Source organism: Canis lupus, chromosome 10 (genome assembly GCF_011100685.1).
Source record: "Canis lupus familiaris isolate Mischka breed German Shepherd chromosome 10, alternate assembly UU_Cfam_GSD_1.0, whole genome shotgun sequence".
NCBI lineage: Eukaryota > Metazoa > Chordata > Mammalia > Carnivora > Canidae > Canis > Canis lupus.
The window spans coordinates 67,532,594-67,604,682 of NC_049231.1; the positions used below are offsets into that span (position 1 = coordinate 67,532,594).

The 72,089-nt window shown below is 39.0% G+C and overlaps 1 long non-coding RNA gene across 2 annotated transcripts; it reads left to right on the top strand.

Moving 5' to 3' along the window:
• Nucleotides 1–18,542: 18,542 nt before the first annotated feature.
• On the top strand, nt 18,543–44,805 carry LOC111097801. 2 transcript variants are annotated; one of them, XR_005365258.1, is made up of 5 exons: nt 18,543–18,614; nt 37,684–37,748; nt 40,309–40,481; nt 42,652–42,780; nt 42,904–44,805. It is a non-coding gene; the product is annotated as an uncharacterized LOC111097801 (long non-coding RNA). The 2 variants fall into 2 exon arrangements; XR_005365259.1 differs by lacking the exon at nt 18,543–18,614 and adding an exon at nt 30,037–30,062.
• The last annotated feature ends 27,284 nt before the right edge of the window (nt 44,806–72,089 follow it).

Sequence of the window (72,089 nt, forward strand, 5' to 3'; positions counted from 1 at the left end):
GCCTCAAAGGTCACTGAGTTACCAACAGGAGACACCAGCATGAAGCCACATGTTCCGCTGTCATAGGTTCTGCTTCTATAACATGGATTTGTCTGTCTGCGTGGATATGGTGACAAATTATTGGAAACATTTTGCATTACCTTTGTCACAGTGTATTCACTACTCCCGAATGTGTTGTTTACTCATTCATTCATTCAGCGGATATTATACCAGGAATGGCGCTAGACCCTCGTGATAGAAGAACACACAAAAGCTTGCATGAGCCCTTCCCTCAGGTAGGAAAGGAGGCCAAAATCACCCAAATGCATTTTGCATCATTTTGCATCATTACGGTCATACAAAATACAAAATACAATACATTTTGCATCATTATGATTGTAGCGAGAACTATGAAAGAGAGGTGCCGCAAATGTTCAAAGTCCAGGAGAGGGATATTTGATCACATGTGTGGAGGTCGAGGAAGAAGTCCCCTAAATAAAGGATAATTAATCAAACAGTGGAAAGACAGGAAGGTTTTAATAAGACCAAAACAATTGAAGGTGGAGTTAGCTTTGCAGGCTGAGTAGCCAGCTTGTGCAAACGCCCTGCGGTAGGAGGGACTGTCCTATTCAAGGGGCTGGAAAAAGCAAGAGTAGTAAGACCGTAGAGGACAGGTGGGGTTGGAAAGCCCAGACAAGGGTCATGTTAAAGTTCTGATCAGCATCTGGACACACTCCCTCAGAGTGCTCATTTAAAAAACAAAACAAAGTTACATGGTGTTTAAGGAGAGGAGCAATAGGATTCAACTTCCATTTTGGAAATCCCGCTTGACTGCAGTAGGGAGCGTGGGCTGGATATAAATAAGAATGAATGTGAGACCAATCGGGGGCGTGGCAGTGATCATGGTGAAGGAGGGGAGAAATGAGTAGATGGAAGAGTTTCTCAGGAGGATGAGTCAGGAGTGTTGGTGGTGGGCTGGGTGAAGGAGTGAGCTCGTGGGGACATAAAGGATGCCCCCGGTTCCCTGGACATGGAAGCCTGGTGGCTCACGCACTGAATGAGGGGCGCTCTCCGGTATCTTTCCTGGAATTGTGCTTTGTGTGATTCACTTTATGCATTTTGACCTTGACATGCCTTTGAGACACCAAGAGAAGCTGTCAGGTGGCATTTGCAGGTGTTGCCTGTTTAAAGGAATGATCTAGAGTGAAAATTGGTGAGGGATGCCTGGTAGCTGGAATCAGCAAAGTGTATCTATCCATTCGTGATACATTCGTCAGTTTTGTCATTTGTGAAAGTGTGTGTGGGGGGGGGGGAAGGGGGAGGGGGATATTCCTAATAACCCGATAAGGGCAAGTTAGTAATTGATTACACCAAATCGATGGGGACGGGAACAAAAACTTTCTCCATCGCAGATTTCCTAATGAATATAGTGTGAAAAAAAAACATATTTTTAAGTTCGGGAATGAAATCATCTATTTTTAGTTAAGTGGCCCTAAATGTATCCTAACTCATACTTGATATTCAGGAAAAAGCATTAGCATTCACCCCGAGCAGGCCGCCAGTCCTTCGGGGTGCTGAGGCCGGGATCTGGGGTGAGGGTTCTGAAGCCCGCCCCGTTGCACGGAAGGGGCTCGTTGCTTGTTTGTTTATCGTGCATCTTCCCCACTTTATGCCTCCTCTTTGCCTGAAGCTACCATCAGGCATGAGGCTTGCAGTTGCTATTTTCTGGTGAAGGATGTAAAAATAAATGCGAGCTAAATGCACATTTGTGAGATGTTTAGAAGGGAGGTGCTGCAACTCTGCATCTGATTTTGCTTTATTCCTTCCTTGCTTTCCCTCCCCGCGACTTTTGTCTTGAAGCCTCCGCTGCAGCCATGGGGAGGGAGCTCTGCTTTGTGCAACTTTAAAACCTGAGTCAACTGGACACACACACACACACACACACACACACACACACACACACACTGCGACTTGGGGGCACAGCTCTATTTCCAATCTTTCCAAGCATTGTGATCTCTGATTAAGCCACTTGATCACTTGATTCCATCATAAATTGCAAACAAAAGTTGGTTTCATTATCCCCTGCAGTCCTATATCTCAAGACGAGACATTTAGACCAAACTCCCGCATCAGTGTCCCAGTAGCATAAGGGTGCTGGGGTGGGGGTGGCCCACAGTCTTAGACGGTGCCTGAGAGATGCAGGGACCTAGCAAGCACTCGAATGTATTATGTATTATTTTTGTTGTTGTTATTTTCTTTGAAATTTATTGTTTCCACATTAAAAGATTTTTTTGAGGGGAAGTATTTTCTTTTTCTCTCTCTTTTTTTTTTTTTTTTTTTTTAAAGATTTATTTATTTATTCATTCAGAGAGGCAGAGACACAGGCAGAGGGAGAAGCAGGCTCCATGCAGGGAGCCCGATGTGGGACTCGATCCAGGGTCTCCAGGATCACACCCCGGGCTGCAGGCGGGGCTAAACCGCTGCGCCACCGGGGCTGCCCCTTTTTTTCTCTTTTAACCACATGATGATCCTATACAGCTGCCCAGAGTAGGACACCATCAGTCATGAACATGCCATACGAATTCTGAATAAATAAAAGCTACAAAGCCTAAGTTATATACAAATATCTTAGGCAATAATGTTTACAAATCTATGTACAATAAAACAAATGTAAACAGTAAATGCAGCATGAGAGTAATCGAAGGACACACAGAAACAACCATGTATGGCCGGTCTGCTTCCCAGGAGCCAGTGCCGCCAGCCCCTGACTCAGGCCACTCGACCCTTCCTAACACAACTGGACAGGCCCTCCGAAGGCAAAACAAAATGCTCTGAAAAATGTCACTTAACTGAAGGACCAGAAAGCTGGCGAGGAGGTGGCCCCTGCACCCCGTGTGGAGGCACGTGGAGGAGGAGGCCCAGCGCTGTGTGTGCCCTGGCCCCAGCGGCTCCTGCTACCTGGGGTCCAGATGGGCATCTCGTTGCTCTGGGAGGCAAGTCTATGGAATGATAACTGCTAAAGTAAAATTAGAGGGTGCAGAAAAGGGGGATCCCTGGATGGCTCAGCGGTTTAGCGCTTGCCTTTGGCCCAGGGCACGATCCTGGAGTCCTGTGATCGAGTCCCGCATCAGGCTCCTGGCATGGCATCTGCTTCTCCCTCTGCCTGTGTCTCTGCCTCTCTCTCTCCCTCTCTCTCTCAATCATGAATAAATAAATAAAATCTTTAAAAAAAAATAAAAAAGAAGGTGCAGAAAATGTTCCCTAATTATGTCCATAATTATATGTATGTATAAATGTACAAATGAGTAACAAATAATCATTCCTCTCTTTTCAAAGCTCTTCTGGGTCAAGAAACTCACTTCTTTTTCTTATTTATTTATTTATTTTTTTTTATGATTCCATTTGAAGACTCGTCTCTTAATAAACTGTGTTTGTAGGAACTTTGAGTCTTTCAAAGTGCTCCTGGAATCCCCAAAGACGAGGGCAGCCCACCTCTCACCGTGGAGCACCAGTCTTCCCTTTTTCAGAGATAGCGGAGGTAACGTCTGGGACCGTCTGGGCCACCGTGTCCCAGAGCCCTTGGTTCAGAGCATCCGTGCAGCCACTCATTCCTCTTCACAAACAGAAAGCCTCACCTTATCCAGGAAGCGTGCTCAACTCTTCCCCCGGGGGAGTCAGGGGTCCCTCCTGCTGAGTGGGAACACCCCAGTGGATGTAGTAAGGTTGTTCTTGGTGCAGCCGTGCAGCAGTCCTCAAAGAGCCGGGAGCTGATGAGAGGTGCCGTGCTGGAGGTGCCCACCGAGGGCTCCGGGTGCCAGGAGAAGGAGAAGGCAAAGACAGATTCCCCAGGGACGTAGGGACCAGGAGGGAACTTAAACCCACACCGAATTTCTCAGTGTAGGCATCTTAAATCAGAGATAATAATGGTGCCTAACCCGTAGGGCTCTTTGTGAGATTTAATTACGTATACCATATCAATATGTGTTCTAATTACATAATACATATGATATTATGTATATTATATATTTAATTGTATACATATCATTAATAATATGTATACGTGAGATAAATATGTACGCCTTTGGAAATATTTGTCAAAGAGTCTATGCTAATACCTACTTGTGGTTGTTAATGCTCTCGTTAGTAAATTACTTTTTCATCGTCTTTGTCATTTTTCTGTCCACACGGATATCTTTCTCTTAATAGTCTGTACAATATCATTTTACTTATTTGTGTTTTCTTATTGTTAATCATATGTAACCCAGAAAATAGAAAAAAGATATATGAAAAGAGAACATTGAAATGACCTATTCTTTGGACATGTGGAAGAATTTATCCATAAAACCAAATGGGTATATTTTGAGGATAATTATTTGATAACTTTTGATTTACTATCAAGTACTCGGTTTTTTTCTAATTCATTAATTTTTATTCTTCCTATAATTGCTCTCTTATGTTTTTTAGGTGTACTTTATTGTACTCCGTTTTTATTTTATCGGGTTTAATGACTTGTTCATGTATCTTATTCTTTGACTTTATTTAATGAGAGTATTCAAGATAATAAATTTGTATCTGAGTAAGTTTTGGTCACAGTCCTTGAGCTTTGTGTTACAATATCCTCATTATAATTGCTTTTAAATTTAATATTCTGTAACTGCAATTCTGATTTCTCTTTTTTTATCCAATACTTATTTTAGCAAGTGTTTATACATTTCAATTGGTCAAAGGTTTAGTTGTACTTTTGTTATTAATTGCTAGTTTTGTGGCATTATGGTGATAGAATGTAAACAAAACAGTTTCTGCCTTTTTAGAATTTATCAAAATTTTACTATAATCCATACCAATGAGTTTCATTGTGATCAGTAACTGATTAATTTCTGTCCATTTTGTTAGTGCTTGAAAACTATATTCTGTTTCATAAGATATACCTATATCAATTAATACTTTTAAACTCTAATACCAAATCTTCTATATCTCTAATGCTAGCTACTCTCCTGTTCACAACAAAGAGATTTGTTGAAATCTTCCTAACATATCTTATTTACTTATCAATGCTTATTATTGATGATATTTTTGGAATTCTACATATTTATAATAGATTTCTCTCCATAGATAAAATACCTCCTCTTTGTTCTATTTGACAGTTTTTTGACAGTATTTGACAGTTACTTGACAGTATTTCCATGAGAATATATATATATATATATTTATATGTGTATGTTTTGTGTATTTGTGTATGTGTATGTTTTATTTCTCTTTTTTGATGCTTTAAAAAATACAATTTGACCATTTTATTTACAAGTTTTCCTAATAGTATTGGCTTTGGCATTTCTTTTATGTTCAGAATGAAGTTGAATTTCATCTTTTGATTCATTTGAAGAATTTAAAACTTAGGACATATTAATTTACATTTATTTTTTGACATGTTTGGTCTTTTTATTTATCCCTTTGATCTGTATTTCCCATAATTTTAATTTTTTTCTAATGGTTTTATAAGTCTTGTTTTTTTTATTTTACTAGTAGTTATCCTTAACTTCTTATTTAATTTATTATCAAAACAACAAATTTATTTACAATAAGAAAAAATCTATAGGCTTCCATTTACGAAGATAAAGAATGTACTAGAATCTTAATCCTTACAATGCCTTCTTTTTTTCATATTCCAATATTTGTTGTGATATTTGGACTCGGATCTAGCCAATTATTATCAAATACTTTTCTGTAATATCTATCTTACATTTCAAAAATAATTTAGAACATTTAAGTTAACTTTTTTGAACATATATACAACTTACACAAATTAGACAATGTGTGTTTGAATAGACTTGGTATTCTACACAAGTCCTTGTACGATACTCCTTAGCCTTTTTTTTTTTAAGTTCTTTATTTTAATCCAAATTTCTGTTGGTTGGGATACTTTAGATTTGTTTTTTATTTTGCAGAAAGGTATATTAATGTAATGCTTTCTGGACACTTGTTATCTGAAAAGTAGCATGGCTATGACAGGTGTATTGAATCATCTAAGTTTTTTTCTTCTAGAATTCAGTATTCTTGTGAGGCTGGAGCTCAATAGGACTTTTGTTTCTCTGTGATAGTAGTAATAACAATAATTTTAATATGTATTAAGAAATCCATATACATATATTTTTATATAGAGATGCTATCATTTCATCCTGCGAACATATCTATAACTTGATTGTTATTCTCAGTGTATTATTGATGGAAAATGAGACTGAGCAAGGTTGGTGACAGAGTGATGTTTCTGATACCAAACCCTGAGCTCTTGACCCCTATTTTTATCTTCTTTTATTTTGATACCTGTAAATATATAGGATTTTTTTATTTCTGAAATGAAAGAAAAAATCCACATCGTGTTTAGATGTTTATTTGTTCATTATTTTTTACTGTTACATGGTTTGCCTTTCTCATCTGAAATCTTGGCCTTTTCCAGCTTAGAAAAGTGTTCCATTACAGCTTGATTATTACTCCTGTTCATTTGTCTTAGTTTCTTCTTAAGAAGTAGCAACTAACCCCTTTGCTCTGAATCTTGGGGGCGTATCCCTGTTTTATCATACATGTCATTGATCAGGTTTTTTTGTGGTATGGATCTTGCTGATTGGGGAGCTTCACTTCCACAGAATTAATGACAGGGAACAAGAGTCTCCTAATGTCCAGGAAAGATTGATTTGTTGGGAAAAAATGTTCAACCTTTCTGTGGTCACTGTGGAAGTACTTGACCACTCTGAGCCTTGGTAACTTCATTTCAAAACAGGAAGAATAATTGCCACACAAAGATACAGAGAAATAAGATGTGAGAGTGTGCTGCAGAAATTGAAAAGTACATTGTAAATAATCAAGATTTTAAAGATTATTTTTAGTGCTATATCTGGGACAGTGATTCAACACATTGCTGAAGACAAACTAGCCTAAAAAAAATAGTCCAGAACTGTCATTTTACAAATGAGAAAATATGGGTCCAAGAATTTAAGTGACTTGCTCACGGTGTCCCGATTAGTAGTAGATCTGAAGCTATACTGTGCAAGTCTCCAGCAAAGAGATTTGCATTGTTTTTATTTGTGCTTGAGACACTTTTTTTTCAACCAGGAAAAAATGCGGTAAAAGCTAGGTCATTGGCTATAAAGGCCCTTCAAGTCTTTGCCATGACATTTTTCATATGCAGATGTCTCAGGGAGTTAATTTGGGGTGTAGGCAGTGAGCCAGCTTGGCCAAATACTACGGGGCCTTTCCCTTGGTTACTGTTTGGTGATTTTAAAAATGGTTCTCCCTGCTGCGTGATAAGAATGGCTTCCCCAGGGAAAGTGTAGTCTGCATAGCTAAGCTGTCCCCTAACTTTTTCCTGAGATACTGCTTTTAAAGCAAAACTGGATAGAAAGAAACTAAAATAGCAAAGCTCTACTTCATTAAAGCAATAATCGCACAACATAATTTTAGTAATATTCTAAAATTGCTCAAATATTAAACTAGCATTATGTGAAGAGATTCATATCCAACACAAGTGAAGGGTAGTAAACTAGAGCAAGCCTCCCATTAAAAAAAAAAAAAAATCTCTCCTTCTTGACAAAACCCCCAGATGTGCACCAAGTGATCAGTGTTTCCATTAAAAGTTCAAAAGATGGAATCCAGATGTTTCTCTCAGCGCTGTGCCCTTTGACCTCTGATGCATTTACTTGCTCTTGGAGGTTTTGGTCACATGACTCCCTGAACTTTATGCTCTACCTAAATAGCTCTGAAATTTACTCTATGATAATGGAGCATAGAGTTGTTTGGGTTGGGGATCAGTTTCATGTGTATGAAGTGCTGCTGAAACTTTAAAGTTTTCCCTTTTCCTCTTAGTTCTTTTCGAAAAAATGTCTGTGTTTAAGTCACGTTATCACTATTCTAGCTGGAATTTTAAGTGCTAAACATTTTAAGTGCCAAATGTTTGACCCATATTGGTAATAGAGGGTTGAAACGGATAAAGGTACTAATAGAGTATAAATTATCTAAATATTGAAAATAGAGCATTAATAGACATCATTGTAATGAGATGGACAAAATGTTCTAAGAAACAAATTGCTTTAAAACATATTTCTTGGCTTTCAATAACCAATCAAAAAACCATCTACACTCACACAACATAGCTACAAAAATTGCTTTGAGGAAGCTATCGAGGCTTCTATCCTGGACACAAATGTTAGCTCTTAGCCATTGTATGACAACAGAATCTTTGGGGAATTTAAAACAAAAGTGTGCAGAAAGATACACATCTGTTGTGGTAAGGATTAAATGTGGAAAATCAGTTGTGGTATATAATGATAAGTGAAGACTGTTCATGTGAGTCTTTTGTTTTTTTCTATAGTTCTATGGGTGGTTCTCCAAATGAGTACAAATAGTATTTATAAATTTAAATTCCTGCAATGGAAAACAATAGCAAAACCATGTCCATTTTTAACATTTTCGAAAGTCCTTAAAAATGCCATTTTTCCACCATAAATCTGTGGTAGTTGCATGTTGGGTTGCTTTCTGAAAGGAATGTTGAGTGTGGGGCGGCAGCCTGCTGTGGTCAGGTTTGGTGGGGAGAAAGTATTGCTAATGGAGACCCAAAGGATTCTTACAGTTTCTAGCCAGTGTTGCTTTTGACAAAACCATAATGGTATAGTCGAGAAAGATCAAGGGAGAGAAAAAAATTCTCTGACACTAAAAGGATTTTCCAGGAATTACACTTGGCAGTTTTCATTCTTCACTTTAATATTTTGTTTCTGGAAAGGCCTATTCTGGAAAAAGATAGATGTTGGGTTATCTATATAAGGAAGATCCCACCAGGGAAAAAGTCTAAACATTACTCCTCCTCTCAGAATGCAAAATTAGCCACTAGATCTTCTGATAACAGTTCTCTGGGATGGGGGGCAATTGGTACCCTGGTTTCTCTACCCACTGGGAGGCTAATTAATCCAAAGAATAGGAAAACTGATCTCCTATTTGTTTCCAAGAGCTAGGAAGGTGACTTTGTCACTTTAAGTGTGAATTATTTCCCTATATTTCCTATCACTCCAGTTCTAGATGATGAACAGAAATTCCGAAATAAAAAATGTTTACTTATAGTTTTTACAGCCAAGTAACATTTTTCCTTTCTATGTAAGAATTAGCTAGGATATTTCCAGCAGATTCACTCATATTTCATTTCATATGGCCCTGTGGCTTGGGTTTGTTTCAATGGGATTTACTAATAAAGACAGGGAGTAATATACCAAGGTTGACAATTGGCAAATAAATCAATTTGAAATAACAGCATTTCTATAGCCAGTGTTCTACTAGACAGGCAGTAAAATGGGGGCAATTGTTTGGGCAATCTGGGTAAAAGTAAGATTCTATTTGTTGGAGGATGGGAATCAAATCGATATACGTAACTGGCTACCTATTTTATTCATTCATTTATTTAACAAATATTTATTAAATGTCAAAGGATAAATTAGATCTCTTCTCTTACAAAGCGTATGATGGAGTCAGAATTACTAGATACATTTAGAAGACATCACCTCTAAGGGCTCATTATTACTTGGATTAGGCAGGCTGACTATGGGGTCAAGCCTAACTGTACTATAGAATTGCTAAACTCCTGTCCTTTGGGTTATTTCTATTTTGGCAACATTTGAATGGAATTATATAACTGACACTTCAGAAAAGCAGAAATTATTTGAAAATGACTCAAACATACTTAAATAGACTTATCCATAAGTTTACTAATAATTAGACAGTTACAGTTTCACTTTGTAATTTTATAACTTAGTATAGGACTCCCAGTCTGGACACTAAGTCCCCTTCCTGAAGGGCTTGTACATTTTCTCAGGAGCCATTTGTGGCTTGGTCAGTGCTTTGGTTCTTATTCGTACGTATTCTTTCCCGTCTTCTATCATACCCTGACTTAGCTTCTTAGACCCTACCGTCCTCATTAGGAAAGATATCTTTGTTAACATCCTGCCACTGGTAGAGCAACTGGCATATAGAAATGGAATGGCAGTTTCTCTTAAATTTTATTTCCGTTACTCTGCCCTGGAGAAAAATTTAGTCCACCTGCAACAATACTGGTCACCCTCTAATAATAAAGACTCCTTGGGTCACTTCAAGTCATTGAGTCAAGAGAGTCAAGTCACAAAGTAACTAAAAGATGGAATTCCATCCAAACTCTAAAGCTTGACTTAGCTTTATTTTTTTTAAGATTTTATTTATTTATTTATTTATTTATTTATTTATTTATTTATGAGAAAATATGAGCACAAGTGGTGAGGGGAGGAGCAGAGGGAGGAGCAGGCTCCCCACTGAGCGGTGAATCCAACCTGGGACTCAATCCCAGGACCCTGAGATCATGACTTGAGCTGAAGGCAGACAGTTAATGGACTGAGCCACCAAAGCGCCTCTTGACTTAGCTTTAAACTGCTTTTCAACTCTCCTTCCACTTGCCTGAGACTGAAAGTCTGCAAAGGAAAGAGAGTGTGGGGCATTTTGTCTCTCTGCTCTGTCCTGCCACATCTCACCTCCTCCTCCCACTCTCCAACTGTGGTTTTTCTCTCCATGCACGGTTGAAGTTTGGGGTGACAAAGAATGAGGAGAGATAAGGGGATAGGACAGATGTCACTCAATTGGGAAGTATTATGCCCTCTGGACCTCGAAAACTGTTAAACTGACTCTTTCCCTTGTGGGCACTTCCTTGCCCTAAAGCTAACCCTCCCTCCCGTGCATCCCTTATATGATCCATGGGAAACACCCTCACATCTTGTCCTGCCAACTCAGGGTGTGTGGGCTACTCTCTTCCCTTTTACCATCAAAACAGCCTTCTTTGGCATTCTAGGTTCCTGAGGCTGGAGAGACCCCAGTTCCCTAGTTCACAAGAACTAAGCACTAGTCAGGGGACACAGGCCAAGCTCAGTGTCCTACACATATCCCTCCTGTTCCCCCATCATTTGGTTTGTATGAAGAGGAGTATCCCAGTCCCCTCATGCATGGAAAGAGAAAAAGAAATAACAACCTAGGAAACTCCTTTAAAAACAAAAGTCCTCCCTACCCCTTTCTCACAAAAATTCCCTTTTTGTCAAAGCCTCAAAGTTCTAGAGCAGTTATTGAGATCATTCTCTTTATAAATCTGTACATGAGTTGGGGTCTATCTCTTACTTTTCTGGCTAATCTTTTCTGTCTTATCTAATATGTGTTTCCGTGAAGATCAAGGCAAGGAGAGTCCAGTCTAGCTTCCTTTCCAGTCGTATTCAGGTTATGGGAAATGAGTGATTAAAGTTTGCTGATACAAAAGGGAAGATGTTCTTCTTAAATAACATGTCTCTGCTATCAGTCTGGTCCTGTCTTTATACATAGCACCCCTTGAAAGTTATATTCCACGATACGTTTAGTTTATTTCTCTATCTAGAGTAGGAAGAGACTATTTATTGAACTGTTGGAACAATGGCGCTTGAGAGGATATGGCTTCTAGGCATGACCTGTAAGCTCTCTGCTGCCTTAGCTGACCCAGATTGTCTCTCTCCAATATGTTCTGTGGCCACCTCAGAATGTCCCTTGGATTCAGCAGATTAATTGCCAATGAACGGCCCAAACCCAACAAATGTCAGAAGAGAGAAAAAGAATGAAGTCTAGGCTGAAGTGGCCATGGAAAGCTTTGCTCAGATGGGGCCACCTTTTTAAATCACGTTTATAGCTCCAGGTGATGAGTTTCCAACAGTTAACAACTCTCCGGGAAGGTCTTAAGCTAGTGCCCAACCATATCCATGAAACCAAGACATTAATGATTGGCTCTAGAATCAATGAACATTTAAGGCCTAAAATAAGCCCAGTGCTTAGATTTTTAAGTGGAAAAACATAATGGTGTGGATTTCAAATTTTACACCCCCCCCCCCCCGGTGACCTGGATGCAGGATCGCAAAGACTGACCAGTGCAGTTCACAAATACTTGTTCAATGGGTGTTGATGGTTACAAAAGATTGAATCACGCGCCGATTTTATAAATTTATAAACTATTTTAACACTTCACAGTTACTTTTGTTAAGGCTAGCAATGGACACATCAGGCCTCTCTGTCTTTCCCACAAGAAGCCGTGTAAATTAATTGGTCCCAGCTTGCACCGCTGTTGTCGAATCAACACAGTCTGGCCGCCTTCTGTGAAATGCCAGCTAACGGATCAAAGCCTCTGGAGAATGACCCCTATTTTCCCCCAAATATGTGTGGTTTTCTGGAAATCCATATCTCCTGCCTCTTTAACTGTCTGTGGGTAATTGCAAGAAGACAGTTCCCATCATTTTTCCCTGAGCCCATCTCGTTCCTAATTTGCAGCCCAACAAACCACCTGAGTACTCACACCCATAAACTGTTGTGTTTAGTGAGTCATCCGAGTTTCTGCCCAGTCACGTGTGCTCTAACTCTTGCTGACCCACCTCGGCTTCCAGTCGCATCTGAAGGGGGGCAGGATTGGTACTTTGGTGCCGGGCTCAACATTCCTCACCATGGTTGGTCCACTTGGAGACCATGCATCTTAGAAGATGGGAAGATAGGGAGCGCAGCTCAGACAGCTCAGCTGTGTGCTCTCAGAATTGATATTATTTAAAAATTAGATTAATATTTTATTGTGGTAAATATATAAAACATAGTGTTCATCATTACAACTGTAAGCGTGCAGTTCAGTGGCATTCAGTATGTTTACAATGTTGGAGAACCATCACCACCAGCAACACCCAAAACTTTTTCATCATCCCCCTCCAGAAACTCTCACCATCAAACAATAATTCCCTTCCCCCAAGTGAGATGAATATTATTAACAATGAGAGATACGTAAGGGCTGTAGGAGCTGATGACTGGGTCACAGCCCCCTGAGCGCTGCTTAGGAATTCCCACGGTGGACAAGGCGGGGAAGGGCGCTATAGTCCAGAAGTCCCCAGTGCTTTCTCCTGCAGTGTGTAAAGGAAGGGTTGATGGACGTGTGCCTTCAGCCTTCAAACTTCTATTTTTGGGGTTAGTTTGTCTTTTTTATTTTTTCTTTCACGTTTAGGCAGATTAAACGTGAACAAAGACCAGTGGGAGCCACCACGGTGGCCCTGACGTGGAGGAGAAAGTGGCTGTTCTCAACTACGGGATGGAGGCCTTGCTTTCAAGGAAGGCCACAAAATATTATACTTGAACAGACAGGGTTCTCCAAAAACAGACCCTGGCTAGGAGCATGGAGGCAGGATGACGAGTCAGGAGGCTCCAGGGCTGGCCTGCGCCCCTTCCTTGGTCTCTCTGGAAAGACCCCCCCCCCACCCCAACAAGCACTGCTGTGCAAGGAGACCATTCATTTTCCCGGGCTGAGTAGCTCCAGGGGGACGACGAGAGCCAGTCAGCTCCATGTCCCACAGTAAATCGTCTCCAGCCGAATGATGTCTGGCTCCTTTCGGGAAGGAATGTTCTTCACTGAGTCGCAGTTTGCCAGGGGTCAAATATGACAGAAATGAAGTGTTGCTAATAGTGATTGAAAAGGATTCCTACTGTTTGTGGCCGGTGCTGGGTAGTGGAAAGGCCCAGTCGCTGAGCCAGAGAGCAGCAGGAGCCCGTAAACTTTCCCCAAGACTTACTAAACTTTGAGTCACCTCTGCTCCCCCAGCCATTCTGTCAACCTTGTTTGGGGGGAAACTGATATTATAATTACTAATCTCAGCAAGGGCCTAATGTGCAACCTGAAGCTTTCTCGGCCCTTGGTGCAATTAGGGCGGGAAGGCAAGGCGGGCAGACAGCGGCGGGCCCCATCCCCACCCCCACGCCCCCCAGCCCCCCCAGCCTCCCCCCACCGCACCCCCGTTTGCAAATCACCCTGCTTGGGTTTCTTCCACACCCTCACATCCTCTGCAGACAGGTAACTGAGCAGTGCCCGGCTCCGGGCCTCCAGTGAGGGGAAATTATTCCTGCCTAAACTGGCTGGGAGCTATTAAAGGTTTAAATGTCACCTCAAAAGAACTCTTTGCTAACCTTTAAGTGGTGGCGTCTTGAGGGCTGTTGCAGGCAGGATTTGCCCCCTCCCGGGGAGTCTGGAGAGCTGAGAACATTTGTGTGTGTTGTTTCTCCACGCCCTCCCTTTCTTTTGCTCCTTTCAGGGAATTATCACTGTACTTTCAAAGGGGGAATTTGTGGGCACCTGCTGGACTGAGCTTCCCAGTGAAGGCTCTCTTGGCTGAGTGTATAATTTCATTTAATCCTAAATAGCCCCCTTTACCTATTGTCGACAAATTCCCTTTAATCCTAACCACCACTTAGGAGAATATTTACTATCAAAAGGAGACAAATCACTATTTAAATGTGGATTTACTCAAGTCTGAAACTATGACAGTGACATACGGTAAAATGATAATATGTAAATAAAAACTGGAGACAGATTTATCCCCCAAGAAAGCTGGGCAGAGCGGTGGATTAAAGTCATATGTGATCTACTTTGAGTGGCCTCAATTCAGACCCAGCGTTCAGTTATGACCAGCATCGCCATTCATTCTGCTTACCTCAATTCATTTGGTTCTAGTTCTCAACGACCCTCCGTTACCAGGCTCACACCTCTGATAAGTAGGCCTGGATGTTTACAGCACTTCGGAGTAGAATAAATGCAAACCACACATTATTTATGGGTGTGCACTCTTAGCTTAAGGGGCATTTGTCAGGAGTGTGAATACAGGTTAGAGTAAGTAGATGTGTGTTAGCTCAGACAGCCTGGTTTCCAGAAGCTAACTAGAAAAAAAAAAAAAAAAAAGACCTAAATAAAATACCACCCGAAAGACAACAGCTTTCAATTATTGCCCATGATCCTGAATTCCTCCCAATGAGTTGAAAGGAAATCTATACCAGATGGCATTTTTCTGAATCGGCCAAGGGCAACCAGTCATTCCTGACTCTTGGTGATGGGCAGTGGTGCCAAAGAAGAGCTGGCTCTCCTCTTCCTCCCTCAGCTCGCAACATTGCTTTCTAGGGATGAGTTTCTTAATTGCACTGAAATGTAATTGGAATAGTTAGAAATGGAGGTCTCTATTTTTTTTTTATCCTAAAAAAAGCAAAAATCAAGCAAATTATCCTGTGTTCTTTGGCAACAGTGGACTAATGAGCCCAAGCCAGAACCGGAAAAATAATGAACACACATTGCATCACCTGTGTACATGGAGATAATCTTTTCAACTGAGACTATCAAAAAACATGTAAAATCGGTAACAACTCCTCAATGTATGGGATGTGGGGCATGAAAATCATTGTACTGTAATGCAGCAGTTGAATTAATTTGAGCCTTCTAATATATTACAATGAAGAACTGGCCCGTATTAATCATATTCTCCCCTAAATTACCTTATGCCAAGATAGTCTGCCAATGAAGACAAATACATCCCTTTTGAAAAGCCAAGAATAGATTTGACATGTCTACCTCAGAAAGTCCAATACCCAATACTTTTTTTTTTTTTGAGAAAATTGTTACCTGCACAAAACTCATAGAATCGGATCCATTCACAACTGATTGTGGGAAAGTCAGGAGAAAGATATCATGTATATAACCTCCTTGTCCTCAGGAAAATATACCCATGAGGAAGAGCTAAACAGTCAGTGATTTTATTCAATTAACTGCTCTTTGAACATATTTTCTCACCATATAGTATAATTTTATGTGGGTTACTCTCTTAGCAGGTGAGTGGATCCTATTTTAAGCTGGTGAAGATCTAGAAGTTTTGGGGGTAATACATACAGGGCAGAAAATTGTTTTCCAAAGATCGATCATTGATTTGGAGAAGAGATAGGAAAAGATGGGGATGCGGGGGACGAGATGGGGATAATAAAATGTGATTGATTATGAGTGATAGGTTAGTTTTTAAGCTGTGAAAACTCCTCCTCCACATGTTACTTAAAGACAACCACTTCCCAAATCACTTAGGTTAGACCAAATCTTCAAGGCCATGCAAATTCATAGCTGTTTGTTTTATAGGAAGCGGAACACCAATTCAATCCCAGAAGAAACTTGACTGATGGATGAGGACAAATGTCCATGGTTCGTTAAAGATACTTGTGTTTAACCAAATTTAGGTATCCGGAGCTTGATAGTTGAGGTAGCTAGAGGCCTCCAGATGATTACAATAAAGCAATCTATCACCCCCAACTTGGGTCCTGAGTGTCTTAAAATAATGGGCTGTGGGGTCCTGTTCTCGTATAGTAGCCTCTATAAGACATAAACATCTCACTTTACTACTCGATGGTATTTTTTTAAGAATCAATCGTGGTTTCACTAACTTCATGATAATTTACTTGTGAGTTTGACAATGTATTCATCAGATAATCCAGGAGAGAGTATTCGAAGGGTTCATATTTGCAACTCGTGTCTGCTTAACCAGCCATGCGTGCCTCAGCAACCTTCAAACTGGTTGACACTCACAGGAAATGAATCTTACACTGAGATATGTTAAGAAAAAGTTTTAAACCCACGCCGTCTGTGACAGTGACACGGTAGGAGCCATGATAAGACCCATCTTCAGTTTGGACGGGGTGTCGCGTCAATTTTGGTTAGAACGTTTTTGCCCACATTCTCTGGAGTCCAGGTTCAGGGAACAGAACGGTATTAATGGCACCATTCAAGTTAAATGAGCATCTTGAAGTTCAAGCTTCACCCCTAATAAAGTAGCTGAGAGGATCTCTTCCCTCGGTTGCCACTGAGAATCAACAACTGATGGTCATAAGTTAACAAGCTAATATTTCATCCATGGATACCAGAGCGTTAATGGCTAAATATGCCAGTTGAGGGAAGGAGCACATGTGCAGCTATTTGCCCGACACAACTTCTGCTGTCATGGCCTATTAAAACCAGTTTACATGTGCATGTCGAATTTGATGAATATGTATGTGACCCTTTTCAGAGCCATCACTCATTGGGCTATGGCCCCCATGGCAGGAAAAACAGCACCTCTCATTAAACACAGCATGAGTTACAGGCATGTTATGTTAATATTTCTTCAGAACTTTAGGGGGTTTTCTTCTTGTTCTAATAAATCCTGTGAAGAAAATAATTTAAAAGTATAATTGATTTAAAAAAAAAACACACACACACAACCTTTTTCTCATTTTCCCCTTAACTATTTTATTTGGTGTGTGAGTTCTGGAAGGCTCTTTCCTCAGGAAGTTGTAGGACAAGCTTATGAATTGCGCTTTGTATCACTCATTTGGGACTCCTGAGGCAAGCCCCCTCCTCGGTTGGAAGTTCAGAAAAGGCTAAACAAGAGACCTCCCTGCATGGAACTCTAAAACTCATGAAAGGCAGGGCTGTCTCTGAACTTTTGCAACATAATGGATCATCTGTTAGCTCACAGTTTTTACCCAGGAGTCTGGCTCATAGTCAGTGTGCAAGCGATGATAGCTACCCTGATTGCTATTATTGTTATTATTATTATTTAAGCCACAGAGCTACAAGAGTCTCTGTGGTGGGGAAGATGAGCGCCTTTCTGAGGATTCTCTTCAAAATATATATATGGCGAGAAGCATAATAAGGCTCATCTTAAGTAAGGGCATATAAGACATGAAAGCAGTAATTCCATAGGTCATGTTAAAATACCTGGGAGGCTAACCACAGGCCCAATCTGCTTGCGCAGCCTCCGTACTCCCACTTCGGGCAAGGCCTCCATTATGGCCCCTTCCCGCCCCGGCCTGCTCCGTTGACCCTTCCACGGTGTCTGTCCAACTATGTTGTAAGGTGTCTGAGAGCAGGGATGACGGTTAGAACTCATCAATAGCATCTCAAAATGTCTAGCTCGGTGTCTGACATGTGGATTTTAGTAGGCGCCCCAAATGTCTCTCCTACCTAGTGACCCAGGATTTTGTAGACGTGGTACCTGGAGAAGAACGACCCAAGGGGATGGGCCTGGGATCTTAGTGAGGGAGAAGAAAACCCATCAATTCACAGGGAAGCCAGCTGGAAGGTGGCAGAAGGAACCACAAAGACTACTTGGAGAACCGCTATGATACAGGAACACTGACTCAGGAGTCTGGAGCTGGGCTTCTACTCTTCACTCTTCTTTCACCTGGCTCGGGGACCACGGAACATGTTCATTTTGGACCTCAATTTCCTCACCTGCAAAGAAAATGCCAAAGTCTTTGAGATCCAGCATGTTCTCCACACAGAACCTCACTTGACTTACAAAGAATTGGTCCGGGTTTCAACTACCATTGTGTATCTGAGGATCAGAAAAGATCATTTCTCCACTAGCCTTCCATCAGAGGCTACGCTACCTGTGAGGAGGCGATGGCTACTCTCAGACAAGATCACAGAGCTACTCACGTTTCTTTCACCTCCTCAGCCCTGCCATCCGGAGAATCTGGAGCTAACCTCCTCAGTGTGCTACCTGACGGTCAAGGTGAACCTCTAGGCAGTGCTGAGGAGCCTTTTCGAAACTTCTCATTGCGACCACGGGTCTTCAGACTGACTCCCACAGGTGGGGAAACCGACGTGAGCCAGAAGGCGGCGGGGGCGTTTGCCAAAGGAACAGGGGCCAGATTCCCCGGGCGGGGGGGGGGGGGGTTACCGTTGGTCAGTCCTTGTTCTAAGTGCTTCACTTTTTTGTATTTTACTTACTCAGCCCGACGAACTACATGAAGAGGTAAGGCTGTCGTGACTGTGCTTTCCTTACAGAAAGAGAACTCAGATGGAAAGGAGTTAAAAAGTTGCCTAAGTCCATACAGAGCTGGTGGGGGAGGGAGGCTGGATTCAGACTCAGGCAGTCTGGCTCCAGAGCTTAGGGCTTTTTTTTGCCATCCTGTCACAGCCTGTGTCAAACGGTTCCTCGCAGGCAGACGCCCCCTCCGGATAATAGATTTGGAAGCAGATGGAGCAATGTCCTCTATAATAGAAAACCACAAACTCAGTGGAAGATGAGTAACAAAACAGACTTAGTTGCTCATCAGAGAAATCTTTCTCCAGCCCCAGCCCTGCTGAGGATGCCAGGTTTCATGAGCATTGTGGGCACTGGAGAAGAGAAGCTAGAAATTTTAGGAACGCTCAACCTCTGTGCATGGGGCCAGCCTCACTGGGGCCTGCCTCTTCAACCTGAGGTAGGATCCTGAAGACACCATTGGGAGAGCTTCGGTAGGATGCTCTCTCACAGGATTCACGCCATTACTCTTCTATCACTTGAGAGGCCCCCAGCTGGCTGAGCAGCAGGCTCGATAGCCAGAGCCATCTCCACCTCTCTCTATAAATCTAGCGCCAGAGCTGCCAACAGACGGTGTTGGATAAAGTCTGTTTTGCTCCCTGCCAACCAAATGGCCCCACAGCATAAGGTTCCAACTTTTCTCAGTCTCATAAAACTTGGCTGAATGAGGCAGTGGTGCCATGAAATTTGCATTTATCTTGTGCACCTGACACTTCCCATCATGATGATGGAGTGTTTCCCTCATGTTGGAGGGCTCTTGGCTCTTAGGGAGGACAGGAAAGCAGGGTAGAGGTTGGTCGTGGGGCAGGCTAATCAAAGCCAGGAAGAAGAGTAAATCCATAGGCATGAGGGATGGGAAGCAAGGTATGGGAGGAATGGAGGGCCGGGGGCTGGGGGAGCACTGTGACTTAAGATAAAAGAGCATTCCAGAGCCCCTTGTGCATTCAGGCCATCCGTCATCTGTGCTTTTCAGGGACAGCCTTTCTGTTGACCTCTAGGCCCTGGCATGCAGCACCCTTATAGCTGCCCCAGGGAAGCTGATCCCCTCTTTCATAGACCACAATTGTGTGCACACTTAGACCAGGCCAGCAGAAAAATTGACCTATAGGGTCTACAGGTTGGGGTAATAATATAGTTTTGTTGTATTTTGTATTAGGACTTTTTGAACTGGGGAAGAAAGGGGAAAATATTAAGAATTTCAGTGGGATGTGAGAAAAAAGAAGAAAAAAGAACTTGTACTCAGATGAAAGTTCCTTTATCTGCCTCTTTATTCATCTTGTTTAAAAGTCCTCAATCTTATTCCAGGAAAAAAAAAAAAAAAAAAGATAGTAATGAAAGAGTTTGGATCCTGGAGCAGGGGACTGAGATTCAAATTCCAGATCAACTGTTTCCTGGTGTCCAAGATTTTGAGTCTTCCTTAGCTTTTATTTCCTCATTTATAAAACAGGGACTGGCAGGGGAAGTATTTCATATTGTTGTTTTCAGGTTAAATGAAACCATGTATGTTACCTGTTTGGTGTGGTAGACGGTAAGGGCTCCCCATCCCCAGATGTGGGATAATGCTCCGACCTCAAGACTTTGAAGGGGTACCAGCTATTCTTAGAGGACAGTCAGAAACTGTGAATATCAAGGCTCTCAGGCACTCAGTTATAACCATGCCATGAAAATCAGTGCCTGACATGTGTCTACTTTTCACCATCTTAGTAATGTTCTTTCTACCTCTGAATAACTAGGAGTTGATAGATAACCACCTTTTAAAAATTATGTATTTTTTCCTGTAGCTCTTTTGTTGCTTTATGTCTATGAGTCACAGTTATCCTAAATAGATCTGAACTTTTGGGGTCAAATGTCATGACTGCCTTGATTCCTTGACTCCTTCTCAGAGACACAATGTGAAGCAGGCATTTATTATATTTCTCTTGAGTCAAAGGTCTGGCTTATCTTCCCCCTGTATGGCTGCTGGATGTGGGCTTGAACAATACTGAGTGCCTGGTAACCCAGGGCCATACCGTATTCCTTCCTGCAGTCAGTGAAAGTTTGGTAACTATTCTTGGACCACCACTATCTTGATCCAACCCACCATTCCAAATGTTCCCCAATCGAGTTGTTGCTTCTATCTCCTCCGGATTTGAGAACTTCTCCTTTAATATTACAGGATATGTCACATCAAAGAGATTATGGCCAAATGGTAGTATCATTCATCATAGTTGACAACAGAAGCGAGGAGAGGGTAATACACAAAATCCCTAAAAGCCTAATACCGAATGATGGCAAAGTTCCTGATCTCCTAGATTTTAGTAACAGGAGCAAAGAACAGTTCTTCCTTCTGGTGATAAAGCACAAGTTAAACTATACAAAATGAATTGTGAAAGCCCATCTTTTTATTGAATCATTAATTCATTTATTCACTTTTCTACCAAATAGTCATTGCATGCCTATTTGTGTTACACATGATTCTGTTTAATTTTTTAAACTGCTTATATCTTTTAGGAAGATAGATAGATAGATAGATAGATAGATAGATAGATAGATAGATTTTACAGCGTATGAGCTGGTTTGATAAATACAAATAAATAAACAAGTTAATGAACTAATTATTTAAAAAGCTGTCTTTGTTAGATAGCCATGCTGAATTCTAAGTTTTAAATTTTTTGTGTGATAGGAGGCCCAAAATGGCTAACAAATCTATTCAAAAATGTAAGTGCTAACAACTACTTTGCCTATTTCCTCATTGTTTAGAAGAGTCTTATTTTGGGAGGAGCCTGAGTGGCTCAATCAGTTAAGTGTCTGTCTTTAGCTCAAGTCATGATCCTGGGGTCCTGGGACGCAGTCCTGTGTCAGGGTCTCTGCTCAGCGTGGAATCTGCTTCCCCTTCTCCACCTGAATCTCCCCCTTGCTTATTTTCTCTCTCTCTCTCTCTCGAATAAATAAAAAAGAAGAGTCTTATTTTCTTTTTTTAAAAAAAATTATTTATTTATTTATGACAGACACACAGAGAGTGGCAGAGACTTAGGCAGAGGGAAAAACAGGCTTCCTGCAGGGAGCCCAATGCAGGACTTGATCTCAGGACCCCAGGATCAGGACCTGAGCTAAAGGCAGTCACTCAACCACTGAACCCAGGTGCTTAAAGAGTCTTATTTTCAAGAAGAATTAAAAGAGATGCTGACAATATCAGAAAGAGAATCAACAAAATTTGCCATGGAGACTGGAGGAGTGAATGACAAAAATCAGCCATTTCTTTGAAAGTCAGGAAGCCCCTCGTTTTTACCGTGAGCTGATGTAAAAACAAACAAACAAACAAACAAACAAAACAATTAGCAATACAATATACAGCTGAGGAAAGTCCACGTTTCAGACTTCAAAGTTATTTCTAAAGTAGTCTTTGCTCCACAAATGTAATTTTGAAGCAACACATCTCTCTACCAGCAAAAACTAAGGCAACATCAATGATATTTTCACTCTAGAAATACATGTGTAGGTTTTTATGTATAGATGTATGTTTGGATACATATGTATATTCATATGCACATAAATTAAACATATACATTAATGGTAAAGTTAAAAAATATACAAGATTGAGATAATAGACATTATTGCTTCAATTTTTAAATCTTTCTTATTTCAAATCTAGAGCTTAAATTATGATTAAATAAAAGATAAATTTTATACTGACTTTAAGAAGCTATAATTTAAGATACATGTTTGTGGGTAAAGCTAGAAGAGTTAGCAGTTATTTACCAATCATCTGTGAAAATAAACACTTATTGCATCTTTCATGAATTAAACCAATTTCAAACAAAAACCTGTCAGAAGATACCATGAAAGAATGGGATGCCTGGTGGCTTAATTGGTTAAAATTCTTGCTTTTGGGTCAGGTCATGATCTCAGGATTGTGAGATCGAGCCTCTCATTGGGCTCCACGCTGGGAGTGAAGCCTGCTTAAGATTCTCTCTCTTCCTCTTCTTATGCTTCCTCCCCCTGTCTCTCTCTCTCTCTCTCTCTCTCTAAAAAAAGGAAGATACAGTGAAAGAAAATGTCCCTTTATAAGAGTAAAGTATAAGATAGAATACCAAGGAATAAACATAATAACAAATGATCCAATCCTATATGAAGTCACATTTTAAATATTACTAACAGCCTCAATGGAAGACATGAACAAACAAAAAGGTATAGCAAAATCTTGAACAGATAGACTCAACATCATAAACACGTAAATTTTCTCTAAGTTAATTTCTAAATCTAAATAAATAAGGTTTTCTTTTAACTTAATAAGCTGACTCTAAAGTTCATGTGAAGAAAGAACAAACAAGATTAACTATGAGAAAGAAGTACCATCAGAGTAGGCTAGCCCTACCAGATGTTAAAACAAACTAAAAAATCCTAATAGTGTGATGGTGGAGTATAATTAGACAGACAAGCCAAATAAAAAGTCCAGTATAAAGTCCAGCACACATAGAATTTAATATCTGATTAAAGGTAACATCTTAAATTGGTGATGAAAAAAAGGACTATACAATAAATGATGTTAGAGCAATTGGAAAGTCAAATGAGAAAAATAACCTATACTTACACTTTACAACCAAATGAATTCCAAATGGAGTGAAGATTTAAATAATAATGAAGTCATAGAAGTTCTGAAAAGAAATATAGGGAAATTCCATTATAATCTCAAAACAGAATAGCCATATATGACTCAAAATCCAAAATCATAAAAGATATTGATAGTTTCAGTTATGTAATACCTAAAGAAATTGGCTTAGGAATAAGTACTTAGGAAAAAACTTAACAAAGGAAGTGCAAGACTTATATACTAAATCCCAGAAAACATTAGTAAAAAAAAATTTAAAGAAGACCTAAATAAATGGGAAAATATCTTGTATTTATGGATTGGAAGACTTAATATTGTTAAGTTGGCAATATTCCTCAAAATGATCTACAGATACAATGGAATCTCTACTAAAATTCCAATGGCCTTTTTTTGCAGAAATGGGAAAGCCAATCCTCAAATTCATTTGGAATTACAAGGGGCCCTTAGTAGCCAAAACAACATTGAAAAATAAGATCAAAGTTGGAGGAATTGTACTTCCTGATTGCAACTCTTAGTACAAAGCTACAATGATCAAAACAGGGTGGTTCTGCCGAATTACAGAAGTAGCGAATTATAGAATTACAGAAAATATTTGTAGATCATATATATACATATATTCACGTATATATTCATATATAGATCTAGTATCTGGAACACATAAAGAACTCTTACAACTTGGGATGCCTGGGTGGCTCAGTGGTGAGCATCTGCCTTAGGCTCAGGCTGTGATCTGGGGGTCCTGGGGTCAAGTCTCACATCGGGCTCCCCACAGGAAGCCTGCTTCTCCCTCTGCCTGTGTCTCTGCTTCTGCCTCTGTTTCTCTCATGAGTAGATAAATAAAATCTTTAAAAAAAATAAAAATGGGCAAGGGTCTTGAATAGGCATTTCTTCCAAAAGAATGTGTAAGTAACCAAAAAGCACAAGAAAAGATGTTCAACATCATTGTTCATTAGGGAAATGCAAATCAAAACCACAATAAGATACTACTCCAAAGCTACTAGCATGACTATAAAAAACAAAACAAACAGGAAAATGGAAAATAACAAGTGTTGGTGAGGATATGGAGAAATTAAAACCATCATACATGGCTGGTAGAAATGTAAAATGTGGAAAATAGCTTGCTAGTTCCACAAATACTTAAACATATAATTACCATATTATCCAACTCAAATGTCTATCAATGAATTAATGGGTAACAAAATTTTGTGTATATATACAATAGACTATTACTCAGCCATATGAAGGAATGCAGTACTGAGACATGCTACAAAATGAACCTCAAAAACATTACACTAATTACAAGAATCCAGACACAATAGTTACATTTTGTAGGATTTCAATAATATGAGATGCCCAGAATAGAGACAGAAAGCAGATTGATGGTTGCCAGGGACTAGAAGGACAGAGGAATAGGAAGTGACGGCATAATGAGTATGGGATTTTCTCTTAGGATGATAAAAATGTTTGGAGCTAAATAGAGGACATAAAGTGTACATAATGTTGTAAACTTTAAAATGGTTAATGTTAATTTTTTCTTCAACAACAGCAAAACAAAACTAGTATAAATTATTAACTTAAAGTCATGCATCAATATTGGTTCATTAATTGTGACAAATGTGCCATAACAATGTGAGATGTTAATAATAAGGGAAGCTGGATGTGAGGTATATGGGAACTCTGTAACTATGTAAATTAAAGAGTTAATTTAAAAAGAGAAAAAAAAAAAGAAAACCAAATTAAAAGACCGATGACAAACTCAGAAAAAAAAATCTGTAACTCATTTGTTCAACAAAGGATTAATTTTCCTGATTTTAAGGGCTCCTAAAAATTAAGAGGATGTTCATACATCCAATAGGAAGAAGGCAAAAGGAAAATTGATCAACAGTAAAACAGTTCCTCCACAGCTAAACACAAATGTCTCTTAAACGCTTGAAGAGATATTTAACTTCTCTCATAAAAAGAAAAATACGCATTAAAAACCACCCTGTTGTAACATTTTTACTTACTAGAAGACAAAAATCAAAAAGTTCAGCAACATTACTCTTTATTAAGGCTATGTGAAAACATGCTGGCATATATGTAAACCTGTTTAGGTGGTGGAGGATAATTTATAAATATCTATCAAAATTACAAATGATTGTACCCACTGACCCAGAAATTTCACTTATAGTAATCTACCTTACAGATATCCTTACATACATAAGAAATGACATATGACCAAGTTTATTCATGTCAGTGGTATTTTTAACAGCAAAAGACTACAAAAAAACTAAAGTCCATCAATATGGGCCAGACAAATATTATTTATGGTACATCCACGTAATGACAAACGATGCAGCTTTAAGAAACAATGAAGCAATTCTCTACCAGCATAAAAAGATGCCAAGATTTATGATTAAGTGAAAACAGTAGAACAGTATGTATGAATGTTAATTTTTTCTGTACAAAAAAAAAAAAGAGATAGAAAAACTACATATATACTACAACTATATATCTGTATTTAATTGTGTTTGGATCATGAAACTCCAAAAGATATGGGATAATGGCGGTTACACAGTGGAAGATGGGTAATGTACTTTGGTTGAATAGGAAAGCATTGAACGAATAGTGTGGAAGGGAAGCATTTGATCAAATATTTATTTCGAATAATGTGAAGTAGTACCTATTTAATAGAAAATATCTAAGTGATGAAGCCAAAAAGAACGTATAATGTGCATAATAATGTAGACTTTCTCAGAGAAAGAAAAACCTACAACAAAGTCACTGCATCTAAGACTTCTAGTTTGACAGAAGTACCCCCAAGAAGTTGTATCTTCTTTGACCTGGGAAACCAAGAACATGGGCTTTTCAGGGAGTCGCGGGGCTGGTCTTGTTGGACAGATGATTTCCCTGCTCAGACTCAGCTCTCTCTATTATGTTCCCTACTCCATCCCCAGTGCCTAGAACTCAGCCCACCGCCAACTAAGTGCTAATAAGAGTCTATTGAATGACCAAATTTGGGAAACTTCCACCACTATGTAAATTATTTTAGTGATGGATATTGGGTCAAGGAAAAATGGGAAAGATTTTCTTTTAATGAAATGTCCACTGTACCTTAACAACAGTTTTTAACCGAAAAACATAAAATATTTTTCAGCCATTCAGAAATCAAATATGTCTCCGTGGGTCAGCTTTAGAAAATACTGTCTGACTATCCAGGGCCCACTAAACCCCCCAAATCCTAATTTCCACCTAGCAAAACAGGAGGAACTACTTGCATGGTTTTTCTTGGGTTCCTTTAAATGTGCCTTGTATGAGGAGCAAGAAAAGACTCTGATTGGTGGAAGATGACTGTATCTTGGGGGAGGAACAAGTGAAGAAAACTTGATTCTACTAAGTGGCTTTTCTTCCCTGCAGGGGGATATTTTGCTTTAAAAAATTAATATTTGAGCAATTTTGTGTGTATTCTTCATGTCCTTGGGAATTTGATCTGAATATATCAAAATATGAAATTAGAACTAAATCAGAAAATAAGACAGCCATAGGACTTTCAACATGAGAATAAAAGGTAAAAGGGAGAAGAATATATTTGGAAGTGTTCTACGATTTCAGTTCTAATGAGAGTCTGTGACTGTGACTCATAAGTCTCTCTTATTGTCAAATGTCAAGAAAGTACATTTGGATCTTTTAAGCTCAGAGCCTTTATGATCCACCACTGGGCCATGAGATGACTTACACATATTTAGGAGAAGTGGCCCATATCAACTATTTGCTCTGATTTTTTGGTGTTGTGTAGCAGAAGGATTTTCTAAAATGTTCTACTTTGAGATGAAGACATGTCTAAGCAATACACCCATCAATGGGAACAGATTTCTCTTTCCCTCTCAGAATAGTTTTCTTGCTATGATGGGCTTTGAGTTGGGGTATTTGTGTATCCAGGTATCACCCATCTCTGTGAGGCAAGAATGTAATGAATTTAATTCTCTAGGGAAATTCAGCTCATTTTCGTGAGTACTGAACTCATTTGGGGAGGGGGGTTTTTTCCAGGAGAGAGCAAAGGCTATCAAACTTATCTATCCACAATATCCAGTTGCATAGACAAATATTTCAGTTAATATATGTTAAACCAATTTTTCAGGTAATGTTAAAAAAAAAAAAAAAAACAACCCAGCAACATTGACAAGTGGATAGAAATCACTCATCTTGACAAGTGATTATGTAGATTAGGAAAGATGCTCTGTACCGCTAAGGAATGGGGACTGGAAATAAATCCCCTGTTGATATAATGAATAACATGACAGTTGTGTTCTCTTCTATGTTAACTCTCTCAGAACTCACATTTAAGCCCCATCCCATCACAGGCAAAGACAGGGAAATGTCATGAGAAATAGTCTGAGGTCGCAGGTACTTGGAACCTCAGAGATACGGCCAAATATATATGACTTTCAGGCCTCCTGAGATAGTATCTATCCTCTTAGACTTTGCTCTTAGGCGTTTGTAACTCAGATCTCAGATCTTTATAATTGTTTCATTCTGTCCATATTCACACTCATGTCTACGCTGATATGAAGTTGGCCAATGTAAAGTAGAATCTGTTCCTTTGCAACCTTGACTCTGAAGTTTGACCAGCTACTCTCACCTTCCACATGCCCTTTCCTCTGGATTCAGTAGCATTTATAATTGTGCGCTTCAGTATCATTATGTGGTGTTTCTTGAACATGGTCATTGTTTCTTCAACGAGATAGAAAGCCTTTTAATGGCATTGCCTCTGTCTGGCACTTTAGGGGCTGGTTACCACTAGTGACATCTTATTGGTATCTGCACTTAAGAATGTGTGAAGAAGAAGAAGGTTCTGGTAATGTAGCCAAATATTTCCTGTGAACCAGAAACGACATCTCACACATCTTTTTAACGGGCTTTATATTCGTGTTTAGAAATGTATGCTGTTTGTCCTTTCCTATCAAAGACATGGATTTTGTACCATTTCCCATCCCAGACAATTTAAAGGTGGATGTGAAGCAAAATAAATTATGAGTGAAACATGATTTAACTTTCCACGTATATTTTTAATGGAGAAAGGAAAAACCAGGAAAGAAAGCTACCATCAGTTCCTTGGGAATGTATCTAGGCCCAGGCCCCGGATGGTATAGATACTAAGGTTCAGAAAATGCTCCTTTTTTGGGCTCAGTCAGTTAAGCATTCGACTCTGGATTTTGGCTCAGATCATGATCTCAGGGTCTTAAGATCAAGCCCTGCATTGGGCTCTGTTGGGCGTGGAGCCTGCTTAAGATTCACTCTCTCCCTCTCCCTCTGCCCTTCCCCACTGCACGCGCACATGCTCTCTCTCCAAAATAAATAAATAAAACCTTTAAAAAAATGCTACTCTTCTTAGGAGCTTTTGTTCTTAACTTGAACTCCATGAATGGGCTTCAGGGGGGTTCTTGAACATTCTGCAAGTGTTTTCTGCAAATGTTTATAAAACCTATGTTTACAAACAATTTACTGAGGAAAGACAGGAATTTTTACATCATATTCTCAAAGGGTCCAATGACTTAAATATTAAGAACATTGATTTAGAATTTACAATCCACTTAAAAATTATTTTAGATGGATCAAAATAAATATTACAAGTTATTTATTCATCTATGTAGTATTCATTTGTGGGGTACTTCAAGATGCCAAGTGCTCTCCTAGTACTGGGGAGATGATGATGAGTAAGCTCATAGGAAGAAAATGGTGGAAATATTTTCTGAGAAAAGAAGACCAAACAGAATGAGGTCCATACTGACTCTCCTTTAAGTTTTCTGACAACAATTTGACACTTTGTTCTTGGGAAGGTTGGTTATCACTACTAGTATATACTTTTAATTGAGTTACTATAATAACTATAAATCATTTCAATTAACATTAACTTCTATTGTGGCAGATATAATTAAGAATACATATGTGACTATTTCTGCCTTTTATAATGAGCTTTCATAGTAATCACTATTGGAACTACAGTATTAAGTATAATTACTAAGTAATCTACTAGAACACAGAATTACTTTATAATTATATGATATTTTCCTAAGCATATAGCATGTAGTTACTTTGGGAGTGAATCACAAGAGTGACATTTAGCAATCTATTACATAATTGATGAAATCTTGCTAATAAATGTGAGTTAACATCCATAAATGCTGGGCATTTAAAATTCCAAAATAAAGCCAGTCACTCAGCCTTTGTCTTTTCTTTTTCTTTTTGAAAAGGAAAACATCTTATTTTAAAACCTTCATTCCAAGGAGGAAAACCATCTGAATACATGATCATTAGAGTCCAGAAACAAAGCAAGTGGCATGGATTGTCTACATTGCAGTGTGTGTTTAATACACTAGAATGGGATTTTGAACAAACAGTTATATCTACAGCTAACTTTTTGGGAGGTAGTTCTAAAAGCTTCCAATAGAAGCTTCGAGATGTGTTTTCCAAAAGATATTTCTAGCTAAGAAAATGTATTTTCTATAAAATGCTAGAATACATTATTCTGTAAAGAAGAATCCTTGAAGGGAGTAGTGTTTCCTCAAGGTCTGTGACTTATTACTTAACAAATAATACCAAAATATTAGAACAATCTATAAAGCAGGAACAAATAAAGCAGGTAGCAATGCTCCAATTTTAGTGGCATAGAGAATTAGAAAACCAAAATTATTTAATAAGGTGCATTAAAATTATTTGATAAGGTGCTACTTCAACAAATTGCCATTAAATTTTGATGACTTGAAACCACAGGATTTTATTCTTTTACAGTTCTGGAGGCCAGAAGTCAAAAAAATCAAAGCATTGGCCAGGTCAGTTCTTTAACCTACCTCAAAACTTGTTGAGGATCTGTGAAATACTGAGTAAGTGCCCAAAATAAAATACTGTTGATTGTCTTTTTATTAAAAATTTCCTCATTAAACCAACCTGACTTCTGTAAAGTCACAGTGCTTAAAATCTCAGGATTTTCCATTAGAAAAGACCTGTCAACGAGAATTTGTAGGTATAATGCTTAGCCTCCATTATTGGTGCTTGGGATAGAGAGGTTTTTAATTTTTCTATTTTTTTTTTGTTCTGCCTCAACTCTCAGTATATTGACATTATTTGCAGACTGTTTCACCATTGCTTGAGTTCTTTTTAGAAGCTTAAAAGGAGAATCTGTTCTATGCTTCTAGCTTTCTTATCTTATAGATACATCATTCCAATCTCGGCTTCTAACTTCACATGACCTCTTTTTTTCTAGGTCTGTTGGTATCTATCTTCTCCTTCTGTCTCTTTCCTGGACACTGTCATGAATTTAGACTCCACTCTAATCCAGGGTGATCTCCTCTTGAGATTTAGTTTAATTGCATCTGCAAAGACTCTTGTTCCAAGTAAGATCACATCTACATATTTTTTTGGGGGATGTACCCAACCTACTGCATAAGGCATCAATGTACATACGGCATTTCAAAAGGGGTCAGTGTGGTGAGATATCCATGGAAGGCCAGAGCCTCAAAAACAAAGATCTTAGACCTGAAAATGATCTCTGATGATAATGTCGGCATTCTCAGGCCATTCAACTTATAAGAAATTACCACTACTTAGAAAAAGCAACTAATGTCGGGAAAGCAAAATGATTCAACAAGCATGATCACCCAGGATGTGATCAGGTCAGAATGTGAGTCTCTGGCCTCCCAAAGAAGTGCTTTTTTCACTTTACCCTATTCAGCGGAGGGAGAGGGAATTAAAGGCGGTCTTTGGGCTAGGTCAAAGAGAAAAGTGTAGAAGAAATCTCAGAATGTGACGGGCCAAGGAAATGGACTCTATTCGGTGGTATTCCTTTCTCTGGCCACTTTGATATCTCAGTGAGGTTATAATTTTATTTTTTTTTCTTCCAACTGCCACTTTCCCCTGCACTCATCACTGCCCATTCAACCCTAAATACAGTGCTATGTACATATTTGTGAATTGTGATGAACCAATGGATTCAATTATAGGTGCCTGTCTTGGGACCCTGCCAGGATTAGGTTGAAATATGCACACATTTTTGTATCAAGGGGACTTGTTTTCAAAGTGTGTATCTTCGTATCAGAGCTTAACAACACTGATTGATTAATTGAACATTTAGAAACATACTTGTGCACTTTCGAAAAATGATCAAGGACATGCACATGGGATTCCAAGCAGTATTTCTAACAGTCTGTTAGAATTTAGTCATTACTTTTGAACAAGGGTGATACTGAAGACTTGTGGGTCATATGGTCTCTTTTGCAAACTACTGAACATCACTGTTGTACCTGGAAAGAAGCGACAGCCATAGACAATGTGCAAACCAATGGATGTGGCCATGTTTCAACAAAACTTTATTTCCCAAAATAAGTGATGGACCTGATCTGGCCCATGGATTGGAGTTTGCTGACTCCTGCTTTTGAGCCAACATTTCAAAAACCATACTTAGATTGGGCATCCGTAGACTGTATATTCTGGGACAATTTTTAAATTTCCATCAGGGTTACCTCTTGTCCATTAGTCAGCAGTGCTTAAACTGTTGGCATGATCTCTCCCTCCTTTACTATCCACAGCTAGACAATCTTTGTGACTGAGCACATAATCTCCACTCATATCACTTGGTTCAAGGAAGTCCCTATTACCAAGCTATTTCTCCAGGCTCTTTACTTGCTTTCTTGCTTTTAATTCTTTCCTTCTTTCATATCTCTTGCAAACCATAGGTGGAGTCATCCTTCTACAATATATCTCAGAAGCATTCAATGAGTGAGGAATCTATGGAGTGACCTATGTTAAAGAGAAATAGGAGTATCAAGATCCGTAAGAGGGGAAAAAAAAAAAACACCAGAGAACGATATTTAAACTGTTAAACCTATTATTCAAAACTCTTGAAAGTCTGGTTGAGGTTAAATTTAAGTCAGTTGAGCAAAAGCACATTGGGAGGTGTGCAAAGTATTTAAGAGGGTGTGTTTTTGAAGAAGGCCATTGCTTTCAAATCTCAGCTCCATAAGTATGCGTTGTGTGCCTTGGGTGAGTTCTTAGCTTTTCCTCATCTGAAAATGGGGATAGTAACAGTTCTTACCTCAGCAGGTTGCTTTGCAGATTAAGGTTTTTGTTTTTTTTTTCAGATGTATACTGAGACATAAAAAGTGCTGGTATATTTTCTTTATTACTGTTATAATTACTGGTATCATATCATATACAGTCACAGTGCTGGTGCTAAATAGTTATTGAATGTCTTTTATGAACCAAGTGCTATTCTAGGTGCTAGGAATGGAACAGTGAAAAGACAGACTAAGCCTCTGCCATTATTGTGTCCTATTAATCATGGGTTTATTTAACAAATATTCACCAAGCACCTTGGATGTGCCAGGCACTTCTAGGCACCAAGAGAGCTGTTTGTGAGGGCTAACAAAGTCTCAGCTCTCATAAATTCATACTCAGTCATTTAGGTGTGGTTTCTTCATCTAAACTATGTGCTCCACCGGGTCAGTAACTAAATTTTCATCAGCCCATATCCTAAGAGCCTCAAAGGGATTATCACACGGAGACTTTATTCATAAATATCAAATTAATGAATGGATTCAGGGATGAGAGAATGAAATGAACATCTACATTCACTAGGTGCGGATAGGTTAGCACAAACTAATCTTGAATGAAGTTGAAATCACCATCCTTGTTAGGAACACATCACACACCATCCCATGACATTCACGTTGGGAATCCTAATGTCCATCCTGCTTACCGATCTGGAGGCTCAGGTTTCATGGGCAGTGTGTGCCTGTGCATGGCAGAGAGTAGGGTGGGGAAGACTCTTGCCAAGAAACAAGATTGCAAAGGGATGTGTTAAATAAAACGTGAGGACTCTCTGTAGGATTTGCAAAAATAAAGGTCCTGGATAAATTACTTAAGTCAGTTTTGCTTTCTGCTTTGTGTAAGAATGAAATGATAAAAAGTGTAAAAGATCTGGAATCATGAAACAACCTGGAGACCATATCTAAAAGAACTTTTGAAGTCTTCGCTAAATTAATAAACTTTTTTATTCTGCTTGGAGTAAGAATGACACCGAAAGAAATATTTTAAAAATCTGGAATTTAAGAAAAAGAGAGATGGTTATCTAATAATACTTTTATGGTTATAGAAAGTAAATTATAATTAGGTGCAAGATCACAGAGTGTGTGCAGGATGAAGGCCATATTCAAATAATGATAGGAGAAAGGGGAGACATTAAGAGTTTTCCCTGTGTATGACTTGAGGAAAACTTGAGCTCCTTAGATGCTTTATTAAAGCCTGGAGTGTACTGCTCAATCTGGAAGATGTTTCCTTAAACTGTTTCAGAAATCCAGTCTGCCTCGTTTTCCTCAGCCATGCTTATGGGAAGCCTTATCAGTGAGGAAATGGTTTTATAGGGAAATGATTCTGAGACCTTTTGGCTGCCCCCACATGCAAACCATCAGACAGTGTGCAAATGGAGAACAGTAATGTACTTACAAATTGCAGGAAAAAAATTTTTTATTCCTCCTCTTGAATAGAAAAAGGAGCACTAAAAGTGTCCCAAATCCTAGAAACCTCACCAGTAAAATAGGAATTACGTAAAGTCTGCACTAAATCTCAGAGAAGAAGTTAACCACATTAGCCTCAATTGATAGAGTGCTTGGGGTAAAATTTGTGTTCTACGCTACTGGCCTAAGTTTCCGGAGAGGAAAAAAAAGAAATGGCCCCAGTTGATATTTCTTCCTAGATATCCGAGTTATGATCATGTGGGTAAGTAGGAAACGGGAAGTTCCAGCAACAGCCTGTTAACTGTACCTTTTGTTTATGGATTGGAAGATGCTTTGAGACTCCAACGTGGATTAGGGGTGCTCCAGAAAGGCCTTCGCATGTGGCCAGGATGGAGATGTGAGAGAGACTTGTTCTAGTAAGACCACCCAGCTGACGTGTCCCCACGGCAAGATGGCCCAAGTGGGCCAAGCTTTGGGTTTACTGGACTCCATTTTAACCAAGGGATGGAGCACGGATTGTGCTTTCTGGTCAGAGAGAGAGAGAGAGGGAAAGAAATTGCCTAGAAGGAAATCTACCTCATCCAGAGAGAAAATTTACATGAAATATGGTTATAACAAGATTATTTACATTCTATAGTCATTAGGGATAAAGAGGATACTTGCAGATCTATCTTCCTAAACAACAAATTGAAAATCCTTTGTGATAAAAATCTCTCCGCACTGTGATTTTCAGTGCTGTCAGATACCATAGAAAAATGGTGCCAAGTTAGCATATCTACTCGCTCAGCGACTGATGCATATTCTTTGGAATTTAGATACCAATGCTTGCTTTCAACCCTGTGTGTCTGTTATATTTTCTGCTTATTGTATCATGTGAATTTGTGTTTTGGGGAGACCAGACTGAAGTCTGGAGGACCAGCTTGTTTGAGGCTATGATTTTTAAAACGACTTCTCCAAAAAAGTATATCGTTATCTTGAAATGAATTTGGTGCTGATAGTTTCACACACACACACAGCAGGGGAAGGATAGGTTTGATGGTCACTGTTTAAAATGACCCATGGCACTTGGGATGAGCACTATAGCGTAACTAGTGTTACGCTATATGTTGACAAATTGACCTCCAATAAAAATACATGAATGAAAGAATGAATGAATGAATAAATAAATAAATAAAATGATCCATGGCTTTAATTGACTCACAATTGTCTTTTTTGCATGTCACAGTGCCACTGATGTTCCGATATGTCAGTTATTTTAAGTTATTTTTTTTTTTAATGTGCGTTACGGCTCATACCCAGAAAGATAAGTGGAAAACTGTTGTCAGTGAAGATGAATATAATTAAGCCAGGATTTTGTACGTGAGAAAGACATTACGGTCCCGCTTCTTCCATCCCAGCATAGAGGGGAGATGATCCTTTCCCTTTATTAGTAGCATAGGAGATACTGCCGTTGTTGGTAGATGCTGATCGCAGACTCTCCTCGTGAGAGTGTCAGGCCAAATGGAAAGCCTCCAGTTGGAGTCCGCTTCTACCTGGAAAAGAGAGCTCACACTGGATGTGTGAAGACCAGAGTGGCTGCGTTATCCAGTAATTATGGACTAGCCAGTCAGTGACTTTGGAAGGAAGCTCAGATTTAGAAAAGGATAGTCATTAGCAAAGGCTGCCTAAGCCATGGCGAGATTTAACAGACAGGACAGGGCCAGGGCTGCCGTCGGGTTTCCTACAATGATCTTTGGACAGAGTACTATGGTCAGAAAAAGATAATAAAGAGGCTAGAACATGCACCATCTGGTCTAACAGAAGGGAAGATGGAAAACATCAACGGGGAGTTGGAATTGTTATGGAAAGCCAGACGGTGAAGCATTGATTAAGATTATTTCGTTGATTAGGTGATATCCTGTGATTTATGCCATGGACAAGGAGAACCAAATATTTTGTGAGTGTGTGAAACCAGGGTGTGCTACAGAGGTACAATTACATCTGACCCTGGGATTCAGAAGAACTCTCCGTTAAGCAGAAGAGGCCAAGCTAAGAAACAGGGCTCCCTGGGAACATGAAAAGGCTGTTTGTGTAGAGAAGAGGCACAGGGGTCCAACTGATTTGCAAGTGTTGGCAGAGGGCCGGGGAGCAGCGGGAGTAGGAGATCACAGAAGGGCTTCCTTTTTTTCAAGAAGACCTCAACGTTGCCAACTTCAGTGGCGCTCTAAAAGACACACAAAGGGAAACCAAGTCAATCAGGCTAAGACGATGGAACTGATGAAACTCAGAGAGGCCGTTTGGATCATTGCTTACTCGGATTGGACGTCCACCTACGAGAAGGTGGATCTGAGATTTCCCAGGTTTCTTAGGCTAAGTAGAAGCATATTTTCTAGAGTAAATTTCTCAGGTTCAGTTTTCTTAGTGCTCTCTCTCTCTCTTTTATTCCTCTGTCTCCCAATATGATTTTTAGTCCTTTTCAACAGCAGTATTTTCTTCCCAATGATTCGCTCCAACCTCCAGAATGAAACAATGCGCCTTACTGACAGGCGATCATCACAGCCCTGTCACAACAGAGGAGATTCTCTTGTTTACCAAGCACTATCACATGGCTGCTCCTCCTGTGTCAGAGCGAGCCGCTGTTATGTGCTTACCATGTGGCAGGAACGGGGCAAAGCGTTTTATATATTTTAATTTTGATTAGTTTGATCTCAAAACAGCTCGGTGAAGAGGGAACTGTTATTATATCCACTTAAAAATATATTTAGGAAGCCAAGGCTTTCCCTAAGGCCATCAACTAACATGTGGTGGAGTCCAAATTTGAATTCACTCAGATTCCCAAGTCCTCACCGCACTAACCACTGCTTAACGCCGTCTCAATAATTTATCTCCAATGTATTATTTCAGTGTTTAAGATGAAAGTACAAAAGTTCAGAGAGAAGGATGATTTCTGTTGAGCACTGGAACTGGACTTGACTTCAGAACCTTGGGCTCTGAATCCAGCTCCCTTTCCCTCATAACATCCCATGGCTCTAAATTTGCCTGATAAATAATAAACACATCTTCTGAGAGAGAATACCATAAATGCATCTCATCTCTTACTTTGATACCTCATTTTTATGAGAAGCAAGTTTCTTGATGATCCAAACCTGTCATTTCTTTCTTTACAAGAGATTTGTCACATGGAAATATTTATAAGGTGTTAACTAATCATTAGAAAGTACTTGAAACACCCATTTTCCTTCTTGATGACAGCAAATGTCAACTGCTTCTTACACTAAGTACTACATATTCTAGATTGAGAGCTGGGGTTTGAACAGTATGAGCAACTGTTCCATTGCTTTGACTGGGCGTTTAATCTGAGTAAGAATTATGAAGGATATGCACTCTTATGATGTCACAGGTCAAGCACCTATTTCATCAGCGAGACGGCACATGCAAGTATATCCATTTGCTTCCCCATTTTACCCCCAAACAGTGGCAAAAGGATAACATCAGGCATCCAAAGTGTTACCTTCTGCAATTCATAAAGTTGCACTGAATAGAATTATCACCTTGAAATTACAGGGTAAAACTCCCTATACAAAAACAGATTAAAGACAAATTAGACTGTGGGCCAGGTCACTCTGATTGTTAATTAGTGATAATGGAAATACAATTAGCATAATGAGTTCCAATTACTGTATATGGAGAAATATGAGCATACTGCTTTCATAAATCTTGGTTCCAGGAAAAATAAAATGCATCTGGTTTAACAAAGCATGCCCTTCTCTTCTGCAGAAGGCTTCCTGGTAAATATCTTTTTGTGAAGCTAAATCCTTCTTCTGATGGGTTGTGATTTGGGAGGAAAAAAAAAAAAAGGCGACAGAATGGATTTGCCCCGTCTGATAGCTGAGCAGTTTTGTATTAGCTCAGCTTCTGCTTTAAGCTTCCTAGAAAATCTAACCATCTGTTTCTCCAATCGCAGGTTAAAAACATTGGGGAGAATCATGGACCATTGCATCCAATGTGCTTATTGTCTTTGAAATGTTGGTGAGCCCCCCTTCCTGCCTTTGATAAGCTGTGAAATTGAAAAGCCAATTATAGTTACATATTTACACAAATCTGAACAGCTTTTTGAAAACTCTGTGTAAGAGTGAGTGGATGAGAAACAACAGCTTTACACCGAGCTATAGTAGGATGCCTGTGGATGTGTTAATGAAGTTATTTTTAAAAGAGTTGCACTACTGGATCTGGGTATTTATTTTCACCTTGATCTTACACCTTTTCATAGCAGGCACTGAGCTCTCTTGACTTTCTTGGAAGGTCCATCAGCTGATAGCAAAATATGCCAGTTGTGCTATCTTCTCCCTTCCAATCTCCCTTGCTACTTTTCATGCTATGAATGCTCAACTGTTGACGGATTATATTCTAGGGCTGGTTAAAACCCAGGCCCTTTGGCCAATGAAAGGTAATGAATGTGGACTGCTCAGCCCACACAGGTGACATTACGCCTCGTACCGAGGGAATGTGCCAACTTCCTTGTTGTACCCTGTAAATCTGATAGATGCCATTAACCTTTTCAGCAAATCCCCGTGGATCACTGCAATGGTGAATCTCAGTAGTAATTGCTAAGACAAAAATGCCCCAGCATGCCTATATTCCCTGTAAGGATCTATGAAACAGGCAAGTTGGCTACTCAAGTGCCTTTTCCCCAACTGCTCCCTTGATTTACTTTCAGCTGTCTGTCCGTACCCAGGCTTCAGTGCTTCATAATCTTCCAAACACGCATGAGCAGCACATCTTGCAAAGTACTTAGAGCAATTTAACCCTCTCCTTTTATCCTGGATGGGGTTTTGCTATAAAGGAGAATGGTTATAGATCTAGGCCAGAGGATCTACTAAAATAGCTGAGTTCATTGAGGAGAAACCTTCTCGTCTCTACCTTTATAATTCATAGCACACTTTCCATGTGGGCTTTGACTGTGGTTGTCATATTTTTAACCTAGTCAGGTCTCCTCAGTCTGGAAGCATTTGTAAACTGGATTATTCAATAAAAGAAATGCTTGTCAGGCATCATTCTCCTTCAGCAGTTTGAGATGCTTTCTCTAAAAATGGCTTTCACACTATCACTATCTATCCTTGAAGCGCACGCATACACGTGTGCGCGTGCACACACACACACCAATGGAATCAAAATGATCATTGACTCTCTGTCAACCCATATTTATTATGAGAAGTATGGTAGACCTTAAAAAGGCAAGCTTCTCTCCCTAGTATTTTTGTTATTAAAGTATATATTAGATCTACACTTCTTTATAGATTTGAAGAAGGAAAAGCAATGAATTGAGAGGCACATGAGATATCCTGAAAAGAATGACCTCCTGGGTACTAGAAAGTGTCTCATCGACAGGCATAACAATGTGTACTTGATAAATGCTGATAATAATGGATACTTGATAAGTTATTCCTGGAAGGGTCTAGGGCAAATCACTGAAACTCTCTGGGCCTTGTCTTACGAATAATATGAGGATTTTACCTAGATGTTCTCTAGGATTCCTTTCAGTTCTAAAATTTTATGATTCTGAGGGTCTTAACCACCGAATCAGGAGAGGTGACATAAAGAAATGTTAAAGACTTGTAAATCTATCTAAACGGTCACTAACTTCTACCCTATATGGCTTAGAATTAGATTACGTTGTACCTAACAGAGGAGCCCCAGGCAGAAGAGCTCTGAATCTCTGTGCAGGATTAGCAGTCGGCACAGGGCTTCCAGCCTCAAGGACTATTCATCATTCAAGACGGCAGTTGGTACTCGAGCCATCACATCCATGTTCTGCACAGAGGAGAAAGAAATGGGGGTTGGAGACAAGGGTGAACCACCTAGATAGTCAGTACTCTATGGAGCCTTCCAGGAATCCCCACATAATTAATTCTGTTTATATCTCATTGGCATCAATAGTCGTGAGAGATCCTGGGAAACACAGTATTTTTGCAGATCTGTCATGGCCCAGGAAAAACTCGAGTTCTATTATTAGTAAGCAAGGAAAGAATGGATTCAGGTAGGCAACTGGTGGTAGCTGCCATGAAATCCTTCCTCTGTCATTTAAGCTATTTTTGTGCCATGCTCCTTGGTCCTAGAAAATGCCTCCATCAACATATGGCAATAATTGATTTCATTTTGTAACCATGGCTGTGATGAGTCCTATTATGGTAACATGGTTGTATCACATCCGACCCCCTCTGATGATACCTACTTCTGGAAAATCAAGCTGAAGGCCCTCTGCCATCTAGTCTATCACAATACAAATTTAAACATTAACTTACGTTTTTAAGAATAATTCCCACTTGTAGATGACATTGAAATGAAAAGAAAAGGATTGTCGGTGTCTCTCTTAATACAGAGTTAACAAGAGTGTTGTATGTAATTGAAAATCAGTAAGTTTAAAAAAGTCTAGTCATTCTTTTAAAATCATCTGTATTTATGTAAAAATTGATTAGATTTTCCCATAACTAATTTCACTGAATTACAATAACAGAAGAATTATTTTACTACCTGCCAATATTCATTTGAATGAAAAAATTCATTAATGAGCTTTTTATTCTTTTCACAGAAAGATTCCCATGCAATAAAAAAAAAAATCAAAAGTCATCTGTAGTCTATGACATATTCATCAGTCTTCTGTCAGAAGACAACTTTTGTCCCCCAGAATCTAGCCAATGTCGTATTTTCCTCAGAAGTTCTGTTCATGATGTGAGCGGGCCACTCAGATAACAGCTTGCCAAGGTATTGATTCCAAATTAATTTTACTTCTTGGCAGTTGATTTTTAAGGGTCCCGACTGATTTTCTCCACTTGTCGTTTTGGGTACAAAGAACAGTATCTGTGAATGGTCTCACCCAGCGCAGTTATTTTATGGAGGATAGACTTTCTGGCTCAAGGTTTCGGAGAATCGTGTTGATGAAACGAGACAGCAGAGGAGTAGATTGGAAGGTGATCTTTTGTCTTGGTCCCTGGTGTCCCATAAATCAGTTTTCTCCAGCCTTTAGAAAACAGAAAGTACCGAAAGGTTTTGGTCATGCAGTGAAAAAAAAAAACAAAACAAAACTGCATTTAGATTCCTTAAGTATTTTGGGCCAGTTGATACAGAACATCAGTCAGGGATTTGGGTCACAAGCAACAGAATCCAAACCGAGACAACGTAATCAGAAGAGAGTTTACTGGAGAGATACCAGGGAGTTCACAGAGCTGGAAGCAGGAGTGGAGAACCAGGCACCCCAATGGACACAGTTAGGGCAAGTGAAGAGATGAGGGCAACAGGAGCCATAGAAGGTTTCCCGTGTGGCCATCACCGAAAGCTTGAACGTCGGTGGTTCTCCGAGTCTGCTTCTCTCTCTTTAAGCACAGAGAACCTTCTCGGCCCAGACAGGGCTGCGTAGTGCGCTTCCGTTAACAGCAACCTCAGGATTACATGAGTCGAGGTGATGTAATCCTCCTAAAGGATGCTGCTTTTGCCTTAAATATGATGAATTGACTGTGGTTTGTTCTTAAAGACAACGACAGACGGACGGACAACCGCTGTAAGGATACTTCGTAGACGCTCACGTGTGCAGGGCTCTCTGGCCTTCGCGCCCATTGCGTATTCTGACTTGAAAGGTCTGGGCTGGGCCCTGAGATCCTGCAGTCCTGCCTCGCCCCTGATGCTGCAGGCCTTTGAGTTGAAGGCTTCGTAACAGGGAGTGCCAGGGAGACAAGGAGCCCCACGGTTCTCTTCCCACACACATATATTTTGTTTTCATTGAAATACTATCGCATATATTCAGATGAGGAGAAATTAGTCTAAAGTTCAATTTGTGTACATGCACCTGTTTAACTAACAACCAACACCGAGCATCACTCTCTCCTTAGAGAGTTTCCTCACGCCTTTCCTTCGTCCTCCTCCCCGCCAAGAGGGAACCACTATTCCTATTTCTATCCTCACAGTCTGCTTTTGCCCGTTCTTGAACTTCACATGAGTGGAACCATATAGCATGTGATTTTTGTGTCCAGTTTATCTTGTTCAACCAATGCTTATGAGATGCATCTGTGTACTTTTAAGTACCTGTGATTCACTCCTTTGTAGTATTGAGTACTATTCTGTTCTGTGACTATGGCCTAACGGTCATCACTCCTCCTTGTGATGGACATTTGGGTTAGTACCAAAATTTTGCCATTATGAATGAAACTGCTGTGAACACTCTCATACATATCTTTTTTTTTTGTGAACATATATTTTTCATTTTTTTTCCAAGGGAAATACCCAAAAATGAAATAGCTGGGTCATAAGTATGTGTGTGTTTAACGCCATAAGGAATTGACAAATGGCTCTCCACAGTGGTTGTACGTGAGCGTATGGGCGTACGAGAGAATTCCAGTTGTCCTGCATTTGGTGTTGTCAGTCTTTTAAAGTCTAGTCCTTCTAGTGTAGTGATAAATCATCATGGTTTTAGGCTGCATTTCTTTGATGCGGATCCATGTTGTTCCATCCTGCACAAACACATTTTCTCTTTCTCTTTCACCTAAGCGTATTTTCACCTTTAAATACAGTCTCCCCTCGAATCTATGGAGTGTTTTGTTTATACCCTGGACACGTGATGAGATTTCAGCCTGACTCTTCGGTGCTCTTTTAGATTATGCTTACCTTTCCACAATCGCTGCCAACTGAGAATTTTGGTTTTGAGTATCTTAGCGTGGGCCGCTGGATATGGTAACAATATTTTCTCATTAAAAATAATGCCTAGTTCTTCCTCTGATGGTATTTAAATTTGCCATCCCAGGCTCTTGTAGTCAAATATATTGATAATGTCCCATGTGTGTTCTCTGACACTTGGGTGTAATTGTGGTGAACTTTGAATTCCCATCTTAAGGTCAGTTATTAACTATTGATGGATTCTCCTTTTCTCCACTTAATGCTAAAGTATTCATACTAACCAAGACAGATGGGAACGGCTAAGGAGTTTTTCAATGCCATTGCTGTGTAAGCTGTCCTTTGCTTCCCTCATGTGAGAAACTCAAAGCACTTTTGTGGAGAAGATCATTTATTCAAGGTAAAGGAAAAAAAGGGAGAGAGAGAGACAGAGAAAGAGAGAGAGAAAGCAAGAAAGCAAGCAAACAAGCCCCTACAGGCATTGTCTAAACCCCATTTTTCCAACCCCATCTACTTTTTCTAGAACCGACTTTTCCTGTCATTAACGATGAGAAAATGGCACCTTTGACAACCACCTTGGCTGGCCCACTTTGGAATCAAATGGGATCTGGATGGAAGAAGGATGGCCGGGACCTCAACATCCTGGACAAGTCACCCTGACAAACAACGGCACTGTTTTTGGATTTCCCAGGAGGCGGAAGAGTGCCCTCTGAGATTTATAAACACATCCATAATAAATGGGAGGCTGGAGTTTAAACTGTTATGGAGGCTCCTCTGCTGTGCCGCCGAGGTCTCGTGTGATTTAGAGAGGTGACATTTACTGTGTGCAGACCTATTATTCAGAGTGACTGTTTGTGTATAGACAATATTTTAAAATGGCTTGCTGTAGATGAAAAATTCTTATTAAGTCAGAAAAACAGTTTAAGTAGGTAACACTCTCTCAGTTTAGTCTGCTATAAGTCTTACTGTCTTGCCACATGGAAAGTGCTTGGGGTGGGAGGCAGTGACACCTCCCAGGTGCTGGCTAAAATACTACCTGCAGAGCGAACAGGATACGGGCTTCAGCTGGGACCACAAAACTAATTGTACAGCTGAAGTGAAACCGGTAGGCATTTCTGCAGGTGTCATCACTATGGCCCAACCAAGAGAATGCGGGAGGCCCAGCGCCCATAGACTAGAGACAGAAGTAGGTTTTTCCACTAAGTAGTAGTGTGATCTCACAGATGTCTCTTAACCTCCCAGAGCCTCAGTTTCCCTAATCTGCAAAATTTGGGAATTGGATGAGGTGCCTTCTAAAACCCCTGTGGGACCTATTTTGTGTAGCCTAGTCTTAGGGAAGCATGCCTCTGAGCCCCCAATGGCTGTGTAGCCCTTTACAGTCACCCAGAACATTCCCTTAGCTTCCCGTTTCCCCCATTTAAATCCCATGGTAGTCCTGAGAAAGAGACAGAGAAATGATTATTGTACCACTTCTTCAAATAAGGAGAGAGGCTCATGGGAATTAGGTGTCACGTCCAAGATCTTATGGCTGGAAGGAACCTAAACCCCACATCTTACCCTTAGTCTCAGACACTGTCTCAACACATTTCTCATATCCCTACCTGCCCTAAGAGCTCTGTAATTTGTTACAAATAGCTCACGGGGAGAAGATAATTGCCAAAACATAGATATGAACAGAGGGCAGGAAGAGGACAAACATGGCCAGTTCTCAGGAGGCTCATGGTCTTCTAGGAGAGACAGCACATCTCTGCCTAACCACACTCTACCCGTTTTTAGAGTCCAAACTCCATTTTCTCCTCCCTCAGGAAGCCTGTTTTGTTCCACTTCTATTCCAGCCCTGAAATATCCTTCCTTCGACACCGCTGGTTGACCTCCATTTTCAAGACAGGTGCAATAAGCACGTTCTTTTCTCCTCCTTCTTGTGTTAGCATGTGTGTACCTCACTTTTCTAACTTATTAATAACCTTTGTGTCAGCAAGGTTTGTGAATCCTACTAGTAGTTAACTCATTCATGGGGAGGAATCAGTTACGTGATTCAGCCATCAACAAAGACACTTACGCTACCCTAGATAAGGGTAGTACCGACATAGACGCTACACTGCTCTGCTCCTCACAGCTTTAACCTCACTAGGAAGGGACATCACAGCCTTTTTCATCTAGTAGAGCTACAGTCTTGTCTCCTTTATCACTATGTTGTCACCTCCGTTATTCTTCACCATAGTACTTATTACTCTAAGAACTTGAACGTTTATTGTCCCGTCTCCCAACTTAGAGTGTAATCTCCATGATCACAGGGTTTCATCTGACTTTTTCATTGCTCTATCTTCACACCATGAACAACGCACATCATAGGTGCTCAATAAATATCCACGGAATGAATGGATGCCTGCACGCATTTCAGGCTTTGTGACCATAGCGTGTGATCTCCAATGTATACATCTATCCTCATTCCATGCATTTTTCTTATTAATCAAGCACTTCCTATTCTGGAAATTTAAACAATAATAGATTGTTTAAAACAAACAAACAAATAAATAAATAATAATTATATAATTATTATAAATTTAAATTGTTAAATTTATTAATAAATTATTACTAATAAATTATGGTACTTGCCACTTAGAATTGTTTTTGTGTTATATATTTTTAAGATTTCATTTAAATTCTAGTAGAATTGCTTTTGTTTTAAATCACTAGAGAAAGAGTAACTATATGGGGTGCCACTAAGGGTATCCATGGTCATTATTTTGGTGAAAAACATAAATGATATGTTTTGTTTTGGATATATCCTTTGTCCCTCTCTTCACAATCCACTCAGTACTTACTGAAGAGTTATCTCCTTCAAACTCATAGGATTTTCTTTTCTGTAGTGATATAGTTGAACTCGATTATGTCAAATTTAACATTTAAGCCTACTATTAGCTGATTAATAATAAAAGCATACCATAGAACATTAGTGATAAAGTCAAACATGTCAGGCTTTAATCTCTGCTTCTGCTGAGTAGTTCTACAATTTTGGGCATGTGATTTTTGTCCTGCCAAGCCTCAGTTTCTCCATATGCCAAATATCATACTATAATAATAGTATCTATATCATAGGGTTGTTGTGAAGATTAACTGAGATAATCTTCTTATTTACTGACACAAAAAGAACTCAGTAAATGTTAGACTTTACTATTACTACATGATGTTAGAAAAGAATAGCACACAATTTAAATGCAAATAGTAATTATACTATAGTGCTCTGCATTTTTATTTTATTCTCCTAGAATGCCTGATTGCTTGTGCTAATTTAGCAGTAACGATGTTCAAAACATATGTTTGTTCTTCTGAGAATTAACAATAGACAGCAAGATTATTTGTTGACTTTGGTCTGTTTGGATCATTGTAATAAGGTGCCCCATATGTAGAAAATACTATGAATTTCTACAGCTGATTAAAAATATAATTTTCTGAAGAGTCATGGTAAATCTCTTTTCCACAGACACCTTTTAATAAAAAACATAAATTATAAACCTACTGTTATGCAAACAATATTGGCACAACAAGAAAATGATTAAGATGCAGACAGGGTAGGTCAAAAAGACTATAAAAGGATTAATGCACATTGTTTGATATATATTAAAACAACTGGTCAAAGTTTAGACAGCATTTTAATTTTTGGTGTCCACATATTTAGGAGCCATTCAGATTTTACCAAAAGCAAACAGAATGGTTTTTTTTTTTTTGAAAATAGGAGTTCAATAGAGATCACTAGAGCATGCTAAATCACCCTACTGCCACTATTTTATGAAAAGTGTTACAAAATAAAGAGAAGAGCAGCTCTGTTTTTAATTTATGGAATAAAGTAACAGCTATTTTCTTCCATTTTTAGCTTGATCTTTCTCATATGTGGAACACCTTTAGTGATGCTTTGATTTCCCTCTCTGGCTACCCTATGCTTCTCCTCATTTCTTGAGTCACTATGGTCTCCTGAATAGCAATTTTCATTGCAAAGTTAAAAAAAGAATTTAAAAGAGATTTTCACTTGCTCAAACTTCCCGAATGCCTGTTTGGATGTTTTGAACCTATTATAAACTCAAGGGGGACACCTCATTTGGCAGCAACGTGACAAAGTCTTGTGTCTACCTGTTGGTGTGAAATGACACCCATGTAACTTGAATTTCCTGATGCCTCACTAGGCTGTGAGAACACATGCAGTCACCTTAAATAGGATCATGTAAAACAGTAATAAACTGCATTACTGCATTTCAACATGGGTTCTGCCGTCATGTTTATGAAGACACGTCTTCTACAATGTTCTCTGTCTCAAAATTTGGAGAAACCTTAGAGGATGTCTCATATTGGCATCCATGTTAACATGGTCAGTTATGACTTGTCACTATTTGCATTTCTCCTGTGCTCTGCTCAGTCTATCACCAGGTGCTGCTATCACTTCCACCTTCTTCTCTTTCAGGGATCCAAATCTGATTAAATGGTGAGCATTTTTAGACACTATACCCTGTTTAGAATTGATCCTCAAGAAGTACCTGGGTAACTTGGTTGGTTAAACATCCAACTCTTGATTTCAGCTCAGGTCATGCTCTCAGGGTTGTGCGAGATGGAGCCCTGCATCAAGCTCTGCAGTGAATGTGGAGCCTGCTTCAGATTCTCTCTCTCTCTCTCACTCTCTCTCTCTCCACCCCCTCACCTCTACTTGCACCACACTTGTGCACTCTCTCTTAAAAAAAAAAAAATGATCTTCACTTCTGATGATTAAAACTTAACTGGATGACTCACATTGCTGGAATTGAATTTTGGGAGGCTCCTTGGTTCTTAAACTTTTTGTTCTTAAACTTTTTGTTCTTAAACTTCAGACTTGCTTTGTCAAATTTCTGGAAATAGATTGTGATAATTGACTGGCTGTGCAAACTTATGATGAGATCATTGCTATACTTGGATTCATGCATTTTTAATGCTTCATACCTACTATTAATATAATAAAATTTAACACCTAGCCAATGTATTGGTCAGCTAATTTCGTAATGATGTTGTGTAACAAACCATCCTGGAATTTAGTAGATTAAAATAACAATCATTTATTCCCATTCATGTATTTGCTGTTGGGCTGGCAGGGAGTGGAGGTGGTTTATTGACCGAATCAGTCTGCTCAGCTGGGCATGGCTCCAAATTATAGACTGGGTTCAAATCTTCACCATGTGTTTCTCATCCTCCCTGGACTAGTGAACTAGCCAAGGCATTATTTTTTCATGGCGATGACAGAAGCTCAAGAGAGAAAACTAAATGTGCAAGCATATTTCAAGTCTCTGCTAATATACTGGACGGTTGTAGATGATGTTTGCTAATATCCCATAGGCAAGACATATAGTCAAGTTCAAGCCCAATGGGTGGAGAAGTGCACTTTGTCTCTAGAAGAGGAACAGTACTGTCACGTGGCAGAGAATGTGGATGCAAGAGTGGTGAAGATTGGAGACCATAATTCAATCTACCATATGTATTAGTGACTCAAGTTATAACATTCACTTAATGATGCATTCTTTATTAGAGTTTATGTGGCACAGAGGTACAAAGTACACTAGAGAAATAGTCTCAATTATTTTAACTTCACAACCATTCATGGAGTACCTCTTCCATTTTATAATGCAAAGATCAGAAGGTAAATGTACACATTGTAAATAGAGTACCTAGTGCTCACAAGGATAATGGTGGGAACTGGGTAGAACCCACTCTCACGCCCAGCAGGCCAACAGTTAATGTGATTGCTTGCCTAATACACCTGTGAAACCTGCACTGGCCAGGGGTCTTCCCATTTTCCTTTAACTTTTCTTGCTTTTTTTTTTTTTAATTACAAAAGCAATACATATTCACTTTAGAAAATCAGGAGTCTATGCATAAAAAAGAAAAAAATATACCCATACTTCCACCACTAATAAACAACTATTACATGTTCTAATGAATAGATAGAAAGATAGTTAGAAATCATGCAGATATGTAAATAGTTCAATCAATCTACTATGCAGATAGTAGATGCATACATATCTGCATAGTAGATTGATTGAACATGGATGAGTGTTTTGCAATCTTCTACTTAATACATCCTGGATAATTCAATATCAGTAAATATTCTTCTCTAGTATATCATTAATGCTGGTTACCATTCTCTATAGAAAACTTTATTTTAACAATCTTTGACAAACAGCTAATTTCATATTTTTGTTATTATAAACAATGTTGTTTTGAATAGGTTATACATCTCTGAACATTCGAGGAAACATTTCCTTTCGATACTGCTAGAAATGAAATCACTTGGGCCAAGGGCCTATAGGGTTTTCAGGCCTAATGCATATTGTGAGATTGTCTATACAGGAGTTTGTGGGATATACACCCCATCAGAGTGCATGAAGTTATCTCTCTCTCTCCTCCTCAACCACTTGGGGCTTTTTAGTTTCTTAAAAATAAATAAGTAAAAATCCTCAGCTAATGACTGATTCGGTTTGAGGGAATTTACTAGGTACCAATAAGCAAGGGGGAAAGAAAAAAGGATTACCAGTAGTGCTTGTTAACAGGGAAGGGTTGATTTTTCGACAGATTGTTAAGCAAAAATCCAAGGGGTATAGTTAGGTTTCAAAATGGGAGAAACAATCTAAAGGGAACAGAGATCTGATTATGTGCCAGCAAGGGAAATAAAGGGACTTTCCAATTAGATGTCTGAGACAAATCTCCAGAGAACAGGGAGGATCATGGGATCTCAAATTCAAAACACAACAAAAAACACATGATCCAGGGAAAAAAGACTTTCTAGGATTGGCTGTTAAGATATGTGAGGTAGGGAATACCGGGAAGTAAATCGTACCAAATGGGAGAACAATTCTGCGTGCCAGGCAACATGAATGTGTACATCCAGCCCTGCCTTCTAAAAACTGCAACGCTATGGACAGGTTCGGAGGTGGAAAGACTTTCAGTCATCAAACTATGCAAATGCAAGCAGGTTTATAGGTAAATAGCACAACGGTCAAGGAGTGCAGAGCAAATCTATGGACGTGGCATTGAGGCAACTGGTCCATTCAATCAACAGGAAAACAAAGCCAAACTGGGTCATATCTACATTTTACAGCCTTGCAACAAATACAAGTTAATACTCAGTATTAACACGAGTTAATAAAGCAGCTGTACCAGCCTGACTTTCCAAGGTGCTGAAAGGATTAACTTGGTATCATATCTCGGTTTTAAGAGCTGTGAAGACTGTAACTATTATTAGTAAGGCTGGTCTGTGGTGGTCTGGATGTGGCTGGGAGCATATTCTAAAACAAATGCTGGCAACTAAAGTGGAATCTGCCTTCCCAGTCAATTTGCCGTCAAGAATGCTTTGATTTGAATGCTAGAATAACAGCTTTAATATGTCAAGGAAGTGCCTAAAATTAGGGCATTCTTCTAAATTGAGAATGTGCTCATTTGTATGGGATCCAAGATCAAAGAGCTCTTTTCTGAAAGTTGGCTTTGAAAGCCCAACACTTAACTTTGCAGGGCTCTTGACCATCAGAAGATGCTGGCATAATTAATTCTATTTATATAGTATTTTTATTGATTTCTTTACCCAATGACCTATAGAAAACAGGTGATAAAACACCCATTGCGATGGATGAGGCTATCAGTAATCATACACACAAACTGGTTAGAGTCCCTGAGAATGCACAGTGGTGTCGGGCTATGGTTGCCATGTCCTGATTACTGGAGCAAGACCTCTGTCTTCTATCCTGGATAAACAAACTTCATGTGCGTTGTTCAGAAAGTCTGACATTCTGGAAAATTCAAATTTCTGTTTAAACTTTCAAATCATGTGGTTTTATTCTTTGTTGCTGAAAATCTAAACTGTCAGTTTTTGGTGTGTCCCTTTTCTTGTTTTAGCTGCCAAGTCTAATGATTGTATCAGAATCTTTGGTGATCAAACTGATGGAACAGATAATCAGTTCTCATCCTCCTGAGTTGTGTTTAAAGACGATGCAGGAAATTGAACAGAAAAACACATTGAACCCGGTAGCTTATATTCTAAGATTCTTAGTTTCTCTGATCCAGAAGACAAGGGGCTGGATTTGTTTGGTTCACTCTTCTATCCTAGTTTCCTACTGGATGTCTGGCATGAGAGAAGCACTCCATGGATGTTGGTTGAATGAAAAAATAAATACCGTACACATGAGCTTCAGAGTGTGGTTGCTTCTTATTGAGGTCTTTCTCTAGAAAGTCAGGTATAAGGTAAAATAATTGAAAAAAAGAGAGGAAGGAAAGAAGGAAGGAAGAGATAGGAAGCAGGAAGGAGGAAAAGGAGAAACCAAAAAAAAAAAAAAAAAAAGAAGGGAGGAAAAAGAATGGAAAGAAATAATAAGGAAGGAAGGAAAAGTTAAAAGGAAGGAGAAAAGAAGGGAAAAATTACAAGGAAATTCTGGGCCTCAAGTGTTGATCTAACTTAAGAGAGGTGCTAATTCGTTTAATCAATATTTTATATGCACCGAGATTTAAAATTATATTAATCAACTTTCTCGTCCCTGTTTCTATGTCCATCTCCTTCTCTGAAAACAGAATAAGAGACTCCCATTTTATGCCTTCTGGTGCAAAACCTAGGCCTCTGAGGGGTATAGGTCATGTAATGCCCCAGCCGCTAGGATCTTCCAGAAGGAGACCCACCAATCTCATCACTGTGGGCTTCGCGGGGACTGATGGCTGTGGACACACTTCCACGATGAGCTTTTGCTCTGTGCTCTCTTTCCTGACCGTCTAAGTGGTTTCTGACTAGTTTGGCATGTTGCTAGTTAAAATTCATTCTTTTAAAGCCGAGTATCCACTTAGCTCCTCTCCTCTGAACTTTCGTCATTCATTATTAACAATGAAAGCCAAAGTGCATGAAACAAGTTCAGCCCTATCTGTTTCTGGCATGAAAGTGATGTCTTGGCATATTAGTGGGACACGGCTCTATCTTACATAAAATGATGCCTGGACCCACAACAAAGGCGCCGTCTCTCAGCGCCTAATAGGATCACCTACTTCAAATGTGAAACTTCCTTCTTTGAAATATTTGTTGAGGTTTCATAAACCTATGAAGATTCTCAAACTCAAACAAAACCTTCTAGGCTTCGGTGCAAGCTCCGACTCTAAAGAGCTTTCTGTTCTATAAACCGGTTATTGGATCTGGGTCCCAAGCAGATGGGGGAAGTGTGGGGGCGTCAGGGGAGGAAGAGCTTGCTTTCCACTTTCTCTTTTTGATACAAAAATAAAAGTCATCTGGTTTTGACTGCAGAAAATGAATCATATTAAGCATTTTAAAAGCACTATTCTTTTTGTGAGACCTAATTTCAGACCGATTAACACTTTAATATGAAACAGAAGCACATCATTTCATTAGGAGACAAAATAAGGCCTCTCGGCTACCATATGTTGTCTCTTCTTTTGCAAAAAAAAAAAAAAAAAAAAAAAAAGAAAAAGAAAGGAAAAGAAAAAAGAAAGAAAGAAAAAAAGAAAAAGAAAGAAAAGAAAAGAGAAGAAGAAAAAAAAGAAAAAAATCTTTTGAGGCCTTAGGCTGTAGATTTGAGCTCCAAGAGGGGATGTAAATTTGACACCATTGCCCATCCCAGGTGAGCAGACTCTACACTGAAGAGCCACACATCACAGATTTCTTTTTTTGGCAATGCTCATATCACTCCATTCAGTAATGAAGGACCTGGTCACTGCCCTAGAAAGCTGATGGGGAAATATTCTTTTGTGAAGATAGAAATCAAAAGGATCTTTCAGTATGTTCTTCTTAAGAACGTCTACACTGATACAAAGAGCAAAGAGATACTTTGTACCACTGATTTCACAGATTACTTATTTATTAAATAGATGAAACAAAATTATAGCTGTCCCTTTTCAATATTTAAATTTTTTTAATGATAATGCCTTTAAAATGCACAGAACATGAATGCAGGAGCTGGTGTGATAGGAGAGAGCCTTATTGCACATAATTAACAGACACATAATGTCTGGTAACTAGTAATTTCCTTCTAGCTGAGTAAGGAAATAATTTAATCATGTTGATCAAATGAATCCCAGGAGCCCAGTGTAACATTATGCCTAAAAAAAAAAAAAAAAAGAAAAGAAAAGAAAAGAAAAAAAAAGGAAAAAAATTCTACATTAACTGATAAAGGACTACTTGGTTAAGAAAAAAAAAATAACATGGCTTCCAACCTTGTTTAGGTATCTTTAATAAGTATTTAAGATGCAAGCCTGATTTTAGTAATTGGCTTAATCTGACATTTCAGGAACATTGTTTTCCAACACTGGCTGGAGCTTCAAATATTGGCATGGTACACTTTTCTGGAACGGACCGAAACCTAAGTATTGCAAGATGTATATTTTCCTCACCAATGAACATGTCTCCCCCTCCCCTGCTTAGAAAGAGTGTGTAGGGGATATGGGGGGGGGGCAGTGGGGGACATGGCAGGGGAGCCGTTAGACCACACATCTATTTCTTCTTGTTTTTTTTTTTTTTTAAGGATCTCTTTCCTAGAATAGCATCCAATGCCCAACAACTAAATTTAAACCCTCACTGCTCTTCTGTAAATTCCAGCTTAATATTCAAAACAGGCCAGGGAGAAGTTTTTATTCCAAATCATCCCCCCAGACAAATTTCTCTTGAGTAGAGTATTTCCTGGGTCCTGGCCCTAGACTGGTGTTTTCCCTTCGACATCTTTTGTGGTCTTTCCCATTGTTCTTCGGAACTACTTGGAACAGGCAGCAAGCCACCCTCCTGCTCTCTGAAGTCAGCGCGCTGTAATGAGGTGATATAATTTAACACTTACCATAATACATTTTATCCATCTATTGTTTGCTAAATAATTCCTGCAATAACACTTTTATTCTTTCCATACTTCTTCAGGGCAATGCTGGGGGAATAATATTTTTACCGCAGTGATTGATGACAGGTCCTGGTGCTATAGAGCCCCCGTGAACGGAGGTTATTGATAAGCATCAGGAAGATTGGAGGGAGCGGAGGGGGCAGGGGAAGCATCCAGAGGCTTGTGCTGCGTGGAAAGAACATCAGGGATCAGAGGGTTAATACCATTTTATGAGGTTGTAAAAATCTACCCCAAGATTCTTGTGTTAGCAATATTCTTTGTGTAAGATGTATGTTATTAAAACAAGTAGCAGCATCTGAATTAAAGTGACAGTATGATGGATGACTACTGAAGGGGAATCGGAGCCGTTTGCAGCATTTTGGGCTAGATGTGGGATTTCTGCCTCAGAGGCAAGGAGCTTGGCAGACACATTGATTCCGGGCTGACGCATGTTCATAAATATGCCCCCAGAGAGGTGTGGCCTAGCAGAATTTACAAAATTATGTTCATGAATTATTTAACATTTATTTATGGATGCTATATTTAAACAGTATTTGCCAAGGCGAATGGACCATAGCTTACAGAGTGATCTTTAGATAATGCAAATTCTGCACAAGGCAGAGGTGGCGGGTGCCTTGCCCAGTGATGCTAAGCCCATCAAAACTGTATTAGAGGAGATGAGTCCAGCAACGTATGGAGCTGCCCTTCCGAGACTCGAGGTGTTTCCCTGATGCAGCCGAGGCCCAGAAAAATCCTGGGGGAAGAGAAGAGGTCGAGGCGGATTTTCCATCTTTGGGAATCCAGTCACATCAGAAGACACGACCGTGTTTGTGCTGATGTAGATTTTTAATACAATAATAAATAAGCATTATTTATAACAATGCTTTTAAGAATTGTAGGGTGTAATGCTACCCTTTTGAGGCTGAAAAGAAGAAAGGAAGATATTTAGAAACGCCTACAACGTAGACACTTCTCTAATCGTGCTGAGTGCTGTGTTCCAACATACCAGGAAGTTAAAGTCATGATTGATAAATATATAACTTAGCGTCATATAATTTGGCCTGGGGCATATGGCAAAGATCCGAGTGCTCACCAACCATTCTATTTGCTCCCCCCCTCCCCATTTTCCATCCTCCTTTCTGTGAGGTGGAGCATCGTGGTTGATTCTTGCCAATGAAACATAAGTGGAAGTGGCACATGTCACTTCTACGGTGAAGGTCTTTCAGATTTCCTGTTGTCTCTCTTCTCCCATCAGGGTAAGTGAAGGGACCAAAAATTTCTGAAAGGTCAGCTACAAGGTGGAGGAGTCTCCAACAGCCCTAATCCTACTGTTCTGCTTGGAGCTGAGCCCCGCCAAACTGCTGGCGATGAGTAGCATACCTGAGAAATTACCGTTGGGTTGGGGTAAACCACTGAGATACGGGGGTTGCTTTTTCTGCAGTGTTACGAAGACAATCTTAGCTGAATGCACTAGATCAGTGTTTTCAGGCCATCTTACTTGATGAAATAAGATGCTTATGTTAGGATGTAAATCAGTACACTACCCACTTCCAGAAAGTCTTACCGTGAAAAAGAGGTCAGCTACACTACATAGTGTGCCTGGTGACATAGTTGATTTGTTTTCTGCCACAAGCTCCTTAACTAATCACACCTGATAAGAACTAGTCCACAGACATGCTCTGAGAGGCACTGCAGTGGACAATGGCATATGTTCTCAAGTAGTTCCATTTCACATTTTATTGTTTTGCATGGATGATTGACATGTTTTGATGTTTCTTTTGTCTCTTGTTAGGCCCAAGCCTTTCCATCAAGGCTGAGGGAGACTCACACAAGGAAAGAAAAATGCAATGTGAAATGGGCAAGATAATGTTTTTCTGAAGGCTGCTTTATGACTTTGCCTTTCCGCTGATTGGAAACCCACATCTCACCTGAAACGAAACAGAGCTAGTCTTTTTCATTTCTCCTCCCCTTATAGGATCATTGGTATTTTCCTCCTCCAGCAAAATCACTATAAATGAAATAACCTGACCAGTGGCATTATCAGAGTATCCAAGGCTAAACAAGCCAGGAAGCTAGCAAAACCAAGAAAACATAAAGCAAATAATCTGATTTTATCAATTTCAGAAAAGACTCAGCAACAATCAAGAGAGGCAAGACAAGGGGATTGAGCTAAAGTCCAAAGAGGGGAAAGGGGAAAACATTAGGAAAAGAAAAAAAAAAAAAACTGTAAGTATATATATTGACAAAAGACTCTGAATGAGTTCAAACTCATCAGTCAATGCAAAGGTTAGAAATTAAACCAATATCTTAGCTGTCATGTACTTTAACTACCATTTAAGCAAATATAAAAGCTAAGGTTGTGATCAAGAAATTGTTTTATTGTTTTTACATGGTCTATATGTAGACTCTGAATGTGATGTTTTGTTTTTAGTCTTGTCTGATTATGAATTCCCTTGGGTTGGTATATGAGTAAGCATGTGCACGCGCACACACACACACACACACACGTGTCTACCTCAATACTTACCTCAAGATGCAATACCTACAACTACTTAGTGTAGTTGTAGAACATGGAAAGAATTTAGCTAATGAGTGAATAAATCTGTGAATTTATGTGTAGTATCTAACTATTGGAAGCACTAACAAAACTAATAGCAGGGAGTTAACTATGGCTCTTTTCAAGAATGGTACTAGCCTATAGCACAACGATTGCACTACTAGGTATTTATCCAAAGGATGCAAACATAGGGATTTGAAGGGCACTTGCACTCCAATGTTTATAGCAGCAATGTCGACAATGACCAAAATATGGAAAGAGCCAAGATTTCCATCAACAGATGAATGGGTAAAGAAGATGTGGATTAATATATATGGGCTTACCCATATATATTTTTTCTTTACCCATATATGCCCATAAGGGAATCTATGTATAACATATACTATATATAATACATTTAATATAATTACTCAACCATCAAAAAGAATGAAATCTTGCTATTTGCAATGACACGGATGGAACTAGAGGCAAAACTTATTTTACTTAGAATAATAAGTCAATCAGAGAAAGACAAATACCATATAATTTCATGCATATGCAGAATTTAATAAATAAAACAGATGAACATAGGGGAACGGAAGGAAAAATAAAATAATATGAAAATAGAGAGGGGGCAAGCTATAAGAGATGCTGAACCCTAGGAAACAAACTGAGGGTCGCTGGAGGGGAGATGGGTGAGGGGGACGGGATAACTGGGTGATGGGCATTCAGGAGGGCACGTGATGTAATGAGCACATGATGTAATGAGCAACTGATAAATCCCTAAATTCTACTCCTGAAACTAATACTATAGTATATGGGAACTAAATTGAGTTTAAGTAAAATAATAATAATAAAAAAAAGAACAGTAGTAGCATCCTCAAAGGTGAACTCTGTACCTTTAACCAGACTTTTGAATCAAATGGTACATGAAAGCTCCAGAGAACTCTGGTTTGGTCTAAAGTGCTGAATTTTAATAAACTCCTTATAAAGTTTTTCAGGATTTTCAGAGTTTGGTAAGAAGTGCTGGAGACTGAAGGATAGATAAATATACAGACTTATAGGAAAACACATAGTTCTTGCCTTAACCCCAGTCCCTTAGGAGGCAGAGCTTGAGGCAAGGATTAAAGTGCTTATATCCCTTATATACGAGAGGCAGAAGCCCACGGTGAAGGAGAGGGAGCCAGAGAAGCAAAGCAAGGAAAGATGCAAAGCAATGCAATGCTATGAGTAATTGAGTTGACGTCTGCTTCCCAGTGAGCTGCCATGAGACACAGCAGGCTCCTCAGCATGTCTGCTAGGCATTCAGAAGAAACTGAACCTCAGAATAGACCCTGGAGGGAAGAAAATAAAGGAAACTGACTTGCCTCCCTCCCCCACAACTTTCCGTTATTCATTGGTCCAAGTTTACTCTGGAAAGCCACCTCCCCGCGCCTCTGGGTCATGTTCTTCACAACCTAGGACACAACCAGACAGACCCCAAGCCTCTCAAAGTGATATTTCATCTGTGTTCAGAAGTGGGGAGTATCTCAGCTGGGACAGGACTTGGCAGGTGGGGTGAAAGGCCATGCTGTCTTGGGGCTTCAACTGAGAACTACAGCCAATTTGGGGAACCCAGCAAAGTCATCGGGGTACAGTGGGCCAAGAGGCAAGTAGCACTTCCGTAAAGATGGCCAGTGAGTCTGAGTTCTGCACGCACCTCCAAGGCTTAAAATATATTCATATGTAAGGATTCTAAGGAAAAATGTTATGGGTGTATTTTCCACAATGATATTTTCCTTGTCTTCTTCCTTCACCCTGCCCGCCCCCCGTGCCTACATGTAATTTTTTGAACCTCCCATATTTCTCACTACCTCCTGCTCTTTGTGGGATCTAATGCTCAAAGCCAAGCAAGCTCTGTAGCCAGTGGTCATTGTCCTCGGAAGAATATTCTCTCTCTTTTCCCTGGCATTGAGAACAATTGGCATCTTTTTTTTCTAAAGCCCCACCCCCCTCACCCCCATTTTCTCTAACCAGAGGCCTCTTGCTTTGCTCTGCTCGCATTCTCCTTCTATTTTTGTTCAGCTATTTGTCAATGTCCCATGTGCCCATAATTACTTACATGTATTTATCTACCTCATTTAATCGCTAGCTCCTTGAGGGCCTAAAACCACGCAGGATGGTGAAATCGAGCTGAGTAAGTTTGAATTTTGATGTCTGACAAACCTGAGTTCTCTGGGCTTCGTTTTCTCCGTACGTCTATGGTTCATCTTATACCACTCACCTTTCTGAGTCTCATCTCCTCTTACGTAAAAATTGCGATATTTCTACTGATTTGGATCTAGTGACAATTGGCCGAGACAATATAAATGGTGCACAATGAGGTGCCTGGAATACAGTAAGTGCAAAATAAAGGTTGATTTCCTGTCCTTACTCATTTTTTTTTTGTACCCTCCCTTTCCTAATAGCAATGCAATGTATGGTTTGCGGAAGATGTGTTTTCTAATTTGTGCAATGTTGGTAAGTACGTGTAGTATTTACTACATGCCGGGCACTGTTCTTAGCACTTATAAGAGTATATTTATTATACTCTAATATATATACTCTATATATAAGAGTATATATATTATAAGAGTATAAAAGTATATCTAATACTGTTAGGTAGGTACAATTTTTATTTGCACAGCACTGGGTACATTCCAGACACAGCTCTAAGTGCTTAACACGTATTAATTATTTTAATATATACGTGAGGTTAGTACTGTTATCATCATCCCCAGTCTCCAGGTGAGAAAACTGATCCATAGAGAGGTTTTAAATGTCTTGCTCAAGGTTATCTATCTAGTAACATCTGGGATTTAGACACTACCAGTAAGGTTCCAAGCTGATGATACACAGTGTGGCACAGTATATTATAAAATACTCTGTAAGTAAATGACTCTCTTATAACTTAAAGAGTTTTTAAAATTACTTTTAGATAAATAATACTCATCTAGAAATTGCTCAGTCTAGGACTGAGACTTCTTTGTATCGACCCCTTGGCTCGATAGATCAGTTTTAAGCTATAGAGCCTAGATGGCAGGAGTCAATTAGAGAAAGCCGCCAGCGCTAATGACCGCCCAAGAATGATATAATGTCTGCACAAATACAAGGGGAAAGAGAGGTAACACTTGTTTTTGAAACTATTTTCATTACGGTATCATAATTGCTGTTCATATCCGTTTACCGTAGGATATTTCCCAGAGATTTTTTTTTTTTCACTTTCCCGTTCAGTTCTTTGGATATCCCACAGACCCTACCGGGGTTGACTCTGTGTGTGCATGTGTGCGTATGGAGAGGTGAGGATAAAATAAAATTCTCCAGTCTGTAAAAAGATATAGCCATGAGAACAATAAAAGTAACAGAACATTTTCACAATAAAGTGCATTGCTAGCCTTGCAAATGAATTGAGATCGGGACCAGTCCCAGGTCACCATGATTTCATGAAACATCAAAGAATGTTCATACAACATTGAGCACATTCCAATATCCAGAGAACAAAAGTAAGCACATATTAAAAAAATCTGAAGAATCGAATTTTTAGCGAAGGCCTCAGTGGAATCAGATAAATTTCCCCTATCGTCTCTCCTTCTTCCCTTTCTTCCCCTCAGGCAAGAGGATGAGACCCTAACGTAAACCTAACCTTGTCATCATCTTAAAGGATATACTGTTCTTCCACTTATGCCAGCTTTCATATGGTTTTTAGCTGTGAGCAAAAATGGTTCACATTCCGGGGAAATGTTATTCTGGCTTTATCAGTGTCCATCAGAGGAGTTGTTTAGCTCAGGTAAGACCAGGAGAATTAGGAGAGCCCTAACTTAACGCTTTTCCTTTTGGGGTTAGGACAGATATTAATCACGTCTGACCTCTTACAAATGAAAAGGAAATAATCTCCTATGACATGGCATGCATTTTTTTTTCTACCCTGGGGTCTTTTCTCTTAGTTTTGGTATTTATGTATTTGAAAGAGATGCCAGCAGAGTTGGTATTAGTTTTGAGAGGTCACATTTTCCCCCTAAACCAAATTCTACTGGAAAAAACCCAAAAACACAAAACCCCACAGCTGTCTGATAAGGATACTGCCTTTCATTCCTCTCACCAAGGTCTAATTATCCTTGAATGACAAGCTTCAGGTACATTCCCCTGTGATGAACTCTCATTCTTTTCTTTTTATCTTTTTTTTTTTTTTTTTTCCATTGTGAGCTTCAGCCAGTTTTTCTCCCAGTAAGCCTTGCCTTTGGCAAAACTGTGGGGCGGACAGGAAGCGGGGAGTCAGACCCAACTATCCCAGGCTCTGCCTTCAGCAAGTGAAAACAAAGGCTCATTCTGCAAGTGAAGCGTGCTTGGTCAGCTCTTGAGCCCCACCTCACCCATTTTCAGCAATCACCAGCCTGGACTTCCTATTCCCACATTATTGTGCTGATATAGAGCCCCCTGCCTTCTTGAGACTAACATAGTATTTGCCTGTATGCTTTATCCTATCAGGGCAGGTCTGAGAGGTCGAACTGGAGAGAGAAGAACCACCATTTTCATCAAAAATCGATTTGGGAGTCAAGCAAGAGTGCTAGGAGGCTCAAATTCACTTGGGACCAGCAACATGTGAGTCAGGTGACAAATTTGGGGAAGAAAGATTGGATTCGTCCCATCTTAGGTAGATTCTTTTTGACACTAAGTAATAAGTTGTGGAAAATTATGGTTATTTTTTTAAAAAGCATTTAATCTAAAAATTTGAACATGAATTTTACTCAGTTCATCATGGGACTGTCATCTATGAATTTGTCCAAGACCATATCCTAATAAAACTGCATATAAACTGCATAACACACATTGTATGAGGCAACACATAAAATTATGCATCTATTGCTATGTTTAAATTCATTATACTATTAAGGTGTAGATAATATTACTTTAATTTTTTAAAATATTAAGTTAGTAAATACTATTTCTTTAATTTTTTTTTTTATATTCCATTGAGTCTTGCCTTAAGGCATGGCAGCTTTGTTCCAAAAGAGAGTAAGACTGAGTATTCCAAGAGGCACGAGGCTGACTAGTGAATCAGGAGGCACGAGGCTGACTAGTGAAAGACGCATAGTGTCACATCCACCACAGTCTATAGTTAAAGCAATCACGTTGCAGAAGAGCTTGGAAGAGTTACCACCTTTGGAAAACAGGTTTTTAAAAGTGATGCTAGGCCATAAAAATAGCAGCCTATTAATTTTTTCTCAGAAAAAAAAATCCAGATATCCAGAATACAAATTTCTATTGATCTTTTTGGGGACCTGAAGGGGAAAACAGCTCAACTTCTTTTGTAGTAAATCTGGAGCCAGAAGAGGAGCCCCCAGTTATTTTCTCAAAGGATTTCATCTGCCTTTAATGTCACCCTCTGGTCACGCCTGTACATTTCAGCAGTGAAGACGGTAACCTTAGGGGTTTGGATTGTAAATCATCCAGTCCATTGTTTCCCCGAATGCCTAACTTCCTCACCCCTTTCTCAGTGATAGTGGTAGGGTTTCAATTTGTCCCCCTCCCAATTACTTCCCGGCAGAAGTATGGAATTGATATATCGTTCCACAAGAAGTTGGGTTTAGGAGAAATCATCCAATTCCCTTTCCACCTCCTCCCTTCACTTTATAAATGAAAAACCAAAGACAACGGTCTTTCTAGGGATACCAGCACGTAGAGTAGAACCAGTGCTTGAATCTATTGAATGAGTCTGGCTCCCAATTCTGAGATTGTTCCAGCACAGAGACAGTGCTGTGTATTCACATCGGTAAGGAAGAGAGAACCTCATCACCACACCCCCACCCCTGCGCCCTGTGGGCCACTTGTCTGTACACCCATGTTGTGGCAGCATGTAGTGTGCTTGGAAAACAGAAACATTTGAAGTGGCCTCATTAGGAGGTTAGGTATCCTACAGATGCTAAGGAGGACCAGGATCTCCACGTGGGATTCTCTTACCTCAAAGAGGTTGGGAGGCTAAAACCACCAAGAAAGCAAGGGCCCAATCTGCAAAGAGGAGAGAGAAGTTCCGTACGAGATTTATAGGTGGGTGCGCTATGTGCAATGTTTCCCAAGTACAGAGTGCCAGGGAGCAGGACCAAGGCTGTCTAGAGGGCTTAAATTGTGAAGAAGATAGCTACAGGTCCGTACCTAAAATTTGCAGGCCTGGGTAAGAGTATAGATGAAGGACCATGGACGTTATGACTAAATATTTAAAGGATTCAAATCAAGTCAACAAACTGTTAAATAAGCTATATTTTCTTCTCGAGAAAATGAGTGGGAAATATCAGAGAGGGAGACAGAACATGAGAAACTCCTAACTCTGGGAAACGAACAAGGGGTGGTGGAAAGAGAGGTGGGCGGGGAGTGGGGGTGACTGGGTGACGGGCACTGAGGGGGCACTTGATGGGATGAGCACTGGGTGTTATGCTATACGTTGGCAAATTGAACTCCAATTAAAAATTAAAAAAAATATTTCCTTCTCGAACCTCTTGAACCTTGACATATGTTCATTTATAATAACAAAAAGTAAAGAATAAGGTTAATGTTTTTTATATCAGTGAAAGTTGGCAAAATATGAAAAACTACTGTGTTCAATTATTGCACAGGTCTTAGTATTCTAATGATAGACCAATGATGTTGGATGGGTAATAATATTGAGACATAAATGATTCATAAATTATTACATATTTTCCATAAAATGTATTTCTTACCTTCATTTCAGCAAAATCACTGATTGTGTTACTATATCAAGATTTTTTGCATAATTTATGTACAACTGACAATAATGCCAAATTTGACAAACTCTTGTCTCACTGAAGTTATTAGAGCCTTTTATTAATTTCAGTTTTAGAAATTTCACTCCGCTGCAGGAGTAGCATCTTGAATTGCCAATAAAATTTTTGAATCAACACTTAGAAGAATTTTATAGATAAGGATTGAATATTTAAATGAACTGCTTATGATAAATTAGCATTATAAAAAGATCATTATAAATTATTGTAGCTTCCTCATACAAGTTATTAACTTATGTTGTAATTTTCACCGCCTCTTAAAATAATATCTAGATTTATACACTAATAGAAGGAACTGATATTATATTTCATGCATGTACCATGTAGTTACATATACCTGCACACACAGACACGTGTTCACACACATTTAAGAAAATTGTGAATTGTTTTGTGCTGAAAAATGTTCCTGCAGCCATTATGTACAGTTCTTGCAAATATGAGAAACGAACTAGGAGTGGTGGAAGGGGAGGTGGGCCGGGGGGTGGGGGTGACTGGGTGACGGGCACTGAGGGAGGCACTTGATGCGATGAGCACTGGGTGTTACTCTATATGTTGGCAAATTGAACACCAAAAAATATAAATTTATAAAAAAATACTGCACTATTATTCCCATACCATAAGTATGGGAGGACTTAGAAATCGGAAAACAAAGAGAAGCAAACAAAATGGGATACGTGGAAATAATACTTTGCTATGTGAGAATCTATTGCATTCATGCTATCTTGGAGGAAGGATTTGACAAGTTAATTAATTTGTCTCCTCTCTCACTAAAGGCTTTAGTTGCTTAAATAGTCCTTGCACTTGATGTGGTGTCTGTCTCTGAAGTCAGCAACAGCACCACCCACAAACCTTCTTAGCATTCAGATGAGACTGCCTTTTGTTTTAAAGACATAAGAGACACAAGGAGTGTTTCTCCCCCCCCCTCCCCGCCCCACACACCCTTGGGGCTTCAACTGTGGTGGTTGTAGAGGGTCATGCCCAGGTAGTGCTGGACATTGGATCCTGGGCGATAGCACACTCACGAGCTCCTGAACATATTTCATAGGTGTGTGTTTGTGATCTGCAGGCCCCTCTTCCGTGTGGAGTTGAGGGCCCTCCGTCCAGGGTCCAAGCATGATGGCTGGGAAGGTTTGGCCCCCGCACACCTCATTACTCACTGTCTCTGCTCCCTTATCTCTCATTCTCCAGATCTTTCTCATTTCTGCTAGTTCTCCTCCTCTCCACAAAGCACTGTGTTCCTTCTCTTTTTCTTTTTTCTTTCCTTTTTTCTCTCTTCCCTTTTCCTTTCTTCCTTTTTTGCATTTGAATTTGTTTTTTGAAAATACATTTTCTCAGAAGTACATAGCACGCTATTTCTTCTCAATCCCTGTTGAGACTTTAGTTTTTGTATTTCTGGGTCATGTTCTACACATTTAAGAAGTATATCATTTTTTAAACAAATATAAACAGCCAGATACATATTGTTTCACAACTTATTTATTTTTCACTCAATAATAATGGATTTATTTCCATATCAGTATATAAACTTTTAATTTGTACATAGTATTTCATAGTGTGAATGTACCATTTATTTAACCATTTCTGACAGTTGCAAACATAGATTGTTTTCAATTTTTGGTATTATTAGACACTCCATATATACACTTGGACATTAATCTTTATGTACTTACGTTTATATAAAGATGTATGACTAAACTTGGAGTGTATGATTAAAAGAATACTTTACTATTTAATAGAACTCCAAAATATCCTTCTGGAACTCTTTTATTTGTTTTATTTTTTTTTTAAGTTTTATTTATTTATGATAGTCATCATCAGAGAGAGAGAGAGAGAGAGAGAGGCAGAGACACAGGCAGAGGGAGAAGCAGGCTCCATGCACCGGGAGCCCGACGTGGGATTCGATCCCGGGTCTCCAGGATCGCGCCCTGGGCCAAAGGCAGGCACCAAACCACTGCGCCACCCAGGGATCCCTGGAACTCTTTTAAACTCCTACCACCAATGTATGAAAAATTTCCCCCACACTTATCCTAACACTGTTTGTTATCAAATCCCATTTAAATCTTATTTTCATCATTTATGGACTAAAACTAACAAAAACGAGATAATCTATTGTCCCAATGTGTATTTTTCTGATTATCTAATGAAATAGCATCTTTTCCTGTTCATTACTTATTTTTAAAAACTCCTAAAATATCAGGGATTAAACCGGGTCACATATGTAATAGCTCTATTCCTTATTTATATTACATATATGTCTATGTCACAATTAATTTTCTCACTGTATGCTTTGTTTTTAACCTTATTTATAATGTATACTTATTTATAGATATTTTTACTTTGTATGTGGTCTAATCTGTCAACTTTATCTTTTATGGCTTAGGATCTTGTTGTTTTCTTGAGGAAGATATAACCCACAACAATAATATAAAATCTTTATTTTCTTCTGGCAAGTTTAGTATTCTGTACTATGTTTTTTTTTTAGGAATTTATTACACCCAGAGTGCATTATAGAGATTGAACATTATTATATTCTTCATATATATATGTGACTGTGCCAACACCTCCTGATTTAAAATGACTTCTTTATGACATATTAAATTGCTGCATTTATATGGGTCCCTTTCTGGGCCCCCTATTTTGTCCCATTGGTCTATTTGGTTAATCAACATTATTTTAATCCTGAAAATGCTATGATTTATTTTAACGTCCCAGAATGTTCTCCCTCTCATTTTAATTTTTATTCCAATTTTTTGGACTATTCTTATCTATCTGCTTCTTCAAATATACTTTGGAGTTGATTTTTCATGTTAGTAAATGTTTCCATTAGGTTTCTTCATTGAAATTTCACTGAATTTATAGTAGCTTGGCTAACATTTACATCTTATTATATATATATATATATATATATATATATTTTTTTTTTTTTTTTTACATCCTATAATATTTGTGATATCACTCATTTTACACTGAGATATATGAGATGTCAGGTCAGTTTTTATGCAGTTCAGGAAGGTGTTACAATTTTTTCATATTGTTCTCACACATTGTCAAATATATTCCTATGTATGTCATTGCTTTTCTTTTCTTACTATTATGAATTGTCTTACAGATTTTGTTGCTATTACAACTTGAATCTTATAGTTGTGTTGCTATTATGAATTGAATCTTAATTTTCCATTATATTTTCTAGTTAGTTTTCTGGGATATGGGATAGCTCTGTTGGCATATTTATGCAATATCTAGTGCTTTTTGAACTATTGTATCAGATCCAATCATTTTTAGTTATCTTTAGATTTTTAAAAAAAATAATTTTCAAAGATTTTATTATAACATTTTCAAACACATAGCAAAGATGAATTTTATCATTAAAAAATTTATATACCCACTGTCTAGATTCTACCATTAACATTGTACTATATCTGCTTTATCACATATATTTTTCATCTCTACATTCTTTTCCATCTATCATTATACGGTAGATTTTGAAGTGTTCTGAGTAAAGTGCAGACATCAGTACATCTTTTCCTATGTACCTCAGTATTTACAGCAATAATTAGAGTTGTATATTTATTTTTTATATTTTCCTTTTGAAATTAAATTTTACATTCAATGAAAGCACAAATCTTCACCAAGAGTTGACAAATAAACAAATCTGACGATTCGGGCTCATTACCTATAAAGTTCCCTCATACACCTTTCTAGGCAATCTGTGCTCTCACCTTCTCAGAGGAAATCATTATTCTGATAGGATGGAGGGAATGGAGTGGACTTGACTAAATTACAAAATAGTGTTCATGTTGAGATCTGAAGAAGCAAGAAGCAGCCATGGAAAGAAGCAAAGGGAAGTGTAAGTGCAAAGGCTCCGAGGCATGAATGAACTCCATATGTTCAAGGAAGAGGGAAAATAACTGCGATTACAATAGAATAAATGGGGTAGTTCACAGCATGAGGTGAGGGAGGAGAGTTGACACAGGTCAGATTATGCAAAGCTCTGTAGGCTACAATGAACTGTTTGGATTTTACTCTAAGGGGGACCAAAGGCACAGCAAGATTTTATGCAGAAAAGTAATGTTACTTGAGTTACATTAAAATATATCACTTTGGATGTTGTGTGCAGAGTAAGATAAAAACAAGGGGACCATTTGAGAGGCTATTACAGAATTAGAAAAGACACGATGGTGTTTTGCATTAGGATAATTGAGCCAAATTGTTGAGGAGGATATGGTAAGACTTAAATAAAACTCTTAAGGCTTTGATTTGAGCCACTTAAAGGATGGTACACTCTTCGCTGAAATGAGGAAGACTGAGGACAGAAACATGTTTGGAGAGGTACAGTGTGAAAGTGTGTTAAGTGGTGAGTTGGAATGAAGGAATCGAGATATGTCAAAAAAATGTCAAAGATGAGATTCCCATTAACATAAAACTGGAGATGTCAAGGAGGCAGTTGGATATGTGAGACTGGTACCCAAGGGAGTGGTCAGATCTGTAAACTAAAGCTGAGAGTAATAGCATGTAGATAAAGTCATGGAATTGGATGAATTTACCTACGGACTTAGGATAGATAAAGAAGAATGGGGGCCAAGATTGATCCTGGGGCAATGAACCACTTCGAAGAAGTAGAGGAGGACCCAGAAAAGGAGCTTGAATTAGAGCAATCTGATCAATTGAATGGAAACCAGAAAAAAAGTAGAGTCAGACAGGATGAAAGGAACAGATTGACAGAAGGAAGGAATGATCAGACATGCTGAATGCCTCTGAGATGTAGGCTAGGATTAGAACTTTTTTGGCCTATAGATGAGCCTGATAACCTTGACGGGAGGAAATTCAAAACCGAGTTAGGGATTGAAAATAAACTCAAAGGATTTGTCCAATGCATGAGAAGTAAAAAGGTAGGAATAGTGAGTGGTTTTAGTTTATTTTAATGAAATGCATAAAAATAATCCCCTGAATTATGATATTTTTCATGGTCTGCAGTCAAGTAAAAAAAGGAAAAGACATGAACTTCTGATAAATTCAATTCGGGATATTGAGGCAAACTTATCCATCATATTTAATTAACTGCTCAGACCCTGCACCTCTTTCTTCCTAAGAAATTACAGGTTGATGGAGTGCATTAAGCATTTAAAGCAAACAAACAAATATAAACCGTGACCACTTTGAGTTGGTGTGAAGAATATTCCCAGGTCTTTCTGGGTCTACCAGAAAACTGCATTGCTTCTAATGTGGAATACTGCATTGTGCCATAATTATCCCATTTGGGAAATAGTTCATTGCTGCTGAAGCTTTCCCACCAGAAATTTTGGACATGATACAGGTCTTCACTTTGGCTCCATTAAGAGTTTGTTTTAATACATCTAACCTTCTGTCCGACAAAGGTGACTTTTTTCCCCCTTGCTCTACTTTCTTCTTAGTGTAGTGCCAAAGAGGAGATTTCTCATGCACAATTTTATTACTGGTAGCAATTGTACCCTATCAAGTGGCTTTCCTGGCAGCCAGCAGCAAGATTTAAAAAAAAAAATAATAGTAAAAAACTTTCTTTTCACTTAGAAAGTCCTGAGAGGCTTGCTCTAATGTTTTTTGGTCTCTCTTTACCAATTATTTCATGAAAATGGAACAGAAATACTTGGTCACTTTACAGCTATCTCCTTTCCTTATGAAATAAAGACATGTTGAAAACAGTGTCTTCTACATATTATCTCAATGATCCCAATGTGTGAGTGATACTCATGGAGGCAATCTAACAACGAATCTTTTTAGATACGTTAATTCATGTTTTGGTCCAAAGTCTTGGTTCTAAAGAATAGTAATTAAAAGAGTAGGGGAAAAATAGTATTTGTGTTAATAGCTAGAGTCCCTTTGGAAAAATCCTTTAGGAAAGAGACCTGTCGCAAACTAGACAATATGGACAAAGCCATGCTTTTGAAGGAATTTTTGGTAGACTTTGTGAAAAAGAACAACAGATAGATACTTCGATCACAACACTGTTTTGTGGAAGGCAATGACCACTAAAGCCTTTCCTGAATTACCTATAAAACTGGTCTTTCTCATGAGGAACATGGATATCTGGCTGTTCAGAGAGGCATTCAGTGGGATTTTAGAGAAGAGTACTTATAATAAGGGATTATTCTTATTCTTATAAGGTAGACATTGGGTGCCAACTATACTCAAAGGAAAAAACTAAAAATAAATAAAAATTAAAAAGACTACAAACTATTTTGTCTGTTTGGGAACATTAGATAAATGGAATTACACAATATATACCCTTTTCTGTCAGACTTCTTTAAATCAGCAGAATGCTTTTAAGATTCATCTAGGTGGTGGGGCACCTGGGGGGTGGAGTCGGATAAGCGTCCACCTCTTGGTTTCAGTTCAGGTTGTGATCTCAGGATCTTGAGATCCGTGCTGAGTACGGAGTCTGCTTGAGATTCTCTCTTCCTCTCCTTCTGCCCCTCCTGCTCATGCTCTCTCTCTCAAATAAATTAATAAATATTCAAAAAAGATTCATATAGGTTGTTACAATCACAAATATTTTATTCTATTCTTTTTTTTTGTTAAAGGGTATTCCTTTAGAGAAATATATAAATATATTAAATATATTTATATTTATTTATATGTTTAAATATATAAATATATTTAATTGCCCATTTTTCTGCTGATGGGTTATACGCTTTTTTTCATTATTGGTAATCATTATTAAAACTGCTATAAACAGTCTTGCATTTAAAAATTAGTTACCTGTATATACCTGAGTTAGCAAAGGCACTTGAATAAATTGAAAGAACACCTTCGAAAGGTAACCCTGGAACGTGCAACTTGAATAAACATTGTACGTGAACCAGTCTAGTCTGGTAGATACATGGTAAGGTAAATCAGAAGGGATTGTTTTTGGTTTTTTGTTTGTTTGTTTTTAAGATTTTATTTATTTATTCACGAGAGACAGAGAGAGGCAGAGACACAGGCAGAGGGACAAGCAGGCTCCTCACAGGGAGCCCAATGGGAGACTTGATCCAGGACCCCAGGATCACGACCTGAGTCAAAGGTGGACGCTCAACCACTGAGCCACCCAGGCGCCCCAGCCAGAAGGGATTGTGCCTGAAATAATCCTGACATGACAATAGTGGTCAGAAATGTAACTCAGTGAAAATATTTCTTCCTAGTTTGGGGTCAACCCTAATACGTTATAAAGGTTGATGTCACCCTTTCTCCAAGAAATAATAAAGAAGCGGTTGTGTCCTCATCCCAGAGGAAGTCCAAAGGGAACTCTGAATTGCTTATAATGATTGCCTACCATTGGCCTGAATGAATTAACAGCCTCCTCGGGGAATGGTGTTCAGTCTGTGCCAAAAAGATAGAGAACTTTAAGCCTGTAGCTGGAGAATGCATCATGAATTAAAGAGAGGATGTCAGCAGACACCAAGATCTGCTGGAGGAGAAAGGCATAGTCCATGATTATTCAGGAGCTGACTATCTGAGCTCTTGGTTTATCTTATAATTATTTTTTCATGCAATAGGGCAACATTTTATTAAGGTTATTCTCTATGCCTGGCTCTGTGTTGATGCTTAATGTGTATTGAACGCACCAGGATAGGCACTATCGATATCTTATTTTATAACTAAGAAAACCGGTACTAACGATGATGGGAAACCCACCCAAGTTTACCCAGTGGGCAAGGAGCAGAGCTGGGATTTGGAACTTAGGCAGTGGGACTTTAAGTCATGTATTCTTGACCATTAATCTATGCGATCACCTCTAACCTCACGACTGGCCTATGACACAAGAAAAGGAGACAAAGTTTAAATCAATGAAGAGAACAAATTGTGTCAGCTGAAGACTAGCTTTGCATTTTCAATGAGGCTCATTTTTCCTGCCCTCTGTTATCAAAATTAAGGGAATTAGCTATGCTCCGATTGTATTTCTTTGACAAAATTTGATAGTCACCTGGTTGTCAACTAAGGCGGTCTGCGGCAAACTAGGTTGCGATTACTCTCTGTGTCTAGAAATCGCCATCGCGTTTATGAAAAGCTGGATCAATCAGTACTCAATAGTTATTATCCCTTTTACTGTAAATTTGACAATTAGAAAAAAGCAGTAGAGATGAAGGCTCCTCACATAATGTTTATGCATGAGTAATTCCCGGAATAGACTCCAAGAAAGATAAAGGAGGATAATAGAGTAGAAGGATATGAGGAGCTTGAAAACCCCAGTATGTAAAAACCGATGAGAGAGTGAAATACCAGAACATTTTATTCACACTTTAAGCTTCTAGGGAAAAATAATCAGTGGGGATCAACTTGTCCAAGGTTATCCAATTGTGTTTCTGGCTGAACAATTTGGTATTTGAGATTTTATTCTTTGTCAAAACCCTAATACTGTACTTAGAATATTCACAATCAGCTTTGCTTTATTCTTTGGGATTGGAGGGGCAATTCTACATCGTAGGATAAGTTACTACTAGGCGTTTCTTTCTTTTTATCAAATAGTCATTTATGAGGAATTTAGTGTTGATTAAGTAGAAGGTATTAAACATTTTTCCACTAAGAACCGTTATGGTTGACACTAAAACTCTGTTGAATGACACACAAATCCTTTACTCATTTATTTTTTTCACGTTAGTGTTTGAAAAGCTGATAATACCCTGCTCAATCTTTAGTTTGCTGTCAAAAATATGTGTCTTCTGGACAAAGATAGTAATAACTGTCATTTTTACCAAAAAACCATGGTGCAATCTCGTTTGCTCTTTAACTATGGGAATATAACCTTAAGAATTAAGATCAGGCCATCTGCCTGCCAGTATTAGAATAAGAGAAAGCATAGTAATGCGAGAAGAATTTTATAATGCCTTAAAAGTCTATAAGAAGTTGCCACAGTCACCTAGAAACTTCCAAGTGACTCAATATCTCAAATTCCAAGTCATCTAGACACGTTTACCTCAGGTGGGTTTCTTTTTAAGTTGTTCTGTTTTATTTCTTGATATTTGAAATAATAATGAAATAATGCAAATAGATTGCATTAATGCAATTAATATTAATTAATATTTCATTAATAATGAAATAATGCAAATAATAATGAACTAATAGGCATAATTTTTGTATCTAGCTGCCCAAGGAGTATGATCACCTTCTTTTTTAAAAATAAAGATTTATTTATTTATTTTAGAGAGAGGGGAGGTGTTAGCAGGGAGAAGGCAGAGGGAGAGGGAGAGAACCCCAAGCACATGTCCGGCTGAGCGCAGAGCCTGGGGCGAGGCTCCATCCCAGGACCGTGAGATCGTGACCTGCGCCAAAATCAAGGGTCAATGCTTAACCAACTGAGCCACCCAGGCGCCCTGGGAGTGTGATAACTTTAAATTTATTGTCCAAACTGGGACTTTGTTTGAGTGAACAATGCTCTATTAATAATCGGAACATGGGTGTGTAAAACACTACCATCCAGGTAAATTGGTTGGTAAATTTTGTTACCCAACATCAGAGCAATCGCCCCAGACACGAAGTAATT